Source organism: Lontra canadensis, unplaced genomic scaffold, assembly GCF_010015895.1.
Source record: "Lontra canadensis isolate GAN:19392208 unplaced genomic scaffold, GSC_riverotter_1.0 scaffold176, whole genome shotgun sequence".
Lineage (NCBI taxonomy): Eukaryota > Metazoa > Chordata > Mammalia > Carnivora > Mustelidae > Lontra > Lontra canadensis.
This window is the reverse complement of record NW_022631170.1, coordinates 1075767-1147855: the sequence shown is the minus strand read 5'-3', so window position 1 is coordinate 1147855 and position 72089 is coordinate 1075767. Positions and strand designations below refer to the sequence as shown.

Genomic DNA, 72089 nt, shown 5'->3' with positions numbered 1-72089 from the left:
TAGTATTCAAGGATTCAATATTTGTGTATAACATGAGTGTTCATATCACATGCCCTCCTCATTGTCCATTACCCAGTTACCCCATCCCCCCAGCCACCTTCCTTTCCACAAAACATCTCTTCCTTTCTAATAATTTTTTGGTTTTTATTTTTTCTCTTGAAGAAAATCTTTTAAGTTACAGCTTCTGACCAGTTATTAATATAGAGTTTCACAATTTTATTCCTACTTTTTTTAATTTCTTGCCTATTGGGTGTACTAATGTGTACGGTAGCCATCAGTGAATGGATAACCAAGTTTTCCTTCATCCCCAATGGCACTAGGAATGTTCATTTAATTGTGTATGTGTGAATAAAGTAGATATAAAGGCATCATAAAAAAAACATTGAATGAACAGATATGATTTTTTTGGAACTGAAATTTGTTTCATCTCAATGTCACAGTATGATGACATTCCAGCACAAGAAGAAGAAAAAAAATATTTTATTTAAAGGAACTGTCTTTTAAGAAGTAAACTTCCGAAGGAAATAAAACTTCTGTTTGCATATGAAAACATTGTCAATACTGATATTGACTTTCTACAACCCCCCTCCTAACAAACAAATAAGCATTGTTCTATTTACCACTGAAGAATCTCAATATATTCAGAAGCACAACATTTTTAAGGGGAAAAATAGTAAGACTTGAATTAGAAGGAACCTAGATGACCATCCAGTTCAATAACATATAACAGTTTGACCCCTGCCTTTTCCTATTTTTATTTCTACATTCTAACTATTAATAAACCCAGTCCTTTAATTTTGTATCTTAGGATCTGAATCATACTGGAAATATGCAGGTTTTTTGTTTGCTTGTTTTCTTGCTTATAAAAGAGATAGCTGTTCATCATGGAAAACTGATAACATAGATACAAAGAACAAGATTTACTTTTCCTTTATCCCACCACAATACAATTATATATATCGATGCATCCTTCTTTTTTCATAAAAGACTATACAAAATCATTTGCCCTGTCCTCAACTGGTCACTTCTTTATTTTAATATCAGTAGAACATTCTAATTTAAAAATCAGTCCCATGATATTCACACTCTCCTTTTTGGCCTCAGCCAATACTACCTTGCAGAGGCTCTGGTTATATTTAGCTCCTGCTCTGGTTCCTAGAAGCATCTGCTTGTGTCTGTTACAAAATCAGCAGCCATAACTGAGATTCAGGCAAAGCGGACATATTGGAATTTAGCACAAGTTTCACTTAACACAGTACTGTGCAAACTGAGGGCAGCCTGTACATCATAGATCATTCATTTCTTTTTTCTCAATTATAAAACAAAGATCACAGTGAAAAATCTTCACCCACATGTTTTATTATGTTTTGGCACATTCTTAAAATTGGAAGAGCTGATTAAAATTATACAAACATTTTTTTTAAGACTCCTGAAAACATCCTGTTAAATTGATTTCCAGAAAAACTATATATTATTTTTTTCTTGACATCCGTGATTTGGAATGTACCAGTCTTTTGGAACTCAAATCTAAATACACAAAAGTGTCTTATTTCAAAGGTGTTTTTTTTGTTTGTTGGTTGGTTTGAAATTATCACTATTTATTTAGTGGTGATTGGTTTTTGCCTTAGGTTTATTTATGGACATTTAGGGCCAAGATCCCTTGAAATAAACATTATGTAAGATTAACCTGATAATTACTGGAAGGATAAACCAGTGGTATAATAGTAAGGTGGAGGGAGCCCTGATAGGTAGCATTTGCCATTTTCGTTGTTATAAACACTTGCACACTGGCCAATTGCAAGACAATCCCTTTAACAACTGGCTTGCAAACCTGAATATTTAAGAATTGGCTCTATGGAGTCAGCTGAAATTCATCCTTAAAGAAAACCCCATCTAAACTAAACTGGTAAATTCTCTAATTCTCCACATTATTTGAATACTGGAGAGGGAGTTCCTATGAAAAAGACAAACCCCAGTTCCAGTATCTTAACATATTCTTGCATTTCAGGTATGAAGCTGTGAAGTTGGAACACTCATTTAATATTTTTAATTATTAATATTTTTACTCATTAATTTTAGCATATTTGTACTTTTTTTAGATTTCATTCTCTTTTTTTAAGATTTTATTTTATTTATTTGATAAAGGAGAGATCACAAGTAGGCAGAGAGACAGGGGGAGAGATGGGGAAGCAGGCTCCCTGCTGAGCAGAGAGCTCAATTCGGGGCTCGATCCCAGGATCGAGACAATGGGACAATGACCTGAGCTGAAAGCAGAGGCTTAACCCACTGAGCCACCCAGGCACCCCGATGTATTTGTACTTCTATTAATCTTCTTATTGATAAAATACTTTCATCAGTTTTCTACACATAGTCTTCAATATTTATGATGTTCTAATGCTTTGAATCATATCTTTATAAGTTTACCACTTTATCTTATCTGTGACAAATACTTCCCAAAATATAATATGTTTCTTAATTTTAAATAGTTTTATGGTCATATTCAAGCAACTCTTCCATTGTGAATTTCTCCACTTGAATTGACCTCAGAAATATTTCTTTCTGATTATTTAAAAGCTTAATATTTACTTTAATTCAAATCAACATAGTTTTGGTATTTTTTTCTTTCAGTGTTTGAAATGATTCACAATTGAGGAGTATGTGTTGGCACATCAGTCTTTTGGGGAACAGTTGCTAGCGAAAGACAACTTAGTTGGAAATAAGATTCTGTATTTAGATAGCATTGCTGAATAATAATGTTACATTATGGACACTGGTGTGATACAAAAATAAATGTTTGTGTAACATGTTAATAAATATACCACATTAATATGAGTTCAATGTTTTGCTCTTGATTTACAAGGCACAACATACCTTTGCTTTTCTGCCAAAAAAACCCTTAATTCACCCATCTGGAAATATGGCCATGATTCCATACATCTCCCTATCATATGTGGGGACCAAACTACAAAAATACTAAGACTAAAATATTTCTCCATATTTTTTTAAATAATTTACAAGGAGTACATATTATAAGTACAGCCATATTTGATTTTCATGTGTGTGTGCATCTGCTATCCAGATTGAGCTATCACTTGCATAATTTCTTGGTTAAAAATATTAGATGGTGGGGCACCTGGGTGGCTCAGTGGGTTAAGCCTCTGCCTTCAGCCCGGGTCATGATCCCAGAGTCCTGGGATCCAGCCTCGCACCGGCTCTCTGCTCAGCAGGGATCCTGCTTCCCTCTCTCTCTCTGCCTGCCTCTCTGCCTAGTTGTGATCTGTCAAATAAATAAACTCTTAAAAAAAAAGAAAAAAAATATTAGATGGTCAGAAGCATTCGATTTGCATTATCCTACTATACATTGAAATGTCTACCAAAAATTAACACTTTTTAAACTCTATATTAATTATGTGAATTTAGTTTAAAATATATGTATAAATTGGTCAAAGGAATAGAATCAGCCAGAAATAGATTCACTTAGTGTACAATAAAGGTGATGTCACAGACGAATAGAAAAACAAAGGGTTGCTTAATAATTTGTAGGGAAAAATGGCTTAAAAATGTGCAGAAAAGAGTTACATACAATATTACAACATATAACAGAATTGTATCTAAAATAATTCAAGATACTCCTATAATAAATGGTAATGAAAAACATAATATAGATACCTTTTATTTAAATTTAAGCTGGAGAAAAGCTACAAAACCAAAATATGAATAAGTTTTTTCCAAATAAGAATGCAAATATTCTTTGTGAGAGGAATCGTCAGAAATAAAAGACAATCAGCAAATTGATATATTCTCCTTACTTATTAAATATATATTTCAAATATTCCTCTGTCACAATAAACAGACTACTTTCCTAAGAAACTCCTTTGAGATACAAAGAAACAAATACCCTTAGAGGATATTTCCTAATCTTAATAACAATATAGTGAAATGCTTACTCTCAAACATGACTAGTTATACATGTAAATGGCTGATGCTTTCTGGAGAAAAAAAAAATTATCCATAAAAAAATTTAGCAAGAGCTTTAAAAATGGTCAAAACATTTAATTCAACAATTGCACTTCTAAGACTGATCCTAAAGAAACAATCAGAAAAGTATGTACATAAAGATATGGGTCAATCTTAAAAGATAATAGGATGCATAGATAAGATGATATAATGGTTTGCAAGATAAACCAAATCAAAGAAAATACACCAAAATGTTAAAAGCAGCTGTCTTTGGATAGGAGATCATAGGTAAATTTTGCTTTTATTCCATAGACATTTCAGCTTATTTATTTATTTATTTATTTACTTATTTATTTCAGACAAAGAGAGGGAGAAAGCATGAGCAGGAGGCACAGAAAGAGAGGGAGAGAAAGAATCTCAAGCAGACTCCCCACCGAGCCTGGAGCTTAACACGGGGCTTAGTCTCACAACCCTGAGATCATGGCCTGAGCCTAAACCAAGAGTTGGACACCTAGCCGACTGTGCCACCCAGGAGCCCCAGACATTTCAGAATTTTTCAACTTGCTTTTCTATAATCAACATGTTATTTTTGTGATTAAGTTCAAGGAAATTTAATTATAAAGTATTAAGTCACATTAAAAATTGTGTTCACTGGAAGTATTTAGTCTGTATTGAATGTAAACATTACATTATGAGGTGAAAATCAATATTCATATTTGTATTTGGCATATGATTACAGTTTTGTTTAATGAACGATCATAATATACATGCATATAAAATCACTGAGAAGAAATATGGAAAAACATAAACACAAATTGTCCATTGGTTAAGACATTACTGATACCAGTTATTCCTTCACATCTGTCTGTATTTTCTAGTTGTTCCTAATGAATATGTGTGCTTTTAGAATCTGGAAAACATATTCATAAAACACAGTCTAAATATATCTATCGTATATCAAAATTGTCTGCTTTATATGAGAGAGTAAGACAGTTCTACTTTACACACAAACTATCATGTTTACCTGAAATGTCAGAGGAATTACACAGTCACTATTACACCCTCATCACAATAACCAATATTTCATCTGGAGGAGTAACCTCATCCCTTCATTATCCCCACCATTCCCCCCAGCACTGCAGCATGCTGAATTTAGCCTCAGTAAATTGGAAAGAGAGAATTTGGAATCAAGAGATTTGCCTTCTTGATACTTAGTAGCTGAATGACTGTAGAAAGTCATTTGATCCCTCTGTGCCTAAGACTCCAAATGTTATAAATAGAGATAATAATTTTGAGGGTCAAAATAAATAGTGATGAGGCATGTGGGGGCTCAGTTGTTAAGTGTCTGACTCTTGATTTTGGCTCAGGTCATGATCTCAGGGTCATGGGATTTAGCCCCACATGGGGCTCCATGGTGAGTATAGAGCCTTAAGAGTCTCTCTCTCTCCCTCTCCCTCTGCTTCTCCCTCCTGTTCATGCTCTCTCTCTCTCTCTAGAAATAAATAAATAAATAAATAAATAAATAAATAAATAAATAACTGTTATATAAAAGCAAGCATTCACTATAGAGTGACACGTTTATTTTTGTGCACATCGATTTTTGTTGCACTACAAAGAGGTGAACCATTTGGTTTAAAAGACTTGCCAAGATTAAGTTTAAAGATTGGTTCTTGGAAGCCCCAGTGGTCTCAGAACTAAAAAATAAAAGGAAGCATATGATTATTTAGACAAAATATAAAGCACTTGTATAATGATCCTCAAATACATTTTTCAGTTAGGATTCTAAATTTGGATATTAACACATTTTGATTGCTAAAATGGGAATGCAACTCCTTGCTTAGCAAAAAAAAAAAAAAAGAAAGAAAGAAATTTTATTATAAGTTCAGGGAATGAACTAAATGATAATCCTCAAAAAGAAATTGGAACATAAACTGTATAACAGGTAGCACCTCTCTGTTATTTGTTTCTAATCACCGTATCATCATAGGCAATTAGTCATTTCAAATAAACAGAGATTCAAATTTCAATTTTATAAAAGATATTTTCCTTAATCACTTGCTGCATAGCATGGATTACATCTTTATTCCTTAAACTATAAATCAGTGGGTTCAACATTGGGCTCAAAAAAGCATAAAAGACTGCAAATATTTTGGACTCCTCTACAGACTTCTCAGATGGACTCCTTAAGTACATGCAGAAGAGGGTTCCATAAAATAGGGTGACTGTTGTCAAGTGGGAGCCACAAGTAGAAAAGGCCTTGTGCCTGCCTTCAGCAGAACGGATCCTCAAGATGGCTGCAATAATGAACAGGTAGGATAGCACAATGATGAAGAGAGAGCTTGACAGAGTCAAACCGGCAACTACCAGCATCGCCATCTTCTTGACATAGGTGTCAGAGCAGGCCAACAGTAGAAGAGGAGGATCTGCACAGTAGAAATGATTGATTTCAAGGGAGCCACAGAAGGACAAGTGAAAAGTCAGCAGGGTCTGGGAGAGTCCGTTAAGGTAACCACAAGCATAAGAGACCGTGACTAGACAGATGCAGATGTTCTTAGACATTCTGGTACTGTAATGCAAAGGGCTACAGATGGCCACATAGCGATCCAGTGCCATTGAAGCAAGGATGTAAAACTCAGTGATCACCAGAGCAATGAAGAGAAGACACTGTGTGAAGCATCCAGCATAGGAGATGGTTTTCTGGTCTGAGAGGAAATCGTGCAGCATATTGGGAGTGATATTGGAGGAATAGCAAATGTCTACAAAGGAGAGGTGGCTCAGGAAGAAATACATGGGCGTCTGGAGGTGGGAGTTGGCCCTGATTAGTACAATCATGCACAGATTCCCTGCCAGCGTGACTAGGTAGATCACCAGAAACACTGCAAACAGGATCTTCTCTAATACTGGGTCATCTGTGAGTCCCAAGAGAATGAATTCCGTCACTGTAGTGTGGTTTTGAGAAGACATTTTCTTATTCCTTGAAAACTGAGAGTGGCAGAGAAAGCGAGGATTCTGCATTTATTCCATCCATTTTATCATTTACTCATAGATGAATTACTAGGAAATTTCTCTTCCATTTTATGAAATACTTCAGAATGTCTATATAAGTATTTTTGTCCTGTGTCTCTCTGTTACCTCTTTCTCTTTATCTCTCTCTCTCTTGTTCTTGCTCTTGCTCTCACCTGTGTGAGTGTGTGTGTATATAAAATCACATTTATACTTGCCTTCTTAGAGAACTCCATATGTGGTATTTTTTTTTCAAATTTTGTAAAAAAAAAATATATAGGAATTAAAAGCAAGTATGAAAAGCAGGGGGGTATTGGTATCATTCAAATGGAAAGATAAAGGTAGTTAGATTTCCAGGGTCTCTTTAGATCTGATACCCTGTATTTCAGATATAAAGTAGAAGAAATAGGGGCACCTGGGTAGCTCAGTTGGTCAAGTGTCTGCCTTCAGCTCAGGTTATAATCTCAGGGTCCTGGTATGGAACACCTCTTTGTGCTCCCTGCTGAATGCAGAGTCTGCTTCTCCCTCTCCCTCCCCGTGCCCCCCACCCCAGCTCATGCTTTCCCTCGCACTATCTATCTCAAATAAATAACTAAAATCTTTAAAAAAAAATGAAAAAAAATAATTATTACAGAATTTTCACCTGAAACCCATGGTGGTCTTTCTTAATTTTATTCAGAAGGCATTGAATTAGTAAATTTATCTCTTGATATGTGACTAAGAAGGTACTGAATAAAGAATTATTCTCTGTGCTTTGTGAATCTACTCACTCATTTACATACACATGTATGTGTACACTGAAAATAATTTTCTGTTGTAAGTCTGGGTTTATAGCTTTGAACAAATTCCCCATCCTCATGAATCATATGTTGTAGGAGAAGTAACAGATACCCCCACATAGACAAAGCTATAGAATGTGATGCCAGAAGCAGGCACTAGGAAGAAAAATGAAGGTAGGATGCTTTCAGGTAAAGATTCAGAGAAGACTCTTCCAAAAAAGTATCACTTAAACCATAAATACAGAATCTAAGTATCTGGAGAAGAATGTGGATATTTTTTCCCCATTTTTTGAGCAACTAACACATATATGAACATATTTGTTTTGAAAAGCACAGATGATGTTTAAATGTGGTCTTAGCTTTCAGCTGGAGCCACTCTCTCGATGCTTTATGAAAATAAGGTATGACTGGAAAACAAAGTGCCTCAAAAGCTGTGCCTAAAGCTATTTTTGTTTAGTTTTCACATATACATCAGAAGGGCTTGCACATAATAATTGATTTTTAGAGATGCTATAAATCATTAACATATGAATAGAAAAATCAAGTACAGTTGATGAAACTAATTTTGTCCACATTGGTGCGATAGTCATCTTCATACAAAAGAACAAACCTATTATTAGTGAAGAAATATAGAAAATGACATACCTGTAAAAGTTGACTTACCATATTTTGTAAAAACATGGTGAAAACATTTATAATGTATTTCTCAGGAACATTCTCTAGAGTATTTTAGAAAAATTTCTGAATGACTAATCAAAATAGTCTTTGTTCCTCAAGGATACAACCTTAATTTGGTGCCTTGAGATCCTTAATTCTCCTTTGAGGCCAAAATCTCCATCTAATATCTAAGTACATGCTTGGTACTGAATGCATGAGATCTTAAGCACAGATAGTATAATTAGCCATCACCTTTAATTACCATGGAAGAAGGAAAATATGAATATATAAGTTTTTTATATTTTGTATAGTAAAGGTGAAAGAATTCTCATCAGAAAGGCTTCATTGTTTCTCTGTAGATACTGAGGTTAGGTTATCTAATGAAGAAAGGTGGAGTGAGAGATTTGGGGAGCAGAGACAATGTAGAAAGCAGAAGAGCAATGTAACCAAAGAAAGGAAGTAGAAGCATAGGTCAGGGGTGAAGACCCTTTAAAGAGCTGACACCATTATTTATGCTGGAACCAATCTGCCCCACTGGTTAACTTCATCAGCATGCTAAAAATTGAAGATGAGAATGGAAGCCAGGATCATTCATAAAATGGCTCATTCATAAAACTGATGATTTAAGAGGAGGGTTGAAAGTAGGATAAAGAATGTTTGAACTTTGGCACTGTACTTGGTAGAGAATAAAAGAATCTAGACATATTTTCTCTGGTCTGTATCTTCTAGGGCATGGATATTTCCAGGTCAATACAATCCAAGGAATCAAAGTGTAGGCTGCCCCAGACAAGAGAGCCATCTGGTTTTGTTAGATCTCTAAATGGTGGTGTAACCTTAAAAATGGACACTGCTAGTTATTTTACCAGCAAGGAAAACAAAAGGGCTTATTTGGGAATAAAAGAGAATTACAATCCAGGAAAAACTGGTAAAATTTTGGGCAAATCCAAGGAACAAAGAAGAGCACATCTTAAGGAGAAAAGAGGTACGTTGGGAAGGGTGTTAGAACTAAAAGTCCATTGGAGGAAAGTGGGAGTAGAGTGTGATGGCTTTTCATTGGTGGAGCTGTTGCTGGGGTAGGTATAAAAGGAGCTGCTGAAGAGGACAGTGTCTCTTCCTCAGGCTATAGTAGTAGAGTAGTGTCCATGTGCCAGGTCAAGCCCATGGTGAAGTCCATCCCTTCTTGTTGAGTCTGCAACTGACTAAAGAATTAGGCATGAGGGGCACCTAGGTGGCTCAGTGGGTTAAGCCTCTGCCTTCAACTCAGGTCATGATCTCCCGGTCCTGGGATCGAGCCCCACATCAGGTTCTCTGCTCAGCAGAGAGCCTGCTTTCCCCCCTCTCTCTCTGCCTACTCATGATCTCTATCTCTGTCAAATAAAAAAAAAAAAAAAAGAATTAGGACATGAGAGCTCTCCCTATGGAAACCTTCCAACTCCATTTTAGATGAAGCAGTGGAGGATCTCAGTTTTGTTCAGAGATCAGTTGGGCAGAATGTTTGGCAGCGGCTACCTTTTTAAAGTGTTCAGACATAGAGGGGTCATGTCTGAAGAGTCTGACAGTTGCTGCCAGTCTTCCCCTTTTTAAAGGAATTTAATTGGCTTCAGGTCTACACAGACCTCCTCTGGTTCTGCTCCTTATCAGTTCTGGGGTGTCTGCTGATGCTGGTCCCGGTGATATCTGCTAAAGCCAGTACATTTACCTGTTTGTGTCATTGTCAGACACAGGCTTCTGCTTGACATGAGAGACTCCATTTTGCTCTCTACAACATCATGCTCCAAAACTCCAATATTAATGTGTGTGGATCACAGGAATAAATATAAACACAAAATCTACAAGCCCTCTAGGGACAAAAATAAAAGAATGTTTTCATGACTTTAAGGTAACCAAAGATTTCCTAGAAAGGACGGAAAAGTCATTCATTGTGAAACAAATACATAAATTTTATGTCATCAATTTCAAAACATGCGCTTTTCAAAAATAATGTTAAGATATTGAAAAGGTGAGCCACAGAGTAGAAAAAAAATATTCATATGGAGTTATTCTGACAAAGATTTGTATTCAGAATGGATAAAGATCCTCCAAAGCTCACAGATCAAAATGCAACAACAAAAAGTAACAGACACTTCATAAAGGAAGATACATGAATGGTCAAAAACCACATGAAAATAATTTCAGTATCTGTAATTGTCAAAGACGGGTAAACTATAACTACAATAGATAACACTTCACATCCAACCTCCACAGCAAAAATTGAACCAATTGTAAAAAATAGGAAGCAACTAGAACTCTCATAATGTTATAGGATTACAGGGTTCTTATCTCATGGTTTCAAAGAATGAATCTTGGAGACACAAAAGGGTGATGTGAAATGAAAGTTTATTAAGTGAAAGTGAGAGCAGAAAGGAAAGAAAAAGCTCTCTAGAGTGAGAGGGGTCCCTGAGTGGGTTGCCACTGAGGGTTTCCAGGGCAAGTCCTTTATTGAAAACAAGTTGAGGAAGCTTGTGGCCCTGAGATTCTCGTGACATTTTGGTTTGAGCAAGGACTATTGACAACACCCTTAATGTGTTAATGATTTACTTTTTTCAGGTCTGGTCATTTTCTGTGATTACAGCATGGTGTAATCCCTAACATCTGGGGCCAGGTGGTCTGGTCCATTCCCTTATCTCTTATTCACTCTGGCTTAGTTCTTTTGCCTGCCAGGGTTTCAGAGCCTGGTCAAGGGCCCTCTACCTCTCCCTGTCTATACCTTAACCCTTTCCTTACTCAATAATATACCACTTGACAGAATGTAAAATAATTTTAACTACTTTAGAAAACTGGTTATTTCTTATAAAATTTCTTAGAAAGTTATACCTTCTTACAAAACTATGACCCAGCAATTCCACTCTCAACTATGTATCTGGGACAAAAGAGAATACATGCCCTCAATTAAGCTCAAATGTGTATTGGCAGATGCATAGATATATATGTCCATAGAGTGGAACACTGCACAAAAATAAAAATGAACATAGTACTCATACATGTAAATGAATCTCAGAAACATTTTAGATAGGGGGTTGGGGGGTACAGGATCAACTTCCAGGATGGTAGAGTAAAGTCTCCTCCATAAAAGAAAAAAAGTCAATTATCATATGGTTTCACTTATTTGTGGAGCATAACAAATAGCATGGAGGACAAAGGGAGTTAGAGAGGAGAAGGCAGTTGAGGGAAATTGGACGGAGAGGTGAACCATGAGAGACTATAGACTCTGAAAAACAGCCTGAGGGTTTTGAAGGGGCGGGGGTTGGGAGGTTGGGGGAACCAAGTGATAGGTATTGGAGAGGGCACGGATTGCATGGAGCACTGAGTGTGGTGCATAAACAATGAATACTGTTACACTGAAAATAAAAATAAATAAATAAATAAATAAAAGAATTGAAACCGTAAGATTAAAAAAAGAAGAAGAAGAAGAAGAAAAAAGAACACTGGCAAAGATATCTAAGTCAACTTTTTCAGAATTCTGGGAATTAACCAAAGGCTTGCAGCAATCCCAGGAAAATGGCAGGGAATCCTGCTAAGAAGGGTGAAGTTTGTGGCATTTCTACTTGCTCTATTCCCACACACTTTCCCTAGTTATATAGGAACCTTGAAAACTGGAATTAGGACTACCTGGCTGTACACGTTGATCAGACTACATTGGGCTTTACATTTAAAATTTCTACATTTTAAATTGTGCCTTCCTCGGAGTCCAGCAAATCAAATTATTTACTGTTAATTCTGGAGTACAATGTTATAAGAGCTCTTTTATACTGTAATTATATGCTATAGATTAACATGCAGAGCAAAAATTTAAGCACTGAGGGCTAAGGTTTTCCTCAAACTCATTCTTTAGTAGAAATTTTTTAAACAGTTATTATCAACCATGGAAGTCAGAAAGCTATATGGCTTATCTATTAGTTCTTCTCTTGTCTTCGTTTCTATTGTCACTGAAGCCTGGGAGGAAAAGCCATGTGGGGAATGAAAAAGAGAGAAGGATGAGAAGTGGTTAAATGAAGAATTCTCAGTAGTGAATAGGGATTGTCAAGGCAACCACTTTTGGGCTTTCTCTATGCAATAGGGGCCCAAAGAGTTTTTACCAGGCCTGCTGGGACCATTTACTTTTTGAAATCCCATCATCACAAATTGCATATTCTTAGAAAATCAAGTACACTGAATGATCAGTATAGTAAAGGATGATGTTTATATGTTTATATACAATCTGACAAAAGCAGAAAAGGGAAAGCAGATAAAACCCTCAAATCTAGAAACTATAGAAAAACCAAAGGAGCAAAAGCTGCATTTTAAGTTTTGCCCTAAAGGTGCTGTGTCTGTACTGCCTTGTGGCCTGTTTTTTGTTTGTTTGTTTGTTTGTTTTTGTTACTGTTTGGTTTTTTTTCCTGATCCTCTACCCCATAAGGAGAGCCTGGCTGCTAGTCTAATCCAAACATTCATGTGTAACTATCACAAACTATACTAAGAAGCTTCTGACTTCTGGGATTTGTTTTTAAATATATTAGAATAAGTAGTGGTCAGCAGGCTAAGTAAGCCAAAATGTAGTAACTTTAATACTCTTAGTTGAGGGGACCCTGATCATTTCATTATGTGAAAAGTAAGCTCAAATCAATCATTTTCAATATAATAATATTACTCATCATTGCAACCAGTGTACTTTTAAAAACACTGCACATACTTGTATTTTTCTACAAGCAGACTTCCATGTGCTGTGATAGGCACGGTAGAAAATATGTAGGAATCCACAAAAGGCATCACATGGGAAAACATCTGACCCATCTACTATTAAAGTTAACACTAGTTTTAACATTCCTGTTGAGGTGTAAGCAGCATAAAGTGCCAATTCCTAAACTAGGAGTCCGTAAATGAGCAGTAAGTAGGCAAGGAATTTAATTATACTGAGTAAATGTACAGTGGACTGCACTAGCTATTATAAAGCAAGATTTCTTCTGATATTTCATAACTCCACCCTTACTTCCAACATACACACACATACACAAATACATACATACCCAGCTTGCTATACACATGATGAGTATCTGAGCCATTGCAGGCAATACTGTCCTTTCTAAAGAGATACAGCCTTGCCTGTAATCCAATTGTCTTGAAAGTATGTAAAATTGAGGCCACCATGCAAAAAGTCTGTGCAAGACAATGAGTGAATTCCTAGTATGACAGAGGAAACAACAGACAGACAGAAGGAGAGATAGAAAAAAAAAAAACACGGAGACCTCATGGCACTGAGCTAGGCCTGGGTTAGTTTGAATTAGCTTTGTGTTCCTCCATTGAAAAAGTCCTGAGTGCTCTATTGCTGTACTGAAATCACATTTACTTTACATAATATGAAAGATATAGGATGCTGAAATATCATGGTATTAAAATGTTTAAATTCAAAGAAGACAAGACAATTTGTTTCAAAAAGAATGAAACGATATCCAGTACTTCATCCAACCAGCTACCAGGGAACTTTTCTAACACTGACTTTCTAGAATGGTGGTTCTAGACAACTTTTAGTTCCAGATGCCAGAAGACATTTTGTCTTCCATCACCCTGTGTCTTCAGTTGGAATGATCTCCTTCTTAATTTTTTAAATTTTTCCTGACAGCCTGCTTATAAAGGCATGGAGATGTGTAGGTTGATATAAAGAGCTTTTGCTTCTTAAGGACCTCTTAGTCTATGTGTCTTTTTTTAAGATTTATTTATTTATTTGAGAGTGAGAGTGAGCAAGAACAGGGACAAAGGGAGAGACAGAGAGAGAGAGTGAGAGTGAGAATCTTTAAGCAAACTCCCCAATTAGCATGGGGGCTGGTATCGGGTTCAATCTCACGGTCCTGAGATCACAACTTGAGCTAAAACCAGGAGTCAGCCACTTAACCTACTGAGCCACCCAGGTACCCCTAATCTCTATATATTACACTGTATTTTTACAATTTCTTTCTCTAACCACTTGATTAGACCTTGATTAGAGCTGCAATATCTATAGAATCACAAGAATGGGCATGTTAAGTGTCTACCTTGGGAAGGATGACAGAGGGTCAGGGCAATCGTAAAGGAGGTAATATTTGTGCTGTGTCTTGAACTATGAAGAGCTCTCCAGAAAAAGAATGATGAGATAGAAAATGTGTTTTTGTTATGCAATGTCTGAAATAAAGAATAAAGGAAGATAAAAGGATAAGATTTGGATTCAGTTTCTTATCAAAAACTCTATGCTGTAATGAAAGCAAAAACTATTTTTTCGTCTTAAGTGCCCACTTTTCTATTGTGATCACAGTCTTTCCACAGCAAATTGGTACAACAGGGTCACACTTAGTATACTTTACCCAGTTCCAAATAGTTTGAAACACTTCATGTTTACATGTCAGTCATCACTATAAAGAAAATCCAGTCCTACTGTGGAGATATCTCAATGAAGAAAATACCAGTCAAACCAACTGAAAGCTTTAAATATATCCCAATGAAATTGCTGCCAGTGTTAAAACATATATGTATGATTGTTTGCTAAGGCACTAGGCAAAGTCTATCTATCTTGCTCTAGCTTTTTAAGCTTAAACTGTTTACCCATTCAAAAATCAAACAACATGACACTTTAACTACAGGATTTATAAGGTATACCTCTTTTCTAAATTCAGAAACCTCTGCTATACAGATCCTTGGTGTTCTTGTTCTATGATCCCTGCTCGTATTATCACTTGTTCCCTCAGGGATCCAGATTACTTGTCCAGGTTAGAAATACTTGACATGGGGGGCACCTAGGTGGTACAGTCAGTTAAGTGTCCCACTCTTGGTTTCAACTCAGGTCATGATCTTAGGGTCATGAAATTGAGCCCCATGTTGGCTCTATGCTCAGCATGGAGTCTGCTTGAGATTCTCTCTTCTTATCTCTCTGTCCCTCCTGCTCATTCTCTCTCTCTCTCTCTTTCTCAAAATAAATAAATAAATCTAAATAAGAAAGAAAAGAGAGGAAAGAAAGAAAGAAGAAAGAAAAAGAAAGAAAGAAAGAAAGTAAGAAAGAAAGAGAAAGAAAGAAAGAAAAGAAAGAAAGAAAGAAAGAAAGAAAGAAAGAAAGAAAGAAAGAAAGAAAGAAAGAAAGAAAGAAAGGAAGGAAGGGGAAATGCTTAACTTCAGCACCTCTGTCAGGATTAAGTTCTGATTTTTTTTTTCCTGGTTCACTGAGGATAAGAAGCAGTCTCTAAGCACTATTTGGGTCCTCTGGGTCAGCCTACTCCTTATCACCTGTCCTCTAGCAGTTTACATATACCACAATTCAATCATGAAGCCATCAAATGGGGAAAAAGATGGAGTCTTTCCTCTTGTATTCTCATCCACTTTTTATACTGTGTCTTATGCCTCTGAGCAGGGAGTTAAAATGTGATCTTTGATTATTTTCAAGCATATATGTTTTGTGGAATTAGTGGGATTTACACAGAGTCACCACATTCCCCAGGTTGCCAAGATGCTTGGTCCATCTCCACTATCAAAAACAACAATAACAAAACTCATGATGCAGTGAAATAGACCCAGGGTGAATGGAAGTGGATTTGGTCATTTCTATGTTTCCCCCAGAGTCCTAAAATCTCATTCTTTTCCTAATTCTAAGCACAGAAGTAAAAAGAGGTTGTTTTAAAAATTTTACCTAAGGAAGTTTTGACCTCCTTGTTTCTCAGACTATAGATGAGAGGATTTAACATGAGGATAATCACTGTATAAAACACGGATACCACTTTGTCTCAGTCCATTGCATAGCTGGTGCTGGGGCGCAGATACATGAACAGAATTGTGCCAAAGAAGATAGTGACCACCATCAGATGTGAAGCACAGGTGGAGAAGGCTTTGTGCCTTCCTTCAGCAGAATGGATCCTCAAGATGGCAACAAGAATGTACAGATAAGAAATGAGAATAATCAGGAGGCAGCTCAGTTCATTAAAACTGGCAAAAGCAAAAATGACTACTTCATTAACATGTGTATTCGAACAAGAGAGTTTCAGGAGGGGCGGAGTGTCGCAGAAAAAGTGGTTGATGACATTTGTGTGGCAGAAAGACAACTGAAAGGTGAAGCCAGTGTGAATGGCAGCATTCAGAAAGCCTGCAAGATATGTGACCAACACCAGAAGGACATTAGGATGAGGGGACATAGTAACGGTGTAAAGAAGAGGCTTGCAGATGGCCACATAACGGTCATAGGCCATCACAGCCAACAGGAAACCCTCAATGCCAGCAAAGGAACTAAAAAAGAAGAATTGAGTGGCACAGCTGCTAAATGAAGTGACTGGATTCTCCACCCAGAAATTCACTAGCATATTAGGGGTAATGACGGAAGAATAACAGAAGTCAACAAGGGACAAGTTACTGAGGAAAAAGTACTTGGAGTGTGGAGGCGTGAGTCAATCTTGATTAACAGGATCATGCCAAGATTTCCAAACACGGTGATCATATAGATGACTAGAAACACCATAAAAAGAAGGCACTGTAGTTCTGGATGATCCCCAAATCCCACAAGAATAAATTCAGTCACTGTTGTATGGCTGTTCATATCTTTGTCTCAGAATGGATGATTCTTTTGCTAGGATAAGAAAGAAACCAAAGGAATAAATTGGACAAAGAAAAAAATACCAGGAAAGTAAAATAGTTTCATCTCTGCTATAAGTAAGATTATCTCTTTGAATGCCCCAAGAATATGTGTATTAAAGCTCTTTATTTTCTTATGGCAGTGGAAAGAAATTCCTTAAGCAAACTCAGTAACCCATTTTATTTAAAATTAATATATGTGTGTGTGTGTGTTTATTGGTGTGAAGTCTTTGATGATTGACCCTATTTGTCTATATCCTACCTGACCTCCCAACTTTTCTCTCCTCCTCCCTTTGTCCTACTGCCTTCACATCCTACGATCCAATTCCTCGCACTCATCTTGGCAATAAAATATACAATACAGTTGAATACCCTTGCTGTATGCAGTTCTGCTCTGCCTGTTTTCTCTCAAGGCCACTCTGATCAGGTTTGCAACCTGTCGTTCCACAAAATGTCTCTTGTCTAAGGCATCAGGAATCTTTACATTGCCAAATCCCCTGGTCAGTTCTCATTCCCCATCTTTTTGATCTATCAATAACATTTGACAGAGTTGATTTCCTAACTATTCCTTGAAAGATTTTCTCTTCTTATCTTCCAAGAAACCAGACTCTGAGTTTTCCTCCTACCATGTGGGTCCCTCCTTCTCAGTCTCTGCTTACTCCTCCTCTTCTCTCAGACTGTTAAGGTTAGGGTAGCTCAGTCCTTAACCTTTCTCCTTTCCTCTTCACACTCTACCTTGCTGATTATTTGATTTTGTAAATTTAATTACCATCTATACACCTAAAACTCCTAAATTTATATCTCCAGCCCTGACCTTTTCTACAAATTCCAGACTTAAAATTCAACCGCTTACTCACATCTTCATATTAATATCAAACAACAGTTCAGCATGACCCAAAGCTGAATTCCTCATGCATGACCCTAATTTGCACCAAACACGGCATTCCTTATCTCAAGTTAATTACAACTCTATACTTTCATTTGCCCAGATGAAATTAAATAAATAGATAAATATTGAAGAATTTGATCTCTTCTCTTTCTTACACACTATATTACCAGTCTATCAGATAATTATGTTGGCTCTACCTTCAAAATATCTGTATCAACCACGTCCTACCACTTCCATTCCTACTAAAAATCAAGCCAACATTATCTTTCACCTAGATTACTGCAATAGTTTCTTAATGGATCTATCTTCAAAATTAGCTAAAACTTTACCCTGTAAAATAACCAATTTTAAAATTTTGTAGAGCTCAATTTTATGCATATATATATATACAAACGTACTTGTATTATATATGGCATTCTTGCTACAAAAAGTTCACTAAAATTCCCTGTTTTGCACACAGACACATATGTGTATATGTATATGTATGCATGTGTGTGTATATATATACACACATATATACACACATAGATATACATGTATATATACATTCATGTATGTATGTGTCTGTATATGCTGAATATTCTATAAAATTCTCATTTGTTATTAGTGATCCTAAATCCATGTCATATAAAGACAAAAATCCAAATTAGTTTAGTTGGGAACCTTAAATTTAGTGTTTCAGACATATCCTAATGGAGATCTTTAATTACTTTATACTTTTTTAGTCTTCTTGGAAACTTTCTATATATGAACACTTTGAGATCAATTAAATCTTCTTACCTTTGTTCTTAATATTCACCTGTAGTGGTTATTAGTTTAGTTTTGTCTTATTGCTTTTTGGAAGAACACAAGATTTCTGTCTTACAATGCAATGAAAATGGAAGTGGTAGAAGAGATCCAAGTATGACAGAATTAAGACATGGTTAATTAATTCAACAAAGAGTAGCAAATGCTGCTTCTGAATCTGAAACAGTCAGCCTTATTAAGTCTGTGATGCTCCTCTTGAGATTTTGTCTCTGCAAAACACTAAAAATCTAAAGCTTGAAATGTGTTAATCCAAAATTAAAACATGCATTTATTTTCCGCTGAGGTAATTGAACTATTTTCTCCCCAGTGAACCACTTATACCCTGGAGAGTAACAGGCATTTAGGGAGGTACAAAAACTATTTCATGGTCTTGAGACTCCATTGAGCATAACATTGAATTAAATGTATGAGATTGATGAGATCCTGCTCCCAAACTTCAGAATTCCATTAAAATGTGATTCCTATTCATTTCTACTAGAATATGGCTCTCAGTGCATTAACTGAGTAATTCAACAAATGATTTACTAGACTTGTGTTATGGAGCATACAACTATCCTTGGTACTGGTCAAGTAGCCAAAACATTGATCTCATTTATTACTTCATGCAGCTTGCATTCTGGAGTTGGGGTTGGATGGCTATTGCAAGATGATAGGGAAAAGTAAAGTCCAAAGCCTATTCATGAACTACCAGACTTATTTGATCAGTCACTCCTCCCCAAACACCTTGATTGCAATTCTTTTCCTTCTTTCATTTGTTCATGTCAACCCACATATATGTTGTCTCCTTACTATTCTTTTAACAAACCAGGGGAGATCTTGCCTCAGGGCCTTTATATTTACTATAACTATACCTGGAATGCACTTCCACAGACATTCAGATGATATTATCTTTAGTCAGTCCTTCTCAACTGTCATTTCCACAGAAAGCCTGGGTCTGATGCTACCATTCCCTACTCTATTGCCTGCGTTACTATTCTTCAAAACACCACTCTACCCATGCCAAACACACACACACACACACACACACACACACACACATCTAACAGCTCTATACACACACAAGGATATTTGGTATAGACAGTAAAGTCTTCACTCAAATACAAGGAGATGGGAAGAAGTTTCAGGAGATCAGAAATTTTAATTTTTTACCTGCTAAATCTCCAGTACAGGTTATATGCTGGTTTTTCCATTAGTAGTTCACCAGTTTTATTGAAGTATGTGTATGTCCAAATGCAACAATTATAGACATTAAATGTATGCAGGGTTTTGTATATTTATGAATAATCTCTGAATGGATGATGGGTAAAGATATAAAGGGTGTCTATTTTCTTATTTTAAACATGAACAGGGTATATGGCAAAAGATACAATTTATAACACAACGTGAAAAGGGATATTTTAAGGTCAATAACACATAGGTGTGATGCTAAGATACAGACCGCCCTCATAGTACAAAAGGTGTGATCATTCGATAGATGTTTGAGTATGATAACTAAGTGGAGGAAGCTAATTTTGTAATCCTTTCATGTGTCCAGAGTTCCTAGATACCAGGTTGTCAATTCAATGTATGAATCTGGAACCCAAGGAAGAAGTCAGGGTTAGACATGTGGATTTTGGAATCATTGCATATCTCTCAGATCATCTAAGAAGTGGGTACAGATGGAGAACCAAAGTACCATGAACTAATATATAGGATTAAGCCTTTGGCTCCAAGATTTGGAGAACAGCCTGAGGAGGAGGAGGAAAAGCTATCACAGTTACCTGGGGAAAAGTGGCAGCAGAAGGAGAAGGAAAATCAGAAGACTGAAGTGACATAGAAATCTTAAAATGTGTGTTTTGGGGGGTAGTTGAAGGAATTAATCATGGGAAATCCTTTTGAGATACCAAGTACGAGTATGGTAGAAGAGCAATCTTTAGAGGCAATAATGTTAAACTGTCATGTGTCCATGACAAGATTGGGTTCAATGGAGAAGTGACACAGAAATACAACTAGAACATGTAATGGGATTTGAGGAAATAAGGACAAAGATCAGAGGTAGTTCTTTTGAAAGATTCGTTGTAAATAGAGCAGAGAAATAGGTTGATGACTGGACAGGACTTTCAGCCAAAGAAATTTTTAAGAAGGGTGATATAGATGATGTTTATATACAAATGAGAACACTACAATAGTTTGAGAAACCGGTGCTCGGGGAGAGTAGATATCTGATTTCTGAACTAAAATTCATGGAAAGCTGCAAAGGTGTGAAAGAAGCAAGGGACACATTATCCATATGATAAATGGGAACCAAAGTATGTGTATAAAGATTATAGATGGTAAGATGGGGATAATCTTATTTAATTGTTTTTATTTTGGAGGAAGAAGTATGACACAAGATCAGCAACAGACAATGGCATGCTGAGAGGTTTTCTCTAATTGCACTAAGCAGTTTCAGTGTAGGACAGAACAAAGAAACAATTAAGTTTCCCTAAGTTGGAATTTAATCAGATGAACAGAATGGAGAGAAAATAGAACCATGGAATTGCAGGCGATTTAGAATGAGTCATTATTTTGTGGACCACGGAATTTCAGTTGGGCAATGAGTTAGTGATGAATATTGATCAACTGCCACCTTTCTTAGGTTTGTGAATAAGAAGCAGCAAAAGGACATATACTATAGCCTATGAGTTAGAATAAAAGGAACATGAAGAAAGATACCAAGCATGATACAATTTTGAATGTCTTTGAGAGAAACCTTGACTAACAGTTGAAAGTGGAGTGGTGCCTGCATGGTTCAGTTAGTTAAGCATCTGTTTCTGACTCAGGTCATGATCACAGGGTCCTAGGATTGAGCCCCAGGTCTGGCTTTCTGCTCAGTGGAGCGTTTGTTCCTCCCTCTCACTGCTCTCCCCCCACCTCTCTCTCTCTCAAATAAATAAATAATATTTAAGAAAAAACTTAAAAAAAAAAAGTTGAAAGTGGAAGTTAAAAGGCGATGGAAATATTCAGAGTGGAAAATATGAGTTAAGACATCCTTTGTGGTCTCTAACCAATTTGGTGGGAGGAAGAGGTGTTCTTATGTGGAGCATGAGAAGCACTGGTGTTCTTCCTCAAGGTCTGCAGTGGATAGAGGGATGGAAAAGAATAGAGAGAGTAGACATTTACCTGATTCCAAATCATCAGGCCTCCTTTGACATGCCATCTCACTGAAGAATGTGGTTTCCCCATTCCTCCCACACTGACAACCCCTTGTCCCACTACAGCGAGCAATAGATAGATAATTTATTTTCAATAAATGTTTATTGAAAATTATGTGAAACTCTGAAAATTACGTGAAAGATTAAAACTTAAAGTACATTGACTAGTACCCTCATAATAGTCCCGTTAATTTACAAAATCAGTAAAACACACATTATTGCTGTGGTACCCATATTATAACCCCTGATAAGGCTCCTTCTTGTATCTTGTTTGGTATTCTTGACATCCATGTGAGTAGAGTAGTGTTATTATTTTATGCTGGAGCATACCACTCAGATTTGCCTTTCAGTATTGAAATGTTTATTTTCTCAACTTCCAAGTGCAATGGCAACTGACCCTTCACAGTTGAGTTCCACTCTGGGAATTGCCCCTGCTGAAAGGAATTACCATGCCCAAGGGAGTGAGCCATTTCCAAAACTTGTCATTTTAAAACACCTGATTTTTTTTCCACAATTTGGGATATCTCTGAAGGATCATCTTGGCCACAGAGCTCCAAGTGGAATGGGATGACTACTCAATTGCAACTTCATCACTGTTCAATATCTATCTACTCAGCCCTGCTTCCCTCATTCCCTTTTAGCCTTCTAGGTATTATTCCTGGGAATGTTCTCCACTACATTTCCTGCATGCATACAGACATCTGTCTCAGAATCTGTTTGCTCAGATCCCAAAGACAATATTATTCAAGAAAAGCTAAATATTGAAATTAGAACTTAAACCAGGTCAGCCAAAACCAAGTATTTTGATACTTTACCAAGCACCAACTTTCCCATTATGTTTATTCATCCGGTAGGCCCATGGATAGACATTGAAGACACTAGAAGATTTAGAAATATACCCCATTTTAAGCAATCTACTTTAACATACACACACACACACACACACACACAGAGCTTAAGCAACCAGACAATAAAATTAATATGAAAACATATTTTCTTCTGCATAACAGGATGATATGTAACATGGCTTTACAGTATGTGTTTCTGTAAGATCTTTTTTTTAAAGATTTTATTTATTTATTTGACAGACAGAGATCATAAGCAGGCAGAGAGGCAGGCAGAGAGAGAGGAGGAAGCAAGCTCCCCACTGAGCAGAGAGCCCAATGCGGGGCTTGATCCCAGGACCCCGGGATCATGACCCAAGCCGAAGGCAGAGGCTTTAACCCACAGAGCCACCCAGGCACCCCTGTAAGATCTTCTTTAAGGCACCTTTCACATCCTTATTTTTCAAACTGTAGATGAGGGGGTTTATCATAGGGATCACCACTGTATAAAAGACAGATACAATCTTGTCCTGTTCCATTGAATAGCTAGATGTAGGGCACAAATACATGAAAAGAATCGTTCCAAAGAATATGGTGACAGCCATGAGGTGGGAGGCACAGGTGGAGAAGGCTTTGTGCCTGCCTTCTAAAGAAGGCATCCTCAAAATGGCAATAAGGATACACAGGTAGGAAATGAGAACAATCATAACACAACTGATGACATTAAAACTGGAGAAAGCCATGATCACAATGCCATTGATGCGAGTGTCAGAGCAAGAGAGTTTGAGCAGGGGTGGGGTGTCACAGTAGAAATGGTTGATCCTGTTAGACCCACAAAAGGACGATCTGAAAGTCATTCCTGTGTGTATGGCTGCATTCCCAAAACCTGCTAGGAAAGAGGTAACTACTAGCAAAAGGCAAATTTTCCCAGACATGAGAACTGAATATAGCAGAGGGTTCCAAATGGCTGCATAGCGGTCGTATGCCATCATGGCCAACAGAAAACATTCAGTCCCTAAGAAGGAACCAAAGAAGTAGAACTGGGCAGCACATCCGTTAAAAGAAATGGTTTTATTCTCAGCCAAAAGGTTCACCAGCATCTTAGGAGTGATGGAAGAAGAGTAAGAGGCATCAACAAAAGACAGGATGCTGAGAAAGAAGTACATGGGGGTGTGGAGACAGGGATCAATCTTAATTAACACAATCATCCCCAAATTACCCACCATGGTCACCATATAGATTAACAGAAACAATCCAAAGAGGACAATTTGTAGATCTGAATTGTCTGAGAGTCCTAAGAGGATAAATTCTGTCACTTCTGTTTTATTTCTGCCTTGGCCCTCCTTCATATATCTTATCATTTCAGCTGCAATAAGAAAGAAGGGGGAACATGGCAATTTGGTCAGATTAATCCATGATAGAGCCATAAACATCTTTTACTGACATATATAAATAGAAATTCTACAAGTGTTTTGGACATGATGTTAAGTTAAAAGATATCAAAAGACTGTGATAAGTTCTAGGTGTACTGTCCACTAACTAATAAGCTTGAGATGTGACTTAATATATCCATTAAGTAAGAGCACTTCTAGCATTAATCATTTATTGGATAATTATAAGAACTTATCTTTAAGATGTATCTCACTTCATTATTTATGACAAATACATTAGTTGATATATATATTACCATATTGGTTGATATATTAATATATACCCTTTGGGGGTGGGTATATATGTACGTATATATATGTATATGTGTGTGTGTGTGTGTGTGTGTGTTCTGGAGAAAGATGGCAAATGAATTCAAGCCTGCCTGTTCCTCCACAGTATTAATGGAATAAGTAAAAAATAGCAAAAGTTAGTAAAATTAGTCAAAAGTACCAAACAAGAAGAAAAAAGTTGAATCTTCTGGGGATGGGGGGAATCTTTAAAAATTGCTATTCCAAGGAAAGAAACAGAGGAAATTTGCATACAACTAGCACGATTGCAAACTTGCTGTAATTTCTCAGTATCAGCATCTACAGGAGGGGAAAAATTGTTGGTTAAATATTGAGAACGTTGAATAATTCTCTCCAATATTTAGAGAATGTGATTGCAGGAATGAGGTAAAAGAAATAGAATAAGCCACAGCAATGAGAACCTCTACTTAACACTCAGATTCACAGGATCACATCAGACCCAGAAAACAGCAGCAGCAGCACATGGCATATCCCAGTCATGAGGCTGAACTGGGAATAATTAACTGCTAGGTCATCTAAATGAAAATTAGATTCACCCCACATAAAGTGTAAAAAAGCCAAATACAGGACAAAAATAAGAAAGGAAGGCAGGGAGGGGGAGGGGAAGGATAAAAGAAAACCCAGCATAGAGCTTCCAAGTAAACAGCTCCAGTGGAATTCTTTTCCACTTCAAACCCAATCCCCTACCCCTTCCACAACCTCAGATTATTGAACAATAGATAACACTGTCCTGGGTTAGCTGTCCAGTCATAGCTCAAAGTGTTAAATCCTTTAACATTCACAACAGGAAGTTATCTGATACTGTCTAAAATTAAAACATGAGACCAAAGTAACCCAATGTTACTCTGTGCTAATTCTGGAGATCATAGATCTCTTGAGCCCAGTTGGAGAGAAGAGTGGCAAGAAACTGATTCCATTCTCATAGACACTGCCATACTCAGAAGTGCTTATCCATGCTCTGCTCCAGCTGGTTTCCACTGGGATAGGGACTCCATATCCTCACCAGTGATCAAACCAGCCATTGTTATACAGTACTGTAATGCTTTCAAACTGTCAGTGCACCCATTATCTTACCCTAGCTGCACGGCAAATCTGTGCGGGAGATAAGCAGCTATTACCCTAAAAGTGTTAATAAGATTATCTTTTGTTAGATGAGGTCAGTGAAATGTAGGGCTTTCTTGGCTATTAGTCAAGAATGGTGAATTTGGGACTAGAACAATCCTGGGTTTGAGACCAAATTATGGTGGTTCCTCAATACTGCATTGCCCCTCTCCCTGTTTCATAGGACAGTTGTACAGTCCCAGTCCTCTTCCTTGGAATAATCTTGTTGTCTGAATTTCAAAGAAGACCATCTCCAGAAGGAAATAAAAAGAAGAAATGGATCTTTTTCTCTCATATTCAATCAGAAACTTTCCCTGAGAGAGGACTATCCTATCAGCAATAGTGAAAAATAAATAAATGAAATGCAGTGCATACTATGCACATGCGCGTGCGTGTGTGTGCGCGCACGCTAGAGACACAAAGAAAAGCAATGATGAATTAAGTACTAAAGTGTTTTGCGCATTCCCTGTGCTCTATAGGCACTGTGTTAAGTACTTTTCCTGCAATATTTCATTTAAATCCTGTGAGACTGACAGTATTATAATCCTCATTTTGCACATGAGAAATTGGAGCTACAAAAGATCTGTGACTCTCCTAGAGTTACAGAATTAACCTAATGGAATCTAATTTATACCCAACTAATGCAATTCTCATTCTCTTAGCATTTGAGATTATTAAGAATGGCCCCATCAATAACAAATGTGAGCACTAATACACAGAATAATTGCTATTATAATTATTAGGGCTTCATTAATATACTAGAATACATTTAGTTACAGAAAGAAAAAAAAAAAAACTGTATATCTCCTAGAGAGAAAATTTAGTTGCAGTAGCTGACAATTGTCTTTCTTAGAACTTGCATTCATTATTTGCATTATTAACAAAATACCACTTGTTTTGCACCTGCTGCTACGAATTGCATGCTACCATCTCTACTCTCCCCTGGAAAATATACCCTCCCCATCACCCCCTTGCTGAGATTTTGCGGTCATCAATCCAGAGATTCTTAACAAAAGTTTTCAATTCCTTGGAGTTCCCGAAAACAATAGTGAGATCTGAGAATTTCTAGCATTTAAAAAGACCTTCAAATCATATTATTTATTGCTGCTTATATTTCTCTTAATGACTTACAAATATTATCGCAAGAAAAATAGAACTTATTTAACATACCTTCTTAGCCTCTCAGTGCTCGTGGTGCTTTGGGTATGTAGGTAGTTGGAGAAAGGTGCAGCCTTGTGGATTTTTCTTCAGGTCAGTAAGTTACTTGGGCAGAACGCTTTATATTTTTTCCTGACCTTTCTTGACTGCTTGACTTCTTTTTGGTACTTTTGCTCGTTTCTGTCCAATGCTTAAACTCACCCAAAACAAAACAAAACACACAAATCAAACCTTCTTCTCAGAGAAGGCATTCATCAATTCTCCCACATCAAGAAGTAGATACTGGAATGGATTTAAGGCATCACCCACTACAGAGATAAGACAAATAAAACCCTTTACACCTTCCCTGTCTAAAGAGAATTACTTTGCCTTCTTTCTTACTTCTCCTTGAAAATAAAAATTCTGATTTGTTATACCAGAGTATAATACATTTTAAAATATGGAATACATCACTGCAGTGCAGCTGTAATATTGTTTGCAATTATTTCCAATTGTAGAGTCTCTGGATCAGACTCTGGAGTAAGCATTCTGAAGTATCTTAAATAGGATATATTGCTTGTTCTTTAGTGCCTGGGGACTGCATCCCTCATGTCATCTCATTTTAATCTACTTGTTTTTCCCCCTGAAGCTAAGGAAATCTTATGTCCTCTTCACATTTCTCTCCTTTGCTCTAGGGACACCAGTGGAAAATGAATTTCCAGTTCCATATTTCTAGCCCTCACTAAACATCCCTCTTATGTCTCCCCTAACAGCTGGTTGTCTGATTCCCTTAAGAGCATTGAAAGAATCCACAAAATAGCAGGTTAGCTCTACCTCCACCTTCTGGAAGGACTTTGTATACATCTAAGAAATTATGCTCCCTGGATCATGGTGGGGGGTCTGATTGGAAGAAATGCACAGACATAGATATAGAGTGGGAAATCTCAACTATCTTCAGAATAAGAAGAGAACTCATTTCTAATCCTAGCTTGAGCGTCACTGAAGGAAGTACCAGATGATGCTCTATCTCCCTGCCACCAAGATGGGGACCATCAGAAATTAGGGTACAATGTGATCTTTATGGAGCACTGAGAATTCACACCAGATATTGGAATATAAACTTGGTGTCATAAAAGATAACTCACTGACAGCTTGCAATGAACTTTTGTGAAGAACTATGGGACTCTAGGGGCTGCCTGAGTGGCTCAGTTGGTTAAGTGTCTGCCTTCAGCTCAGGTCATGATCCCAGGGTTCTGGGATCGAGCCGTGCATCAGGCTCTCTGCTCAGCCGGGAGCCTGCTTCTGCCTCTCTCTGCCTGCCTCTCTGCCTACTTGTGATCTCTTTCTCTATTTCAGTCAAATAAATAAAGAAATCTAAAAAAAAAAAAAAAAAAAAAAGAACCATGGGACTATAAAGCCCAAGGAGTCAGGCAACAAGCATTAATGATCAACAAATAGATACCACACTAACTTGTAAGGATGGGACCTCCCCTTTAGAGGAGCTTGTATATTAATATGAGTTACAACCAGCTGGTCATCTCCCAGGTCATAATTAGAAGAGAGTAGGGCTAAGCAATAATAGCAACTAATAGATTAACTGAGTGTGTACTGTTTGCTGTGTGTCCTCCTAAACAGATGCATTTTCAGACTGCTGTTAAGCACCTTCACCAAATTAAGTAAACTGGGGCCTTGAGAAGTCACTTTTCCAAATAGCTAATACACTCAACCTGGGACTCGAACATGATTTTTTCTCACTCCAGAATGAGCACTGCTGACCATTTTGTGTTACCGCAGCCCAAAAGTAGCAAAGATTTTGTGAAAAACATCCCTCTGTTAAATACAAAGGACACATCAACCACAATAATGACTAACGACTTCTCTGATGTCCTCTGGACAAGACTGATTAATCGGGAGGGATATCTATGGTACTCGTGATGGGTCATTTTACATGCCAACTTGTGGGAGGCCACGGTATGGCTTGAGAAGAGGACCAAAGCAAGGCCCTGACTTGTGCCTCCTTTAAAGGCTGAGTAGCCGAGCAAAAGTCTTAGGTTGATAAAGTCAAGTAGCACTGAGAAAGTATCTGTGCTATGTGTTGTGCACTTGCCTACGTGACTTCCCACATGTTTGTTAGTCTGATAGAGACGATTTAGTCGGGGTCATGAATTCTTGGCTGGTCCTTGCTGTCCTTGCACAGGCCATAAACTACACCATTGTAAGATTGTGCTATGCTTACATAAACTATGTCTTGAGTGGCCTTGAAGTCAGTACATCTGGCGCTAGAAGGTCTGCTCTTGGTGCTTGGGAGATAGATAATGGGAAAGCTTGAAGGATTTCTGTGCATGTTGCAAACTCTTTAATAATCAGCTAAAAATAGATACTTTCTTATGATTGCTTCTGTTAGCTATATAATGCCTCACAGCCTTGAATAAAATTGGCACTATTGGACATCCTCCTTGGTGCTCCTCCTGCCCCCATCTCTTTGTCTCTTAATTTCTTTTTACCATCCTCTTAACTTCACGTTCCTGAACGATTTGTCGCGCCGGCCGCGACACCAACTTGACTGAGCTAAGGGATGCCCAGAGAGCTAATAAAACACTGTTTTTGGATGTGTCTGTGAGAGTGTCCCAGGAAGACATTAGCATGTGCATCAGCAAAGTAAAGAACATCGCCCTCATCAGTGTGGGCAGGCATGATCCACTCCTTTGAGGGCCCATCCAAATCTGCATATCCATCCCCCATTGGGTCTGCTTCTCTGGGGAATTCTGAGTAATACGGAAATCTTGGTGCTGGTTGCTAAGAAAAGAATGAATCTGAATATCAGTAGAGATATTAGGGGTGGAAAGGTGGAATAACTAGATGTTTAACTTAGTAAATTATATCACCCCTTAATTGAGAACTACTATTTAATAACAGATGCCTAGCATTTCAGAAAGATCTCTGTGGAGGTGGTGTTTTTCCTCCAGGGGACATTATGGAAATTGATGGTCGTCACAGTGAAGGGGCTACACTATAGAATCTGGTGGGTAAGGGGCAAGGATGCTAAAAGCCTGCAGAGTGCAGTACATTCCCTAACAACAAAGAACTCTTCCTGCCCCACAGACTGCAAGTATATCTCAAGTATAAGACAAAAAATCAATCCATGAATATTAAAGGATTGTATCATAAATTATTTTTTTTATTTCTCCTCTTTAAATTATGTGTGCAGATAAATCATCTATGAATGCCATTTCAGGGACATAGATGAACAGCATAAACTATTTGCTATAAAACTGTCATTTCATTGCTGAAAGAATACATGTCCACTGTCCCAGGTGATAGTTCCATACCACTCACTAGCCACCAAGAGTTTCAAACAAACAGATTTTACATAATCTGGCAAAACCGAGATGAGAATTCTCTTGTTCAGCTTTGGAGGGTCGTTTTATTTTAACTAAAGATTTATTTGGGCAGCAGAAGATGCAACTACCTTATAACACACCATACATAAACATGCTACTTTGACTACTACTGTACTATGATTATTAAAAAATGGAAAATTTACTGAATTAATAAAATGTAAAATTAACCTAATAACCTCACATAGACAAACAAATCTCCAGTTAGAAAATGTATGTGGAAGAGAAGATCCTCATTTTTGATTGCCAAACATAAAAGATCTAAGTGTAAACCAAGTAAGAAATATTCAAAACTTCTGTGAAGAAAAAGAGTGAAAGATATAGAAGTAGGGGTGCCTGGGTGGCTCAGAGGGTTAAAGCCTCTGCCTTTGGCTCAGGTCATGATCTCAGGGTCCTGGGATCGAGCCCCGCATCTTGGGCTCTCTGCTAAGCAGGGAGCCTGCTTTTTCCTCTCTCTCTGCCTACTTGTGATCTCTGTCTGTCAAATAAATAAATAAAATCTTTAAAAAAAAAGATATAGAAGTAGACTTGAACAGTATGAAGACATGCACACTATCTGATAGCAAGACCTGATGGCATAAATGTGGCAATTCTCCCTAAGTTAATTTATAAATGTAATGTAGTCCCAATAATAATATCCTCAGATTTGTTTCCCAAATAAGTTGACTATAAAGTTTACATAAAAGATTAAAAACAGGGCCGCTTGGGTGGCTCAGTGGGTTAAGCCTCTGCCTTCAGCTCTGGTCATGATCTCAGGGTCCTGGGATCGAGTCCCGCATCAGGTTCTCTCTCAGAAGGGAGCTCGCTTCCCCCCTCTCTCTCTCTGCCTGCATCTCTGCCTACTTGTGATCTCTGTCAAATAAATAAATAAAAATCTTTTAAAAAAAGATTGAAAACAATATTCCGTTATAGCCATGAAAGTCCTGGAATAAAACAAAAGAGAACAAATGGAGATGGGGACTAGATTATACCGATGTTTAAGGGCACTTATAACTGAAAAAATTATTGATGAATGAGTTGTATGAAATGGTGAAAGAACAAGGGAACAGAATAGAACAATACACATATAGACAATATGAAATGAAATGAAAATTCAATTCAGAACGTAGGGAAAGATCATTGATGGCTGGGTAAGGCCAAGGTTATTTATTGCTGCATTTTTTAGAGATTTTATTTATTTATTTGAAAGACCGAGAGAGAGAGCGCCTGGGTGCTCCAGAGAGAGAAAGAGAGCATGAGCAGGGGAGGGGCAGAGGGAGAGAAAAAAGCAGACTCCCCACTGAGCAGGGAGCCCTACAAGAGGCTGGATCCCAGGACCCTGAGATCATGACCTGAGCTGAAGGCAGACACTTAACCAACTGAGCCATCTAGGTGCCCCCGCATTTTTTTCTTCTTATAGCAAAAGATTAGAACCAACTCAAATGTCTATCAATAGGGTACTTGATAGATAGACAATAGTACCTCCACACAACAGATTATTATGCATTTGGAGAAAAGTCTGACTTGACAATAAATGTTATAAGTGAATATGTCAATGGTATTAGGCATTAACTTTTCATCCTAAAATAAGATTTAAGAATACAGATAAAAAAGTCAGATGAAAAAAACAAGATCCACCATCTTCTCCCTACAAGAGCTCACCTCAGGATTAAGGATTGAAAAGTGAAAGAATAGGGAAACCTATCACAAAAGGTTTTATTTTTTTAATTAGCATTTTTTATTTTATTCTTGAATCTCTTCTTTTAGGATAAACTTTATCTCAAGTCAAATAACATTTCCAAATTAAGCACTTTAAAAAAAAAAATACCATGTAGGCACTGTTCATTTCCCTTTTCCTTCATGCAATGGGAAGGTAAACCGATTCATGTGTCATCTCTCATATGCATTTCATGTACTGGTATACCACCCTTGTGCCAGATTCACTCAGAGAAAAGTCAGCTATAAACATGGCTAATCCAGGGGCACCAGGGTGGCTCAGTCACTTGAGCTTCTGCCTTTAGCACAGGTCATGATCCCAGGGTCCTGGGCTCGAGTGCCACATGGGGCTCCCTGATAAGTGGATAATCTGCTTCTCCCTCTGCCTCTGCCTGTTCCCTCTGCTTATGCTCTCTCTTTCTCTGATTAATAAATAAATAAATCTTTAAATAAATAAATAAAGATGGCTAATCCATACAACATGGGAGGTATCACCCTCTGTGAAAAGACTTTCAGGCATCAACAACAGACCTTTCTAAATTACCATCAAAATCACACCCAGTAGGGAGCTTTTAGGGGCCAGAAAAACAGTGCTGTGCTGCTCTTCTTCTCAATCACCACCACTCCCTGGAGTGGTGGGAAAGAATTCCTTTGTGTTTCCCTCTTTCACATTAAGGCTCAAGGCCCAGAGAGTGAATTCCTCAGGGGTGACTGTTCATCAGCTTTTCCAGTCTCCCATGAGAGCAGAAATCATGTCATCTCTTTTCCTCTGGGGATAACGTGGGACTCTGAAACAATAAAGCTCCTGCACACAGGAGCAAAGGTGGGTGAGCAAGGAGCTCAGGCACATCTACCTGAGTGAGTCACTGTCTTCGTATCCTTCTCAGAATATGTGTTCACTGTAACTCATCAAGCGAAGAGGAGACAGTCAACCTCTCACCATCAGGTAGAAAACACGTCAGAGCACAGGTCAGCACTGGAACACAGAGAGAGAGATGACCTCTTAGGAGAGGAGCATGACCCTGTCCCTGCTCTTCTCAGCATGGCTTTGCCTGGCTTCAGGTCCATGCAGTTCCAAAATTTCAAGAGGAGACATGGACTATGGGTCTGGCTTTTAGGTACCTCATAAGGAATACAAACTCAGAAAAGGCTAGAACTGGAAAGTTATACAGAGTTTGAATTCTTCACCCCATTCATTTCAGAGATAAGTAAGTTGCATCTAATGTAGCAATTCATCAGCTCAAACACTACCTGGTGGAAAAAATGGGACAACAACCAGGATTCCAGTTTTTTACTCCAGAATTCTTTTCATAGAAACATGCAAAAGCAGGTGATGCATAGAAATCTAAAATATCTTTGTCCTATATTTGCTTCTATAAGACAATACTTTTGTTGGCCTTTTTTTTTTTTTAAATATTAGAGTTTAACAAGTTTGGAATATACTTATTTATTCACTATTCTACTATTTCTTCAAGAGTCAGGTCGGTTGACGTTTAGCTACACGAAACTAAAAATCTACATATAAAGATTTTCTTTTAACTCTGATTTTGAATTTGATAGCCTCATCTCTACTTTTTTTGTCATTTAATAGGAATGCTGTGGAATTAAAATCACACCTTCACTAAAGCCTAAAGCAGTCCATGATACATCACACGTATGGAATAAGCACAGGAACTTTATTTTCTAAACGCTGTGAGCACACAATCATGTACTGAGTTAAGTCTTACACAACTACAGTTGCACTGACACAACTGCCAAATGAATTAAGCATTTAGCACATGACAATCACTGAATTTACTACCAGATGATTGATGGATTATTGATTAACTGGTTGATTGATGATAGATGATAGAATATACATACATACTCTAACCAACTTTTTTGAAGAAAGTTACTAAGTAAGACATTAATCTCATCCATAGGTGAAAAGCTGAGACTCTAAGTAGATGCGTAGTGTTGCTAGAATTCAAAAGTTGTAAGTGGCAAAGCCTGAATTTGTCTGTCCGCTATAAGCGAGAACAGGCAGGGTGCTTTCTGACTGGTGAAACCCCTGCTCATACACGTCCTCTTTAAACTGGAACTTGAATTTATAAGGGAGGAAAGAATGACTTTCTGATCCCATTTTCCAAATGACTGAAATGATTTAGTAGACACATGCTCCCCTGCAGATCAGCCCTGAGCCCCATGCTGCACCCTAACCAGGAGTCTCTTACTCCTAAAACGGCTGCAGCCTGGCATCCCCTGCACTTTGAAGCTGGATGTTTGGGTCTGTCTCCTCCTCTATAAAATTGAGGTTAGACAGAATGAGTCCTCCCAATTGCCATAATAGCAATATTTTCCCTTTTTGCTGAAGGGAAAGAACAAGCTAAAAACTGGGAAGACTGAGGCAGACCCCTCATATCCTTCTCATGATGGGTTACTTCCCTATTTCTAGGTTAAGCAGTGAGAGAAAAAATGAACACAGTGCTGTGTATGCAATCGGTAGTCCCAGACCCAATTGCCAGTTCTGCTCCCAACTCACTGTGTGATTTCACAGGTCTCCTCATTAATATAACCTGTGAAGTGACATACCCATCCATGTAGAGTGACAATGAGAGGAACTGAAGTAGGGACAAGTACTTTGTTGCTGTTTTTGCTTTGTTTTGTTTCGTTTTCACAGCTTTGTTGAGCTGTAGCTGAAATACACTGTTCCTCCCACACACGCCTCCACCCAGGCAATCACTGATTGGCTGTCACTATCGATTAGCTTGCAGTTTCTAGCAATGGGATAACATGAGGTCTACTCTCTTATCTAGCTCTCTTCTCTCAACCTAGTTATTTTGAGATTCGTCCATCATATTGCATGTATCAATCATTTTTTTTCGTTTAATTGTTCAGTAGTAGTCTATTTTATGGACATACTAAAATTTGTTTATCTTCTTACTTATGGATGGGCCTTTGGGTTGTTCCCAGGTTTGGTGTTTTGTGGGGGAACAGGCTGGTTCATACAGCAGATATGTGTGTGTTTAGGCGATGTACTCCCACAATGTTTTCCAAAGTGGTTGTAGTATTTTATACTCCTAGCAACAGGGATGCAATTTCCAGTTCCTCCACGCCCAGGTCAACCCTTGGTATGGTTCATCTTTTTAAATTTTAGCCATTCTAATGAATGTGTAGTAATATCCCACTGTGGTTTTAATTCATGTGTCCCTAATACAAAAGATTTGAGCATTTTTCATGCATTTATTTGCTATCCATATATCTTCTCAGGTGAAAGCGTCTGTCCAAGTCTGGCCCATTCCTTTTGGGTTGTTTGTTTTCTCATTCATGAGTTTTAAAGTTCCTTCCATAGTATGGGTACAAATTCATTATAAGAAATGCCTTTTTCAGATAATTTCTCCAAGATTTCTCTTTTTATTCTCTTTCCTAATTGACCTGATGTATGAAATGATGCATACATTCACAATATATTACGAATATATCTGAAAGTATTTTATAAACTATATACACTCTCGGGCAAATATATGGTACTGATTATCCACTATTAGACCCCTTCTTCATTGCAGTTGCTTATATTCTATGCAGAAACTGAAAGATGGGAGCACGACTTTCAACCATGCTGGGATTTAAGATAGCCTGTTATAAATGTCCACACCCCTCTGAAAGACACATTAGACTACTCTGCTTTCCTGTCTTTCTTCAGCAGTAAACCAGACAGAGGAGATAGCGCTGACTTCTCCCTCAGATTTAATAGAGAATGCTACTGATGTCTAACGTGCTGCATGTTCCGGCCTGATCTGCGTTGGCGCTGTGTGGTTTGGCCCACTTTCGTGTTACAAGCCTTCAGTGAAGTGGAGATTCATCCACCCACCAAGGAAAAAGCTCATATATGCTGCCGTCTGACCACAGAGGTGGATAGTGCTTTCTCTAGCCCCTCGGAGTGAGGAATCCTGGATCTTAACTCTGAACTGAGCTATGGAACAACCTGTTGGCTAAGCCATAGAACTGACCAAAGATACAGCTGTTTTATCTTCCTGATTATGCCCCACGCCAAATCCCTGAGTGCTTCTAAGTGTTAAGGAAATGAAAGGACTAATTCTGTGTCCATGCTGGATAGGTAAGACAGGAAGACAAAATGCAGGTGCAAAAATAAAGAGGTATAACCTTCATTAAACCACATATACACAGAAGACAATAGAGTGAAGTGAACTTGAGAGTTCAGACAGACCCAGCTCTGCTGCTTACTGGCTCCTAACATTGTTGACATTACTTAATGTCTAGCCTTATTCTTTTCAGGTATAAGATAGACACAAGGGTGGTACCTATTTCAAGGAGTTGTGAGGATGAAATTAGGTAACGTGTAGAAGCACTCAAAGATCCGGCAAAGAGTTAACACTCAATAAATCCTGTTTGTTTTTTTTTAATTATTATTACCCACTACCTTTTCCAATATTGCTCACCTTTTGCTCCAAGTATTTTACTTTCTCCATGTGTGTGTATGTTTGTGTGCGTGTGTGTGTGTCATATGCTATAATTTGAGATTTGAGGGATTTTCAGTTTTCATTTTTGTGCCTACCTGCAAAGAGAATTAATGTTTATTTATGATTTGTGTCCATATTTGCTTTGTTTTAGAAAGAAGGAAGGGATGCTCAAAACAGTCCTTTACTAATTAATAAGGCAGATAATTGCACAGATAACATCAAACACTTGGTAGCATGTGATAAATTGCCTCAGAGAATCGAGGTCTATGGAGAAGCAGAATTTGCCATCTCCACAATCCTAACATCTTCTATTTTGACTGGGCACCTAGAGAGGACACCTATCCATCACTTTCACTAAAGTCATTTGAGTTACCCTATGGGTCACAGAATCTGATTTCTGGGAAGATTTTTAAAAATCACTTCAGACAATAAATCAAACCCAGGCACACATAAACTGAAAAGATGGATAAAGAAAACCACTCAGTGGTGACGGAGTTCATCTTTATGGGCATCACTCAAGACTCCCAGCTACAGACCATCTTCTTCGTGGTCTTCCTCTTGGTCTACCTGATCAATGTAGTAGGGAACATTGGTATGATTATCCTGATCATAACAGACTCTCAGCTTCACACACCCATGTACTTCTTCCTCTGCAACCTCTCTTTTGTTGACCTGGGCTACTCCTCAGCCATTGCCCCCAGGATGCTGGCTGACTTCTTAACAGAGCACAAAGTCATCTCCTTCTCTAGCTGTGCCACCCAGTTTGCTTTCTTTGTAGGTTTTGTGGATGCTGAGTGCTACGTCCTGGCTGCCATGGCCTACGACCGTTTCGTGGCCATCTGCCGACCCCTCCACTATAGCACGCTCATGTCCAAGCGAGTCTGCTTGGCTCTCGTGCTGGGCTCTTACCTGGCTGGCCTGGTGAGTTTAGTGGCCCACACATCCCTCACCTTCAGTTTGAGTTACTGTGGTTCCAATATTATCAACCACTTCTTCTGTGAAATCCCACCTCTCTTAGCCCTCTCTTGCTCAGACACCTACATCAGCGAGATCTTGCTGTTCAGCCTGTGTGGCTTCATTGAATTCAGCACCATCCTCATCATCTTCATCTCCTACGCTTTCATCCTCATCGCCATCATCAGAATGCACTCCACCGAAGGCCGCCTCAAGGCTTTCTCCACCTGTGGGTCTCACCTTACAGGTGTCACCCTTTTTTATGGCACAGTCATGTTTATGTACCTGAGGCCAACATCCAGCTACTCCCTGGACCAAGACAAGTGGGCCTCTGTGTTCTACACTATTATCATCCCCATGCTGAATCCCTTGATCTACAGTTTACGGAACAAGGATGTGAAAGCTGCTTTCAAAAAACTAATTGGAAAACAATGTCAAGAGTAACAAAATAGGAAAATTTCTTATGACCACATGTAAAAATGGTAGTGGTCTAAGGACAGTGGTAGGAGATAGAAAATGCAGATACCTTTCTAATGAACACAACTCAGCTACCATCTACTTGCAGTGTCGATCTTAAATTCTATAGTGTTTTCTATAACCCTTAACAGTCTGATATGAAGGGAATATAAATTAATATTTTTGAAAAGCATGCTAAGCTAGATGCATTTGTATTTTACTTGACTTTGGCTCACCTATTGCTTAGAAACTGAGACAAAACTTGAAAGGGGAAATAAATGGCCACTCTAAATTATAGTTTTTCAGTCATGAGTATGACAGATCCAAATGTTGAAAGTTTCTCTAAAAACAAGTCAGGGAAAATATAGTTGAATATGTAGGGAATGGAACTTGTATGAGAGATGACCTAACTCAGCCCGGGAGCGGAGCTATATGTGTTCCTATATTCAACAAAAACTTCTAAGTGCTAAATATGGGCCAGGTTCTGGAGGATACAATCGTAAGACATGCATTTGCCAATGAGGAGTTCATTGTGCTTCCGGTTACTGTGCTATCTGAAACTGCTACCACCAATGACCAAATCATGAGCTATACAAACCCCAAGAATAAGAGCTACAGGCTGAGGCTCTACTGTTTCTTGCGTGTCCTCAGTTTTCCCTTCTGTCTAGCACTTGGTTTCACCTAATAATGACTGGAACTCCTTGGTCTCCCTTGCTTAATATCCAGAAGAGATGGGCATCTGGGTTTTGTTAACTTTACATATTGACAGCACTTTAACCTTCAGGGAAGTCCAGGGACTCTGGGATCCTAAGAAAGATACAGTTTGGATCAATCCCTGAGGCCAATTTTAGTTGAATTGTAATGTCTGTAACATTAGTAGGATTAGTGCCCTACTCTTCACATCCTAAACCTCACATCCCACATCTCTTCTATACTACCTTTTATAAGATTTTATTTAGTTATTAAAGAGAGAGAGAGAGCACAAGCAGGAGGACTGACTGAGAGAGAGGGAGAAGCAGACTCCCCACTGAGCAGGGAACCTGACACAGGGCTGGATCCCAGAACCCTGAGATCATGACCTGAGCTGCAGGCAGATGCTTAACTGACTGAACCACCCAGGTGCCCCCTCTCCCTCTCTTCTAACATTAGTTAAACCCTAGCCTTTACCTAGGGCACCAGGACTCTTCATGCTTTCCACCATTATCTCCAGGCCCTTATCCAATCATAGTTTCCCTGAGGTATCAATTAACCCTGAGGTATCAATGATTGACAAGAAGAGACAAACTCCTCTCTGCATGTTCTCAAGGCTACAAATCTTGATTTAAAAAACTTCAGGCTCTCTGCTTAGCGGGGAGCCTGCTTCCTTCTCTCTCTCTCTCTCTCTGCCTGCCTCTCTGCCTACTTGTGATCTCTGTCTGTCAAATAAATAAGTAAATAAAATCTTTTTAAAAAATTAAATAAAAATTTAAAAATAAAAAAAGGGGCACCTGGGTGGCTCAGTGGGTTAAAACCTCTGCCTTCAGCTCAGGTCATGATCCCAGGGTCCTGGGATCGAGCCCCACATCACACTCTCTGCTTAGCAGGGAGCCTGCTTCCTCCTCTCTCTCTCTGCCTGCCTCTCTGCCTATTTGTGATCTCTATCTGTCAAATAAATAAAAAATATCTTTAAAAAACAAGAGTGTCAGGCATCAGCGGTAAAGTGGGCAGACTGAGATGGAGGAAAGCTAAATTTTTCTTAGATATGCTAAAATTTCATCACACCATCAGTTACAAATACTTCCACGCAATAATGTTCCTATCTGCCCCCTTCTCCTAGTGCAATATAGTCAAATGTCAAGGAAACACAAGAATTATCCTAAAGTGTATAGTGTCCCCATTCATTGTGAAAGGTACAAAAGAGTTTTAGGGATAAAAGACCCAGGCTTTGTAATAGGTATCATTATACATAAGATGAAATTTACCTAGTGCAAAATTGCACAGCCCTATCATGAATTTCTAAAAACATATTTCCAGTGTCACATTATGAAGAAAGTACAGCAACTAATGGACAGATGTAGAGCTGACAGTCCAGAAATAGTTCAGATATTCAGGCTTTGGTGTCTTTTTTTTTTTTTTAATTATCTAATGTGCAAATCTACATGATGTGTGAAAAATTAAAAAATAGAGCTTTCCTATCTCATTAACTACATTAGCGACTATAATGTAAACCAAGTATACATTATAATTGAAAGAGTAGTTGATTTAGAATCAGGAAGACCTTTGTATCTCATTTCTGCATCTTTACTCAACGACCCTCCTGCTGGAGGACTTCTTTCTTTCTTAATCGATTGCTGTATCCAAAGTTAGTGATAAAATCTAAAAACTGACCCTTGGCCTACACTTGCCACTCTGACTAATAATGGCAAGTATGCAGACTTTAGGCTATTTAGAAAGAAGCCCTCATGTAGGTTGTGCTATTTTCTTGCCCTGTGCCCATGGGCAAGTTACTGAATCTCTATCAGATAAGTTTCTTCATCTATTAAATGAGAAGAATAATGCTTACTTTCTAGCATTTTTAAAAGGATGTGATGTCATCTCTGTAAAGAATCTGTCACGTAAAAGATAATAAACATTAGTTGTTTCTATTTTTCCTTCACTTATATCTTAAATATTTATGATTCTGCTGTCGATGTGATGCAATATAGTGAGCAAACTCATTTTTCCCAAGTAATTGGTAATGGAGGTCTGCATATCAAATTTATAATGGCAAGAAAAAGATGGATAGAAGTGGGATCACCTTAGTCTTCATTCCCACTCCCATCAATAATTAGATCAGATAAATCCCCTAATGTCTCTGAGTGTCTTCATCAAAAAAGTAAGCACTAGTATTTATACCTTATCAATCCTATTAGTTTGCCCAAATAAGTGAATAGTATTACTCTAGAATAGACTGCAAATATCACATTTTCCTTTTTTAAAATTTTATTTATTTATTTGAGAGAGAGGAAAAAAATGAATGATGGGAAGGGGCAGAGGGAGAGAGACAGAAGCAGACTCTCTGCTGAGCAGGAAGCCTGATGTGGGGCTTAATCCCAGAACCCAGAGATCATGACCTGAACAGAAGGCAGATGTTTAACCAACTGAGCCACCCAAGTGTCCCAAAAGTTACATCTTCTATAACTAAAAAAACTTCCTACTCATTCTCCTGGGAGCTTTGAAAAGCAAAAATTGATGCAAAAGGGTATTAAGAGGGGAGATATCAGAATGAGATAAAGCTGAGACTAAATTCTTTCTTTTCTGGGACACCTCCCAGAGAGGGCTTCTCTCCTTCCTGCTTCCCCTGCTTGTGTTCCCTCTCTTGATGTCTCTCTCTGTCAAATTAATTAATTAACTAATTAATTAAATAAAAAATAATAACAATAAATTCTTCTCCCTCCACTTTCAAGCTATGTGACCTCAGCTGAGATTTTTTTAAACAATCTGTGCTTAAGACTTGGAGATATATATATATATATATATGACATATATATCCTGGCTTCATGGATTTGATATCCATAGGGAGATAAAATAAATGCAAATGTCTTGTACTACTGGGGAAAAAACTGCCAAAAGAGAATTGCAGACAACGGGCTGTGGAGAATCACAGGCAACATTCCCTCTTGGGAGATCAGGGAATTTCTATGAAGAAGGGAGATTTTGAGTTATTTTGGGAAGCAGAGCCTAGAAATTAAAGAAGGGAGCAACTGGCAAAAGGAAAAAACATAGTGAACAAAGGCAAAGAGATTGGAAACCAGGGGACATTTCCCTGGGCCATTTGCCTGGGTGTCCGTGGAAGGATCTGGTGGTGAAGCTGGAATGTAGGTCAAGATCAGACACTAATTTAGGAAATGGGGATTTATTGCTTGGGGAGTAGGGAGTTTATCACTTGTGGATTCAAGAGAAGTTTCCTCTTCATTCCTGGAAATTCTGTCCCTTATTCATCCTGAGAGCAACCTTTGGGGAAAACAGTATAACAACATGGACTTTAGGTTGGTAAATTCAAGTAGCTTCTGACAACTTCAGGCAGGTTTACTGACATAAGATGGTGTACTCTTCTTAAGAAGATTAATCTTCTTAATCTCATATTTAGCTTTCTATCTCCTAGGGGAGGAACCCAAAATGAAGTCCCTGCCTTTATTCTCTGCCTTAGCAAGAATGCCTGGAATAACTAGGGTCTGAGATACCTTATCCAGCCCATAGTTATCCCTCTTCCTTAACTCAGGAGCTATAACATTGCCAGAGTGCTTTGTTTGGCATTCCAGGCCCTCTCCCTTAAATCACCTCTCTGGAATGATTTCTTCCTGTTCTCTTTGTCCAAGAGATTCTCCTGCAAAACTACTTCTTGAGTGGCACTCCCATTTTTCTCCCTCTATATCCTTCTAAATGCCTTCTCTTCTCCACTCTGTGCTTCCTTAATAGTCCCAGCTCCACATCTCAGACCATCCAAATTTCTCTCTTCTTTCAAGGACCAACTCAAATACCACTCCTTGAAATGCTCTCTCTCTGAGCTACTGGGCTGCTAATAAGCCCCACTCTTCAGAAGCTTATGAAAAGAAAGGTGTGAGATGAACTATTTGTTTGACTGCTCCTCACAGCTACCTGCACTGCAAAAACGTGCAGCCATTTGAGGGCTCTGGGAGTTGCTGTATTGAAATCTGTGTGTTTAACTCTGATCAGGTGTTAATGAGAATAGGACACTAGAGGAGAATTCCATGATAAAATTCACACTACGAATGGCATCCACACATGACATCTGAAATTCTACATTTTCAGCCTCATCCTAGCCATCTCCCTCCATATCCCACCTCCCAGAAGTTCAAGTCATATTGGAATGAAGGATATCATGAAATCTCTCCCTTTGTATACCTTGTTAATGCCAGTCCTATACTTCAAAGGCCACTAACCCACCTAGAAAACACTGTTTTATGTCACCAATCAATCATCACTTCTGTAAATTGCTGGACTCCCCTCTTCTCATCTGCAAAATGGCACCAATTGTACCTACTCCATGGGGTTGCAGTAAGAATGAAGAATTATCTAACTGTGGCCAGTTGTCCCTCTTGTGCAAGACTATTTTGTTTTTGCCTATTATCCTAGAGTAAGTATCAGTACTTCTACTCCTCACTCTTAAAAAATAGTCAGATATTAAAATATAAGAAAAACCTAAGTAATGCATTTAAGCACTTTGGGGCTTAATAAATGGCAGCTTTCCTCTGTGCTAGAGAAGTATTGAGCCCATACTCCTTTGATATAAAGGCTTCCTTGGTAGACTGCAAAACTTTAAGGTAGTCTCATTTTTTGTCCTCAAGTCCTGGGAATATAATAAGTGAATAATAAATGCTCATTGAACAAATGAATGACCATGCCTCCCTAGACTAGAGAACTACCTGAACCTAGTCCCAACTCTGGGCCTTGGGAAACCTACCAAAAATACATCGGAGATCTTGAAATTCTTAGGACAACAAGTATATTTAAAGATGATGAAACCGGAGTTATAAAAGTTTAAATGGCTGATGTGCTCTTGGCTTTTAAGAATAAGAGCAGGTATTGGAACAAAATTTTCTGATTCTTAGTCCAGTGTTCTATAAAATAGGGAAATGTGCAGCTTTAAAGAAAGTGATAGGCATAATCAGAACTGGGGAACCTGTATAAAGATCTTGTCTGTGGCTATATTCAGTCTGATGATTTGATTAGATTGATCAGCCAGGACTGTATTCTGAAGCATTTGTTAAAAGTTTCACATTTGCCCATGACCATAGTGAGCTGAACCCTTGCAAGATCAGATGGGCTGGACAAGTCACTATATCCTAAAGAAGTGAGGAAGAGAGGCAAAATAGATGATGTTATAAAAGAAATAGATCAGCTTTCAGATCATGTGAAAGAATGGTATCAAGGAGGAATGTTAAGTTTCACCATGACTTTCTTCTCCTTCAATATTTTACAATCCTCATACTTACTGACTGGAATACTAAATTAATGTTTTTCACTTTAAGGGGGAAGATACTCATTAAGAAATTTGGTGACATGACTTATGACCACGGTGTGTATTTTATCCTCTATACCTTATAGTAATGACAATAAAACCTTTCAACATTGCATCATTATCCTTAAAATTAATTAACCAAGTCTAAAAAGTAAAACCATAAAAACATTTCAAAAGAAATTTTCACAGGTTTATGATGTATAAATCTGGCTACAAATTTGTAATAAATCTATTCCAGAGAGGACAGAGATACCTAGATATAGTAAGGACATGATTGATTGATACATAGAGATGATCTAATCCAACAACAATCTTATTTTGTAAATGGAGGAAATGAGGTTCACAGAAATGGAATGACTTCTTCATAGTAACATAGCTAAATTAAAACCGTGAAATTACAACTTCATTATCCTTGTTCCAAATGTAGTCTCTTATAATACACAATAATCTGATTAGTCAAGCTCTGAGAGAATGCATTTTATAGCAACAGTCTCTTCTCTAATTATTTTATTTACTCTAGGCTTTAATTTTATTTCAATATGAACAAAATGCTAGTTAGTACTTACCCTAGCTATACTGTTAATCTCATTAACATAATCCCAAACAAATGTAGGAAGGAAATAATTCAATAGGACACTTGATGTTATGAAAGACCAATAATTGCTGAGTTCACCATTATTTGTGTTAATCTTAAAATTAATTGTCTTTTGTTCTAGCAATGATCCTCACATACAGTACATAGAATTATCAGTTAAATGTCTTTAAGTGTTACATTTTCCTTTTCTGTCCAAAGAAGCAAGTCTAGAAAGGACAAAAGTTTGCTTGAAAAGGTTGAGCTGGATGGGAAACAAACTGAGGGTTGCTGGAGTTACTGCCCGCTTAGTGGGGGAATGGGGTAACTGGGTGATGGGCATTAAGGAGGGCACTTGCTGTGATGAGCACTGGGTGTTGTATGCAGTTGATGAATCACTAAATTCTACTCCTGAAATTAATAATACAGTATGTGTTAACTAAATTGAATTTAAATAAAAAATTTAAAAAGAAAAGAAAAGACAAGTTCTAGCTAGGCACTAGGATAGGGCATGGGCTGCTTGAATTGCATTATTATTCTTCATTCACCCAACTCCAAGTAACTACTGATCAAAACAAACTAGTCAGAATGAATTGATTAAGTCAACTATTTGGTCTAAATAAATATTTTTAGAAAAAATACACAAAAATATTCACTTCAGTTTGTTTGCATATTCTGATATGTGTCCCCCACCATGAGAAAAGCTTTGCAATTTTTTTGCATTTTTAACTAATTCATTCATTTATAGAGCTGAGAGTCAAGATGGATTAGTAATTTTTGTGAAACAAAAGATAAACTTTCTATTTGTTGTACCTTCAGGCATTTCATGTCTCTTCAAAACTAATTTAATGTTGTCTCTAATTAATTAATAGCCAACTAAGTATGTATTTCTTGTTTGATAGTAAATGAGAGAATTTTAAATGTTACTTTTCACTTTAAATTGTTCAGAAGAAAGTTGGTTAGAAGTATATGTTTCATCTTTGTCCGTGTATTAAGCAAATGCGTGATATATAAAGTCATCTGTATATTAAGGCAAATAGACAAGAAAAGCATCCTGCTATGCAGTGAATTTGACTAGTTGGTTAGTGATTTTGCTTTTTACTTTTTTAAATTTAATTTAATTTGTGTGAGTGTTCCAAAATTCATTTTACTTTTTCTTAATTTAATTTAATTTGTGTGTGTGTGTATTCCAAAATTCATTGTGCTCCATGCAATACGTCCTCTCCTTAATACTTTTTTTTTAAAGATTTCATTTATTTATTTGACAGAGAGAGAGATCACAAGTAGGCAGAGAGGTAGGCAGAGAGAAAGAAGGAGAAGCAGGCTCCCTGTTGAGCAGTGAGTCCGATATGGGACTCGATCCCAGGACCCTGAGATCATGACCTGAGAAGAAGGCAGAGGCTTAACCCACTGAGCCACACAGGAGCCCCTCCTTATTACTTTTTTTTTTAAGATTTTATTTATTTATTTGACAGAGAGAAAGAGATCACAAGCAGGCAGAGAGGCAAGCAGAGAGAGAGAGGGAAGCAGGCTCCCCGCTGAACAGAGAGCCGGATGCGGAACTCAATCCCAGGACCCTGAGATCATGACCTGAGCTGAAGGCAGAGGCTTAACCCACTGAGCCACCCAGGAGGGCCACCTCATTACTTTTTTTTTTTCTTTAAAGATTTTATTTATTTATTTGACAGAGAGATCACAAGTAGGCAGAGAGGCAGGCAGAGAGAGAGGGGGAAGCAGGCTTTCCGCTCAGCAGAGATGCTGAGGCAGATGCGGGGCTCGATCCCAGGACCCCAAGACCACGACCCCAGCTGAAAGCAGCGGCTTAATCCACTGAGCCACCCAGGCGCCCCCACCTCATTACTTTTTAAGTCAATTTTAAACTAGTGGAGTCCACTTTACCTATATTCCATCAAAGGTACCTTATTTACTGATTGTGTGTGGCATTCATATTTAGGTGGGAGAAATGGTTGCATTTTAGTTGTTGAATATCTGTGAAAGTGAATAACCATTTTTTATTTTATTCTAAATCATAAAACAACAAGTGAGAAAATTTAGAAATATGGTAACTAGCTTAATAACATGATAATCAAAGGCTATATTTAAGCTTATTAAGTACAATAATGCTGTTATATTTTCTATTCTCTAATTCAAAAAATAATTCTTTTTAAAGATAACACTGGTTGAAAAGCTTCAAAACACAAGAAATATTCATTTCCATAAATTTGTGAGATAGATATATTTATATAGATATATAAATAAATAGATTCCACACAGCAACCGGAAAACCTTTCCAAAAATGTAAGTTGTGTCATACCACCCTCCTTCATAATACTTACATTTTACTAAGAATAAATCTTTACTCCTAACGCAGTCATCTCAGCCCTGCATAGTCGGGCTGCTGCATGAAATTTAAATGAAGTGATATTTCAATAGATTTGTTGCAAAACAGGGCTATATGTAAGGGGTCAAAATCGGTTTCACACAAAGTAGATGCAGTCTTGTTTCCTTGTAAACTACAAAATTAAGACAGATGTAGGGGCACCTGGGTGGCTCTGTAGGTTGGGGAACTGCCTTCAGCTCAGGTCATGATCCCGGAGTCCTGGGATCGAGTCCCACATCTGGTTCTCTGCTCGCCAGAGAGTCTGTTTCTCCCACTGACCTCTCTCCTCTCATACTCTCTCTCTCTCATTCTCTCTCTCTCTAATAAATAAAATATTTTTTAAAAAAGACAGATGTAAAATGTTACATCCAAAAACCGTTATCTGAAGTTCTCTACTTGAGTTAAAAATTCAGAATGTTTCTCTATATGAAGATGATTTAGATCCTCCAGACAGGAGTAAAATCTTTCATCTTACAGTTATAATTTCAAACAATTAATTTCAGACAGTCTATGATTTTAGTGAACCAAGATTTCTCAAGGAATAAGCAAACAGTCATTCAATAAAGGGAGTTGTTTTCACACATTAAAGCCATCATTTGTCCTTGGGGAAATGTGTTTCCTGATGAGTTTGCAGCTGTATTTATGTGTCCGTTATAAATGGCAAGAGAAACATAGGCTGTCCAAGGTTTTATTGTCTCACTTCATATTCAGAAGTCAATTATCTTAGATTAACAATTAACTCTAGTGTCCCATTAAGACCCTTCATGTCCTCTGTTTTGCAATAGCTCTCCTTAAAGCTCCTTTCACATCCTGGTTCCTTAGGCTATAGATCAAGGGGTTGAGCATGGGTGTGATCACAGTGTAGAACACTGCAATGATCTTGCCCCCGGCCCTGGAGGACTTCGACTGGGGTCTCATGTACATGAAAATGGCAGTTCCATAGAATAAGGCCACCACTGTCAGATGGGAGGCACAGGTGGACAGTGCCTTATGCCTCCCTGAGGCTGACCGTATCCTGAGAACTGATAGAAGGATTCGGGCGTAGGAAACAACAATGAGGAGAAAAGGGATGAAGACGATGATGATACTAAAGACAAAAACAACCAGCTCAGTAAATGAGGTGTCAGTGCAAGCCAACCTCAAGACTGAAGGGACCTCACAAAAAAAATGGTTCAGGACGTTGGGCCCACAGTAGGGCAAACTCAAGGTGAGGACGTTGATAACCATGGAACTCAGGAAGCTGCTGGACCAAGAAATGGCTGCAAATTGGACACAGATGTTTTGGTTCATAATGACAGTATAATGGAGAGGATGACAAATGGCTACATATCTGTCATAAGCCATGACTCCAAGAAGAACACATTCAATCATTCCAAAGGAGAGGGAGAAGTACATCTGAGTAGCACAACTAGAGAACGGGATGGTCTTTTTCCCCATCATGTTGGACAGCATTTGTGGGACATTAGTGGATGTGTAGCAGATATCCAGAAAGGATAAATTAGTGAGGAAGAAGTACATGGGGGTTTGGAGACGAGGTTCTATCTGAATAATAGTGATAATTATAATATTCCCCACCACTGTTAATAAATAAAAGAACAAGAACATAATAAAAAGAATGAGCTGCACCTTTGGCTGAGATGAGAGCCCCAGGAACACAAATTCAGTCACGGTGAAGTTTGTTTTTATCATACTCACTTTTCAGGCCACTTCCCTCCCTCTCACAAAACCATCCACCTGAAGAAAAACTTAAAATGTCCTATGTGGATAGCACAGTGTTGGAAACTCAAAACAAATAAGAAAGCAAAGAAATGTCTTGATCTGAAATTACATCTTGAGTATCTGAGTTGTTTACAAATGGAAAGTTTTTCTTCTACTTTTGGAGGGCATATTCTCTTGATGAGATTAAGACTTTCCCATTCAATTACTGATTGAGTTGAGCAGATATTCTTGACTTTTCTCCAAGGGTATGCTTTTTTGCCTGTTCATAATGGGTCCAAAACCTATTCGTTCTTCATTCTTCAAAGCTTTACTCATGGCTCACCTCTTTAAAAAGATCCAATTATGTCTTTGCTCCACACCTAGTAACAGAGCAGCATGACATAGAACTTAAGTAAAAAACAGTGAAGGGCATTACTTCATGCACTAACCTAAAAGTAAAGGCAGGAACAGCAGCTTGTGCTTCTTCTGTATCACTCTGAGGCAAACGTCTCATGTTTGGACACCCTGATACCCTAAAGAACAAAGACTGCACATACCATCAATAAAACCAGTCATGGTTCACACCAATGACCAGTTCTACCAGCCTCACCATTTCCATACTGTGGGGTCTTGGGTAGTTTCATCATATATAAAATGGGAATAATTGATAGAATAATGGGAATAAATTTTTGCAGATTACATTAAATAATGTGAATAAAGAATTTAAGACAATGTCTACATGTAGGAAATAATCCACAAATAACAACTATTATTAATAGTTCTACTAATGTGGGCGCCTGGGTGGCTCAGTGGGTTAAGCCTCTGCCTTTGGTTCAAGTCATGATCTCAGGGTCCTAGGATCAAGCCCCACATCGGGCTTTCTGCTCAGCAGGGAGCCTTCCCCCCCGCCGCTGCCTGCCTCTCTGCCTAGTTGTGACCTCTCTCTCTGTGTCAAATAAATAAATAAAATCTTTTAAAAAATAGTTCTACTAATGTACAGCAATGCTACATTTATCTTGAATTCAGTTCTCTAATTTCAGAGAAAAATTAATAAAAAAGATCCAGAAAACTAAAGTTACCAGGTCTATTCATTGAGAACTCCTTAGCCCTGACCCTGTGCCTATTTATCCTAAATTTATTTATGCACCAAGTTAGCATGTTCCTTTAATGACTTGCAGCCATGAACAGATGAAAAGCAGTGAGAACATAGATAGGAGGTAAAGAAGAGTCCTACAGGTAGGTACCGTTACAGCAGCCAGAGAAAGCTGACAATCATTCATTTGTCCATTTGTTCACCCTTTTGGTGTCTTTCTTTTTCATTCTTTCTTTCAAAAATATCTTTGTGATAATGTAATATGTACCAGATGCTGCGTATACACTGGTAACTACAACAGATACTTTCCACAGTCTCAGAGCTTACGTTCCAGTGGAAAGGTGTGATGAAGGAAACAGCCCCAACCCTGAGAGCATGGGGAATCTTATCAGGAACATTTAAGAACCAAGTAGTTGTGGGTCATGAAAAAGACTACTTTAGGCAACACATCCTTTCTCAAATAATATCGATTTCCATGTAGTATCTTTTAAAGGGCTTTCTTATGGGGCGTCAGGGTGCTCAGTCAGTTAAGTGTCTGCCTTCGGCTCAGGTCGTGATCCCAGAGCCCTGGGATGGAGCCCGCTGTTGGGCTCCCTGCTCTGTGGGGAGTCAGCTCCTTCTTCCTCTACCCCTGCCCCTGGTACTCATGCATGTGCTCTCTCTCTCTCTCTCTCAAATAGATATATACAATCTTTTAAAAAAAATAATAATAATAAAGGGCTTTCTTATATTTTGATTTAAATCAGGGCTTTTCAAATCAAATAATTCAGTGAACTGATAAAACTAAATTATCTAAAATCTAAAGTCCAGGGATAAAGGAGGGATGGGCTTGGAAAGAGGAGAGAGAGGTTACGTTGGAGTCCTGTTTTCATCAGGAGCAGCAGGAAAGGAAGCGAGCAAGGAGGTTATACAGCTCCTTTCAGCCCTTCAATCAGCACTAATCAAGTTCTGCTGAAAATAAATGTTTTGGTGATTTTAGGAGTGATTATAATGACAAGTGACATCCCCAATGAGTTTCTCAGTTGACAAGATGGCACACAATCAGATCACACCACTGGTGGTGCAGTACATGGAATTGACCACAGGAGAGAAAGATGACAGCCCTGGGGGCTTTGCGCAATCCTGACACAAACCTGGACCAACTGTCCTTCTCTGTAGGGTTGGGGGCAGTGTAGCCTCAGAATTGATACACAAGATAAATGAGATAATGCATGTAAAGCACCTAAAACAGAGTTAAACATATATAGTAAGGGCTCAATATATGTTAACTATTATCATTATGATTCACATATGATCCTCATTAGAGGATCTTTAAGTGCACAATTGTGAAATATTTGTATCCTCACCCACTCCCTTATAGGGCAGAGAGACTAAGTCTTTAAGACAGTAAATAACTCGTCTTAAATCATTGAACTACTGAATCTATATGCAAACACCTACAACACACATATATATAATATAGCTATATCTACAGTAATAAAGTCACACCAAATGAAATTGTCCTGGTCCCCTATGCATGTATGTATGCATAGAATTGTGTTCACATGAGGGAACATAAAATATATTGGTTCAACATTTAAACTGTCTCTATATTTTGAAGGCTCAATGAAGGAGGACATTCCCTTAGTTCCTCTAAAATTACAAGTTGCCTTTAAAACATTTTTAGTCGCTTGATGGCTGAAGCCACTGAAAGTGAGTTAGAACCCACTCAGCTGTCAGTTTCCAGGTTACAAATCTGTTTCTATTCCTATCAGAACACAGAGTTGCAAATCCATTATAAGGATAAGAGGAATAAAGACACTTTATAAATGGATGTATCTCCCATAATATGAAGCAAACTCACCAAATTAAATACAGGTTGAAAAAGTTCTGGATGGTTTGTAATTAATTACCTATAATTCAACACAGGCATCTCAACCAAGCAAGCAACACTTAGCGAACTGCACACCCTTTGTGCTACCTCACAAGGCAGAAGCTACTGTTACAAATTGCCTCTTCCACTCCCCTGCCTGGGACACTCCTATTCAAGCATGCATGAAGTCCTCTTGGAAACCCTAATCTAATTCTTCCAGACAGAGTTAATCAGAGTCCCTTCTGCTGAACCATTTCCATCCTTTGAACATACTCAATTTTTGTACTTATATGTGTGTGTATTATTTATGAGTCTATCTCTCCAATGGCTTTGGGTTTCTAGTGATCCTGCCGTATTTGTTTTTTCATTCCCCACCACATAATAAGCACCATTAAACATCGATTAAAAACTCGGGATGCCTGGGTGGCTCAGTTGGTTAAGCTGCTGCCTTCAGCTTGGGTCATGATCCCAGAGTCCTGGGATCGAGTCCCACATCAGGCTCCTTGCTTGGTGGGGAGCCTGTTTCTCTCTCTGCCTCTGCTTGCCACTCTGCTTGCTTGAGCTCACTCTCTCTCTCTCTCTCTCTCTCTCTGACAAATAAATAAATAAATAAAATCTTAAAAAAAAAAAAAACCCTCAAATAAACCTTCCTATTTCCTATTTTTCTTAAGGTTTAAACTCAGATTAAGAAAAAATTCACCATCATGCTAGCCATAATTTTAGTCAAAGAATATAGTCCAGCAAAATCATTTACTCTCTAATTGCTTCTTTTTTTCTAAACAACACTGTTTACAGCTCAGAAAGCCATCTAATTCAGTTTGGGGAAAAGGGTGGGGGGAATGGTTAATGTGGCTTGATGCCAAGAAGGTATGATGTGTGCTGACAAACTTTACTCAGCTCAGATTATTTTTGGCATCATATAGACACTGCATATCAGGCATTTTATGTGTTCACAGAAAAATGACTCCTCTTTCTGTTCTGCAAGTCACAGGAAGAAATCTAAGATACATTTTACACCAAACTAGAGAAGTCTAGTGTGCCTTCATAAATTCAGGATTTTCAAAAGCTAAACATTTAATTGTTGTAATCCAAATCATTTGTACAACTGAATATACTGTTTTTTCTAACTTGTAGTTAAATTGTTTATTAAGTTTGGTAGATATATTTGATATACATCAATGATATTGTTGCTCTTTGATAATACCTCCTTTCCCAAGGATAAGTTTGCACGACACCCTAGTGTAGGGGGTGAAAATCAGCTCTGGGAAAGGACAACCTAAATATGAATTATGACTCCAATAGTTCTGTGTGACTTGGGTGAGTTTCTGAACTTTTCTAAGCCTCTTTTATCTCCTAGGTTAAGTGGGAACTGTATTACTATTTCATTCATAAGATTATTTTCAATTATATATTATTTTATATATTAGAAAGTCCACCTAGCAGTTTTAGCATAGTATCTGACACATAGTGAGAACTTAAAAATTATAGTTCACAATATTATATAAACTTCAGGTTTATCCAATTTACTATAAATAAACTTGTGTTAGAGCAGAAGGACTACAAGATATAATTATATTGGAAGTTACTTCATAAATCACTGTAGAAACATTTAGAGCCTACACAACCTCATACAATCCCTACATGTGTATCAAATGTCAAAATCTGTGATTCTTTCATTGATTATCAGTTCATCCATCAATGAAATTTATTGTTAAAAATTGATCTAAGGACTAAGAATTTTAAAAATTAAGAAAACTAGAGATAGCATCATAATCCTGTTTCCTACCTCATTAAAGAAAGCCATCAGGAAAACCTACCAGGAAGACTTTTCCTGTGAATCCATTACTGAGTTTTGAAAATTATCCTAGGAAAAAAATGATTTTTTTTGTAAAAACACCACTTACAATGTTTACAAATTGTGCCGTAGATGATAATTTACCAGATGATAATTTGTGAATTAGTTTCACAAAGCCTTTTAAACAAATAAGACAGATTTGGTTTTGATGCAGCATGAAGGAGAAGGGGGAAAATATAAAAGCAGGGTCCCCTGGGAGGCCATGCTCTGAGTGGGGTCCAACTCTGCACACTGGCAAGAATTCCATGACAGTTGGGATGACTGGGTGCCTCAGATGGTTAAGCATCTGCCTTTGGCTCAGGCCATGATCCCAGGGTCTTGGGATCAAGTCATGCCTCAGGCTCCCTGCTCAGTGGGGGAGTCTGCTTCTCCCTCCCTCCCTGCCTCTCCCCCTACTTGTGCTCTCTCTGTCTCTCTTTCTCTCTCAAATGAATAAATAAAATCTTTTTAAAATGCCATGACTGTAAATATTATAACACAAGTTAACAAATTTTGATGTTCAGTGGAGGCAATTAGATCATCCCTGCAACCCACCTGCAAAATAAGCTTTCTCTATGGGAAAGAAAAAAAAATCACCAAAAAAGAAAATGGTATTAATTGCTGCATATTATAATTCTCTATTACATGACATTTTTAGGTATATTAGATATATTTAGGCATATTAGGTATATGCTAATATTAAATTGCATCTTTACAACTCCAAAATATAGTTACATTCATTTTAATGATGAGAAAATTGAAGATCAGAGAAACTATACAGAGTTCTCAGAGTATTTAGCGGAACCATAATTTGTACTTCAAGCCTGCCTAATTCTAAAGTCTTCTATTTAAATAACTAGTAGTTCTATTTTATTATTTTTTTACATCTCAGTAGACAATTGCAATCATAAACACAGAAGATAAAACATATCCTAAGGCCATAAGCAATGTATAGAAATAATACCTGTCCTCACCACAGACTCATGTACACAAAACCCCATAAAAGACAGCTGATGTGATATCCATGTACAAAAAACACAATTCCTTGGAGATAAAAGTAAATCTCTTTTTATGGTAACCACAGATGAGATAGTGCTATACTCCAACTCAGTCCTTTTATAGATAAAACATAAAGATAATTAATACATACATAGTGCAATCCCTACGTCATCTGAGTTTTCTCACTTAGGAACTTAGCCTGAACTTTAGATTCTTGTGGGATAATGTCCCAGATCAGTAATTAAAACTTAATTATTTATTCTGAGGGATTCCTGGTTGAGGCTTTTGTTGGTTGTTCTCCTTCTCCTTGCCTGAGTGTGGACCTGTACCATGGTTAAAGTGACCCTTCCAAGTGACCAGAGCATCCTCATCCTTCAGAATTGCCTAATACTGGTAATCATGAACAGGAGTGCATTCATCATAACAGCAAAACCTAAAATGCAGGGTACAGAGACCAAACATAGTGCCATTTCCTAGAATCTACTAGAACTTAGGAATTCCCTGGAATCTACTAGAACTTACTAGAACTCATGTTGCTATTATACTCTCAACTATCCACAGAGCAAATTTGAACCCAACATTCCCCTCTCCCTGATCATAGCAAACCCTGGAACCATCTACTATTGCATAGTAACAAAACACAAAACTTTATAAGGACACAGTATGACCAGCAAGGGGACTTCCCAGATGTGACCTCAAACATACCACTTCACTTTCATGAGCCTCAGCTAATTCATCTATAAAATGGACATAAAAATACCCAGACAACTACATGACTCTCTTGTTATAAAACTAAAGTGAGGAAATGAAGAAAAAGAGAAAGAAAACAAAGAAGGAAGAGAGAAAGAGAGGGAAGTAAAAGTTAATAGCAATTAAGTCCTTCCAATGTACAAAGAGCCACATAATCAATTCATGCCTCCACATAATGATCACTTAATCTGGTAATTCTCAAATCCTGAATGGTTGTAGTTCAGTTTTAATATCAATGCCCAGACTTATCCTGAATCAGTTAAATTATAGTTCTTGATGATAGGACTCTGGCATAAGTATTTTTAAAAGCTCCCCAAGTGAGCCCTTAAAGCCAGATTTTCCAATATTTTTACTGGAAATACAGTAAAAATGCACTTGTGGATCTACACAAAACAAAACTCAAAATACTCAACCTCTTAGGGAGTCCCATATTGTTACTTCTACATTTTCCCTATTGTATTCCAACATTTGAGCCTCAAATTCTAGGAAACAGAGAGGATGCCACTAGCCTGAAATCCGGAAGGAGCAATCACTTTCCTAGGTTTCGATAATTTGTAAGTGATACAGAAAGCACTCAAAGTTTTCTCACAGTAATACATTAATTGTCTAAGGCCAGGGTCAGCAGAAGTCCTACTAAAAATTCTGGGGGCCTGACCACCCAGTAATTACACTACTAGGGATTTACCCCAAAGATACAAATGTAATGATCTGAAGGGAAACATACACCCCAGTGTTTGTAGCAGCAGTGTCCACAAGAGTCAATGTATGGAAAGAGCCAAGATGTCTGTTGACAGATGAATGAAAAAAGAAGATGTGGTTCATATATAAAATGGAATATTATTCATCCATAAGGAAAGGATGAATATTTATCATTTACATCGATGCAGATGGAACTGGAAGGTATTATGCTGAACAAAGTAAGTCAGTCAGAGAAAGACAATTGTCATATGGTTTCATTCATATCTGGAAGATAAAAAACAATGCATAGGATCATAGGGGAAGTGATGGAAAACTGAATAGGAAGTCATCAGAGAGGGAGAAAAACTGGGAGACTCTTAACTATAGAAAACAAACTGAGGGTTGCTGGAAGGGAGGGAAGGTAGGAGGAATGGGGTAGTTGAGTGATGGGTATTAAAGAAGGTACATGATGTAATGAGCACTGTGCTATACACCACTGGTGAATTATTGAGCTCTACATCTGAAGCTAATGATGTACTATAAGTTGGCTAATTGAATTTAAATTAAAAAATAAAAATAAAAAAATTCTGGAGGATTTTTGAAGCAATATGGGATCCTACTAATGACATGATTTTTGAGCAAGAAGAACAGTCGGTGGCATCACACTTTCTGATTTTATAATATATTATAAAATATAGTAATTAAAGATTACAGTACTGGAATAAAAACAGACATATACATGAGCCCAGAATAAACCTACATATACATGATCAACAGATCTTCAACAAAGGTACAAAAAACACACAATGGGGAAAAACAGTCTCTTCAGTAGATGCTGAGAAAACTATATATCATACACAGAAGGGTGAAATTGAACTTTTATCACACACCATATACAAACATCAACTCAGAATGGGTTTAAAACTTAAATGTAAGAACTGAAACTGTAAAGCTACTAGAAGAAAATATAGGGGAAGAGGCTTACCAACATTCTCAGTGCAGATTCTTTTCTGCACTCACTGCCCTCTGGTGGGCATTTGTGATGGAGCGCAAGTATCTTCACTGTCCTTTTCAAGAGTTCCATCCCTATACCTCTCTCAGACTTCCTTGTCACTAACTTTCCAGTTTTATTCCTCCTGTTCAGAAAGTCAGTCCGCTACTTACTGTTCATTAAACAGTATAGAGACAAAATTCATTCCACCACTCTTTCTATACTCAAAGAAGACACCTGATATTTTGCATGATTTTTGCACACTTAAGACCTAAATTCATATCCATAATACTACTGTCCAACTAAGAATCAGTATTTTTTTTGACATTTTATTTATTTATTGGAGAAAGAGAGAGAGAGAGCACAAGCTGGGGAGAGTGGGTGCATGGACGTTGGGAGAGGGAGAAAGCAGATTCCTTGCTGAGCAGGGAGCCAATGCTAGGCTCTCTACCAGGATCCTGGGATCATGACCTGAGCCAAAGGCAGGCACTTAACTGACTGAGCCATTGAGGCACCTAAGGAATCAGTGTTTCTTAGAGGATAATTCAGCCACTGTTTTACAGTGAGAAAATAAACAGCATATGCTTCAAATACTCTGTTATGTCTAAAAAACATGGGATTCTACAAATCGTGAGAAGAGGAACAAAAGGTAACAACTTAAAGGGTCCTGGGAGGTTCATATTGTGGCACTCTGGGTATCAAAGAAAAATCATGATAATAACCAAAACAGTATGGTTTTTATTGCAATATGGTAAACCAATGAAAGCTAAGGAGTCCAAGAGTCTCAAAAAAAGAGAAGTGTATGTAGAGAATATAAGAAGGTAGTGATAAAAATGAAAGCAAGGGAAATATAACAGGTTATTTCATTTTGACTGGATTTTCAAAGGTAGCAATATGAGTAAATAAGTAGCTCATATAGAAAAATACAGAAATTTTTAAATAAATACTGATACATCCATGTTTTACCAAAATAAGCAATAAATAATAAATATAAAGAACTGTGTTTTCCAACTAGTGCCAGTTAAATTAGGAGCTATAAAAAGATCAGAAAGAAATAATCAGTGCTGATGAATACTTTTTAATAATAATCAGTAACAAATATTGCACAGAATAACCAAGTTGAGACAAGGTAGTTCTGAAATTCTGAATTAGATAACAGAGCTCAAGTGAATAGTTAACAATGTGGACTCAAGCTCTGATTTAACAAATGAAGATTGAGTACACTTACTAATTAAAATAACATTATTACAATATTAAATTCTTTCTGAATAATTCTCTTGTATTAAATTAATATCACAATAATAACATAAAATGGGTTATTTAATGTTGGCTGAGAATTGAAAAAATAATTTTAGAAGGAGATAACACCTTGGGAAAAAAAACAATATTTCTGCTTGAAAAGTCATATTGACATTAAAAGCCTAATAATAAAAAAGGAAACCTGACCATGAGACATGTTGCTTCTGTTTTATTTCCATTAGGAAAACTTCTTTTTTTCCAAATAAGAAGCCACTGCCAGCCTAAGAAGATATTTTTTGTTCATTTTTATCTTGTAAACTTACCGCAATTTGAGGAAAGTTCTAAATAACATCATTAAAACATGAAAGATTATAAATAAATATATAAGTAATGTGAGGAATGTAGCACACTAAATCAGACATCAGGAAGAAATTAACTAATCCTATGGTATTGGTGTTAACCACATATTTTATCATCACTGTATTGGGAATGTTTTGTCTTCGGTGAGTAAGCAGTTCAAAAAAATCAATCCCAGTGAGGCTTTAATTATAGTATAAATTCCTAGAGTTCTTGAGGAAACACAGTGAGTTCCTGAATCTTCCCTGGTTGTGCCTATGATGGTAAATTTGGCTCAATCAATCCCTACATTTCATTCTACTTGGTTTATTATTTTTAGAACCCAATCTCATACATGCTTCCCAGATTCATGCCAATACAGATTGGTAAAATTGTATACATTTCTTAGTGTATATTTCCTGTAGGAGAAAGTCTTTGATTTCTTCATCTGAGCTGATGATATTTAACTTTCTCTATGGTATAGTATGGTGAGGATGGGTGGTGAGAATTACATGAGCTCATAAGGCAACTTCTTAAGTGTGATCATTAGAAAACTTGTCAAGGAAAAAGCTATTTCCCTCAAGTGATGGAAGTTAGGGACTGACTCATCACACAAGGATTTCTATTTTCGGCTCTGTCCTTGTCTGCCAGTATCGTTATCCCACTGCCTTATGGTCCCTGTTCTTTCCTCCATCAATTATTTTAGATTGTCACAAAATCTCTGGCAATGTTTAGCATTTACAGTTGACCCTCAAAAAATGTGGGGGTTAGGACAACTGACCCACACACAATTCAAAAATCGGCATTTGATTTGACTCACCCAAACTTACCGATCAATGGCCTACTGTTGACCAGAGCCTTACTGATAACAGAAATAATAGACTGGCACATATTTTGGATGTTCTATGTATTCCATATTGTATTCTTCCAATAAAGCTAGAGAAAAAAAGGTTATGGAGAAAGTCATAGGGAACATACATCTCATTCATAGCATTATTCTGTATCTATTGAAAAACATCCAATGTATGTAGACCCACACAGTTCAACCCTGTATTGTTCAAGGGTTAATTTCAGGAAGTAGTGCTTCTCTGCAGTCCTCACAATCAAGTCCCAGCTTGGACCTCAACCTTGTCTTTCCTAAAGGACTAACTGAGATGGGAAACTCCTTCAAATCTACATTCAGGGCTTTCCAAGTGCCCTTCATGTTACCAGTTGGATAACCTCATTTTCAGTTCAGAAGAACCGATGATTTTTCCAATCAATATTATTGTGGTCGTGATGAAAGGTATAACCAGTTAACTTTTCAGTTCTTTGCTCTTCAAATACACTTCAAGCTGTGACAATTCTTGTGACAATTGAAATTTTCATGATGTCATTGCACCCGTGGCTTACTGGTGTCCCATTTCCCTAGCACATCATATATCTGCACATTCCTTAAATATGTGAGCAAACTAATCCCAGGGTTACATTCTAGGCTACTCCTAATATTAATTATTCCATCAGTCAGAGTCCTGTCAAGAAACAGATGGCCCACTCACAATGAAGAGTAATTAATAAAGAGATTATTATAAAGATGTGAAGAGAGTATGGAAAAGCCACAAAGGACAGACCAGTCCTTTGACAGAAGATCTCACTGTACATGTGGGTTGAAGGGAGAAGGGAAAATAGCACTTATCAGAGAGAAGGAGAGAGATTTTGTGATGAGAGAAAGGGTATAAAAGCTGTGACATTGGTCTAGGGATTAATGTGACCTTGGTTGGCTGTGAAGAAACAGAGTCTAGGAACACATATTCTAAATCATCATTTTTTTTCCTCCTTTTAGTTCCTCCTCCAATGGCCAAACTAACTGAAACAGTTCATACAAGATGGTGTCCTGGATCAGAAAGCAGAATGGCAAAGGATGGCAGTCCACATGGAATGGCAGACGGTAGAAATCTTTGTACCCTACAGAGATATTGTTAACCAAAATTGGATCAGCCTCTTGGTGAGTGTGAAGCCAAAGGACACAACCAAGCCAAAGAGGAGCAAAAGGAAAGGTTTTATTCTCAACAAGTAAAGGAGAACACCAGGAATCTTTCCCAAAGCAGTGTCTTCCTGAACAACAGAGATGGAGAAGATTTAAGTCAAGGGTGCCTGCATCTTCAGGAAGGGGTTTGCCTGGTGGGGAATTTAACATGGAATTGGGGCAGCTGACAATCTAAGGTGACAAGTCCAGGTAAAAGTCACAAGAGCCAGCAAAGATCAGCATCATCAGTTCTCTGTCCCCAGCAACTCCAGCTTCTGAGTGCTCAGAGGGTTTGAGATCCTGCAAAGATAACTCAAGAATATACAACAGGGAGATCTTCCCTCTTGAATCAGCACTGGGAGTTTTTCCACTGATTTATGGTCCCAGATATGATTAGATTATTTCCTGGCCCAATAATGACTGTTCTTACATTCTTTCACAAGATGGCCAGGGACCTAAAATGACTTTCCTCATGTCAAGAAAGCTAGGTCTGTCTTTCATTTTCTGGGGAACCTAACTCTTGCTGCTTACAAAAACAGTATCTATGTGTTTATCAGTAGGCAATTGTATTTTATGTGGATGGAGAGATAATAGATAGATAGACAATAGATTAGATAGATGATAGAAATAGATAAATTCAGCAAAACTCAATATAGAATGTGAAGGAAAATTACAGTTAAATACACCTATCATTGGGGAATCACAGTCTCTAAACAAAACCTTTCCAAGTCTTTCTTAAATAAGGTTGACCTAATTTTGCCAATGCATAGCTTTGTTTAATTGCCTTGTTTGCTATTCCCCCAAGCTACAAAACCATGAGGAATTCCATGGGTATAAAACTCTTGGGATTGTTACAAAATCCTTGGGATTCTAGAACTAGCTGACTTGAAAATTTAAAACTAGCTGACAGGATCTACTATTATAGAAGATTCTGGAACTAGCTGACTTGAATATTAGAATGTTGGAATTTGGTCTTGCCATGAATGTTGGTAGGTTGTGGGGTCTGGGTGTTACCAGTGGCATAGAAATTTGGTTTTATCCCAGGAAAACTCAATAGCCATTTACATTCTGTTATGCAGCAGGAGGCCCAAAGCCTCATTTTCAGGTCCTACCCATATCTTATAGCAGTTTCTGAGACAGCTGGGAGGAAAAAAACCACAATGTAGCTTTTTCTCATATTAGTGGTAAGGGCAATTTGCAGTAAGGGAAGGAACAGAAAATAAAACTATAAAACTGACACACACAAAAATAAGTCTTTGTGATGACCTTAAGAGCTCTGAGGAAGACTATGAGAGCTCTCTAGACTCAGGTTAAAATAAATCATGAGAAGTGTAATTTGTTTTAAATGTATGTTTGTCCCAGGAGTTGGGAAGACAGAAGACACATTTATTTTTTTGTCTTTATTAAGAAGCTTTGTTATTTAAATTCAATTAAATAACGTATAGTGTATTCTTAGTTTCAGAGGTGAAGTTCAGTGATTCCTCTGTTGCATTTACTACCTACTGCTCATTACATCACTTGCCCTCCTTAACACCCATCACCGAGTTACCCCATCTACCTACCCACCTCCCCTCATTACCCTTAATTTTTTTTCTGATGATAGTCTCTTATGGTTTGTCTCAGAAGACACATTTAAAAAGAATGTTAAGACAACAGCTTATCATTACTGGCAGGTTGCCACAGCCTCTGGATAACATTTGTTAGCAGAGAATTCCTTTCTAAAGTAACCCTTGAACCTGTGACCTAGCATCTATGTTTCAGTCTGCAAGGAAACACAATGGAAATATATGCACTATTTTGTTGTGCATGTTTGTATTGTAGATTTGAGTATTTTCAAGATCCATAGAGTTCAGTTTCCCAAAGACACCAATGACTCAAAAACATCCATATGTGTTCTTAAAGCAGTGGTACATAAGACAGAGAAATAAAGTCAACAGAAGACAATCAGAGTCATCAGGAGAGGCCAGCGCCCAAAGAGAGTACGCTTAACTAGCAGGGAAAAAAAAAAAAAAAAAAAAGAAGGAAAAAAGGACTATGTTGCCATCAATTTTATTGTCTTCGCTCTTTTGCATAATATAAACAATTGTAGACTTCAGGATCATATGACATTAATAACCAAGAAAATATTTAATTTTCAACACGTAATAGTTGTCAAATACCCCCACATCTCCTTAAAGATACATTGTGTCTAGTAAATATCCCCACAATCTTGCAGAATTATGTTATTTCAGACAAGAAGTGCATGATAACGCACATGAGGAAATTGATTCTCAGGAAGAGTAACTAAATGTTCAAAGGTGACCAGTTTATAAAGAGCTGGGATCAGAGTTCACCTCAGGTCTCTCTGACCCCATATCTCATGCTAAAGAGTCCATATTGCTTCTCAAAACATGCTCTCCTGCAAAATACCTGTATGCAAACGTACATTAGTCATTTAATCTACACACTGTTGTAAAGTAGGACTGCTGTCATTCTAAAAACAGTCCTAATAAGTTGTAATACTGGCATTCTAACAAGAGTTCCTTGAAACTGACTGCCTAAATTTGAATCTTGAAGGGAAGGGACAAGACACAAGAAGCTAGAGCCTAAGCTCTCTGGCAGGGGAAATTTGTGTTCTCTGAATTAGGGATCCACTGATATCATGTCCATCTGTCATGTGTCCAGTCCCCAATACTAGTTTAAAAATACAGTATTCTCTAATCATTTTTTAATATATCCTTCAATCTTTACAACAGCCCTATCTAGTAGTTTCAATTATTATTCTTGTTTTACAAGGTTTAGCATAATTCAGTAACTTGTTAAAGGTTTTCCAACAGCTGTAAGCACTGAGGTCAAACTTGAATCCTTGTCCTCAGCGTGAAGGCCCAGTGCTGTCTACGCTTGGACTACCCTCCAATCCCGGCCGCTTGCCAGTTCAAAGATATGGATCCTCATGGCTCTTCAACATGAAAGAATTTGCTGTTCAAATGGAAACAATTCACAAATATACTTTATTTTGAAATCCAATTAGTGCGTGTATTTCAGTGATCACACTGTATTCCTTGATGATTTGTCCTTAGTTTTTCTTGTGCTTGCCTGTGACTAGCACAGAAAACTCAGATTTCTGTTACTGCAAGTAATGTGGAATAAAAAAGATGTCTTGCCAATGCCAGCATTTGGTAGACCAGAATGCGCATTTAACTGACCAGCCTCTGGAGAATTAGGGCAGTCCATCTCTTCATCTATTCAACAATTATCATTCATGCTCACTCTGTGGCAGTTACTGTTTTAAGCACTGTCATCAAGCAATGAACAAAACAAGCCACAGAACATGCCCTTCTTGTATTCACATCCTAGTGGGAGAAGACAGGAAATAAAATAATAGATCAGATGGTAACCCAGGTCATAAGTCCTCCGGAGAAGAAAGCAAGGTAGGGGCTAGAAAGTGCTATGGGAGTGAATAGGGTTCAAGTTTGAAGAGGGTGATCAGGTTAGATCTTTCTGAGAAGGTGATATATGTTGAACAACTAGAGGAGATAAAAGAATATTCTAAGCAGAATGAATAACAAGGGCTAATACCTCACAAGTGAACACTCTTTGGGCTATAAATGAAGTGAGTGTGTGTATGTGAATGTGCAGAGTTCATGAGGAGAAATGTAGCCAAAAGGTCCCCTGCAGGAAAAGTATCTCACCGGACTGTGAAGCTCTCCCCTTTCCACTTATGACGCCTCTGCTTGGGTACCAACCATCTTTACGGGTGGACTAGGTATGATAGGGAATGAGGTTCAGGAAGTCAAGAGTGTTTTGCCCCTTCTCTACAAGATATGACTAATGGCAAAAATGCCTAAAAGGTTGGAGGAATTTTGTCACAGAGGGAGAATGATTAGAAGAAATTTGCCGTGGTAGAAAGAACACGGAACGTAGAGTCAGAGGAACTGAGTTTAGACTTAATCATGCCAACTGATTTGTTTTTTAATCCTCATTCATGACTTCCATCTGCCCTCTCATTTTTCTGAGTTTTAATTATGAGTGGAGTGTCTATGTATTCATATTCAGACATGGGGTACATACTGATTAGACAGTGCTAATCACCACCCTAACACCACCAAAATTTTTGCCATAGTCCCTGACATTTCAACCATTTTCTTAAATTATTTTTTTTAGAAAGAAACACACACACACACACACACACACACACACACACACACGAGTGGTGGAAGGGGCAAAGGGAGAGAGAGAGAATCTAAGCAGACTCCACAGGGAGCACAGAACTGACTTTGGGCTCAATCTCATTACCTTGAGATAATGACTAAGCTGAAACCAAGAGTCAGGCACTTAACCAACTATGCCACCCAGGCACCCTTCCAGCACTTTAATATTGGTCTAGGTTAAGCCATTAACTTTGAAAATATTCTGACTCTGACTTCATATGTCCTGCATGATCTCATGTACCATCATTCCAATGAAGACACACTATATTCCACACAGATCTGACAGACTTCAGATGGATTTTCCACCACCCATTCCTTGTCTTGCCTCTATGCCTTATTGGTTATAGTTTTATTGTTGTTGTTGTTGTTGTTGTTGTATTTTTCTTTGCCAGAAATTACTTCCTCACATGTGGTAACTCTCTGTGCCTCTTCATGCAGGTTATCTATTTCTCCCTTCTGTGTAAAATCTCCCATAACACACACACAACCCTTCTCTCATTGCCCCTAGCAAATTCTCCACTCGCCTTCCTCCCACCATTAAAGATGGCAGATAATTCTTTCACAACCTGTGAAAGGTGCTTATTTGTTTATAAATATTTGGTTTCTCCCAATAAACTATGCGTTTTTTGGGTTCAGGTCCCATGCCTTAGTTCTCTCTCTTGTCCATAGTGCCTGGAAGAGCCTTAAGAACATAGTAAATGCTAGGAGATATTTAGGTGTGGGGACAGATGATACACAATGGGAGAACTGGTTTTGAATCCTGGCTCTATAAACCTCAAATTCAGTGACCTTTAACAATTTAACAAATGTACAGTTATTTCTCTATCTCAAGTAGCTCATCTGTAAAGTGAGAATAATAATCACATTTACTGTACAGGATTGTCTTGAAGGCTAAAATGAAATGATTCTTTTAAAGAACTCAGCAAAGTGCCTGGGAAATATTCAGTATAAGTATTCATTATTCAGTATATATCAGTATATAAATGAATATATTCATTATGATAATAATAGAGAAACTACGCAGGTCACTTTTTTAAATTTTTTTTATTATGTTCAGTTAGCCAACATATAGTACCTCATTAGTTTTTGATGTAGTGTTCAATGATTCATTAGTTGCTTATAACCCTCTCTGGTCAACTAATCTTTGACAAATCAGGAAAAAATATCCAGTGGAAAAAAGACAGTCTCTTCAAAAAATGGTGCTGGTAAAATTGGACAGCCACATGCAGAAGAATGAAACTGGACCAGCTCCTTCAACATAAACAAGGATAAACTCAAAATAGATGAAATACCTCCATGTGAGACAGGAATTCATCAGAATCCTAGAGGAGAACATAAGCAGTAACCTCTTCGACATCAGCCTCAATAACTTCTTTCAAGGCAAGTCTCCTTAGTCAAGGGAAACAAAAGCAAAAATGAACTTTTGGAAGGTACAAAGTTTCTACACATTAAAGGAAACAGTCTACAAAACAAAGAGGCAACCCACAGAATGGGAGAAGATATTTGCAAATGACACTACAGATAAAGGGCTGGTGTCCAAGATCTATAAAGAACTTCTCAAACTCAACAGCCAAAAAAAAAAAAAAAAAAAAAATCCAGTTACAAAAATGGGTAGAAGACATGAACAGACACTTCTTCAAAGAAGACACAAAATGGCTAACAGACACTTGAAAAAATGTTCAACATCAGCTATCAGGGAAATACAAATCAAAACCATGATGAAATACCACTGTACGCCAGTTAGAATGGCAAAAATTAACAAGGCAGATAACAAGAAATGTTGGTGAGGATGAGAAGAAGGGCGAAACCTCTTACACTGTTGGTAGACAGGTCACTTTTAGAGACAGTAGCCAAGATGACACCTTTCTTGTCATTTAAAAATTGGGTGATAAGATGATGAAATAGGAGACAAGATAAATTTGTTGCAAAATCTACTGTATTGACACTCAGGAGCAGGGAGTCCTCTTCTAAAAATTTATGGTCACAGCTGAATAGGTACTCAAAGATTATGTCTCTCTGAAGTATACATGGTATAGGGGAAAGATTGAATTTTATAATTAGGCTGCCTTGAGTTTAAATCCTGACTGCATTTACTTCTGAGTTTGCCTTGGGAAAGAAAGTTAATTAAATGCTTTGGATCTGTTTTCTCGTCTGTGATTGAAATTAAAATACCTACTCCATAGAGTACTTTTATAATCAAATACAGTTTCCAGGAAGGTGTTTTGCAAAGAGGGTTTCTCAAAATATCACAATAATTATGAGTACTTTAAAAATAATCTTTTTTTTTTTTTTTTCATTGAACAAGTAGAACCTCCTAAATAAAGTTAATATGCTTTTTAGTTAATTGCTGTTCAGGCACTTGCAAAACTATGAACCTCTGGGGTGCTTAAGGAATCAAATACACTGGGGATCCTGAGCAAGTATAAGATATTTGGATTTACAGTGTGGTCTTTGTTGGCTGGGTCTGTGAGTTTCAGGCACGTGTCTCAGTCCTGGGAGAGGTGAGTAGACAGTTCCTGTCCTCAAAATCAGGGTTGGCTATCCTGAGAGACACAGGACCCTGCCGGATGATTTGGGTATTACTCAGAAGCATTTATCTGACCCCACATGTACAAGGTCCTTACCTGTGACAGCGTCCGAATCTGTCCATATTATCCTATTGGTTTTGAGTTAAGGTGTTAGAACCAAAAAGGGAGACATTCATGTATGGAGCCTATAAGCAACTGTTAAGCCAGTATTGAATATGAAAGGACAGGACTTAGTCATTAAAACCCAGGCCTCTGGAGTTAGACAACACCACATACTAACTGTACACTTAAGCTACTTATTAACACTGAATTTGGTCATCTGTAAAGTTATTGCTATTAATCTTCCAACATACCTGTGATGGATATTGTGACAAAGAATAAAATAATGCATGTGCAACACTAACAACAATGCTTAACTCAGAGGAAAGTATTCAAAATTGTTCACTATTATTAGTATAAATAACCAAATTCTGGGATAATTATGACAATTGGAGAATAATGAAGTTAGAAGATACTAAATTGAAGGTTGAGTCCAGGAGTTTTCAGTGTTTCCTATAGGAAAGCACTCGTAGTTCTCAGGATCCATGTTTTCAAAGATTTCACCTAGTTGCACAGTTCTTGTTACTTTGTAGTAACGGACTCCGTTAAAACAAATAGCCCACAAAATCTCATAATAACCTAAAATTAAGATAAAATAGACATTGAACTGGTCTATGTTTTCTATCAAAAGCAGAAGGGAAAATGTACAGTGTTGAGAAACAAAATTTAATATAGTAAAGTTGAAGACCTAATTGGCTTTCTCAGGTGATTCATGAATCAAGAAGCAGAGGGATTGGGAGCTCTATGGAATGGAACATTTGTGTAAGGAGAGTTGAGCAAGGAAATTAGCAAAAGAAAAAAAATCCTTTACATCTTGCGGTGGGGGGGGGGGGGACAGGGTTTTTATCATGCAGAGGACCCCAATAGTGTTATCAGGACATTTCACACTGACTATTAAAAGGTCACATTCCTGGGTTGGGTTGAGACTATAATTAAATCTTTGTTGTCCCAGAGATCAAAGGACTCTTTTGGAGACATGTTGTTTTTCTTTTTTTTTTATAAGCACATTTAGTGAAAAGAAAAGAAAATATGTTAAATTAATGGAATCTATATAATATTAGATAATGAGCAGTGATAGAATGATAAAGCAGAATAGGGATATAAGAAATGCCAGGGAAGGAGTTTTCAGTATTGTGATCAGGAACACCTGAAAAGGCAATTGAGACTTGAAAATATAAGAGAGTTTGCTATAAAGATACTCAAGGAAGAGCATCTTCCTTGAGCAGGCTGAGGAAGAATGGTTGGAACTCAGTTTTTCTTGAAATGCCCAGTAGATCTATTGTAAGAGAAGTTAAGTAGGGATTTGAACTTGTCAGTCTGGAATCCAGGGAAGAAAAATTATCAGGAGTTAAAAAATAAAAAATGATGGGTTTATGGACATTGGGGAGGGTATGTGCTATGGTGAGTGCTATGAAATGTGTAAACCTGACGATTCACAGACCTGTATCCCTGGGGATAAAAATACATTATTTGTTTATAAAAAATTTAAAAATTAATAAAAAAAACAACAAAAATGAAAAATGAAATTCCAATTCATATAATTGTTTTTATTTAGCATATTTTCTATTTATTCAGCATAATGAAACAAGCTGAAATCTCATTTTCTCTCCTCTTAGGTGAGCCATGGAGAGAAGCAACCATACAGTGACTGAGTTCATCTTGGTAGGCTTCACAACAGACCCGGTGATGCAGCTGGTCCTGTTTGTGGTATTCCTTAGCGTGTACTCTTTGACCCTGGTAGCAAATGCCACCCTCATGGTGTTGATCTGTAATGACTCCCGGCTGCACACAGCAATGTATTTCTTCATTGGGAATCTGTCTTTTCTGGATCTTTGGTATTCCTCTGTCTACACCCCAAAGATTCTGGTGACCTGTATCTCTGAAGACAAAAGCATCTCCTTTGCTGGCTGTGTATGTCAGTTCTTCTTCTCTGCTGGGCTGGCATATAGTGAGTGTTACCTGTTGGCCGCCATGGCTTATGACCGCTATATGGCCATCTCAAAACCACTGCTTTATTCTCAGGCTATGTCTATAAAGCTATGTGCATTTTTGGTAGCATCCTCATACCTTGGTGGCTTTACTAACTCTTCCATCATCACCAAAACAACTTTTGCCTTGAATTTCTGTAGTGGCAATGTCATTGATGACTTTTTCTGTGATTTGCCTCCCCTGGTGAAGTTGGCTTGTGGCAGGAAAGACGGCTATCAGACTATACTATACTTCATCCTGGCCTCCAATGTCATCACCCCCACAGTGCTCATCCTCTCTTCCTACCTGTTCATCATTGCCACCATCATGAGGATCCGCTCCACCCAAGGTCGCCTCAAGGCCTTCTCCACATGTTCCTCCCACCTGGTCTCTGTCACCTTGTACTATGGCTCCATTCTCTACATCTACTCTCGTCCCAGATCTAGCTATTCTTTGGACAGGGACAAAATAGTTTCTACATTTTACACTGTGGTGTTCCCTATGTTGAATCCCATGATCTATAGTCTGAGGAATAAGGATGTGAAAGAGGCCCTGAATAAACTCATTAAATAAATCAAGATTCTCTCCCTCTAAGGAAATGCAATGACAATTTTTGGACAGGCTATTCGATTTCAAAAAGAGCTGCCATTGTGTCCCATCATGATTAACAATTCTTTCAATGTCAGTTAAAGAATCTGCACTCTTGATACATGACAATTTAAGAGACCTAAGAGAAGATTAGAGCAACTGAGGAGATAGAATTTAAATATAAAATTTAAGAATTTGTATTGAATTTCATGTTACTCTAGATTAAAAACAAATAAAAAGCTTAAAACCAAAAACTCTCCTCTACCTTCTTAATGTGACAGAACAGTCCACTCCTCTAGTGTGAGAATATTTATGGCTGATTGATATATACAAAATAGTATCTATATGGTTATTTCCTAAAAACTAGGAATAAGGGGACACCTGGGTGGTTCAGTTGGTTAAGCCGCTGCCTTCGGCTCAGGTCTTGATCCCAGGGTCCTGGGATGGAGTCCCGCATTGGGCTCCTTACTCGGCAGGGAGCCTGCTTCTCTCGCTGCCTCTGCCTGCCTCTGTGCCTGCTTGTGTGTACTCTCTCTCTCTCTCTCTCTGATGAATAAATAATATCTTTTAAAAAAAAAACTAGAACTAAGTAGGCTGAATAAAGTTTTAGTATTTTCTTATGAAAAATAATTGGTTGAAATGATTTCTATTCTCTTAAAAGGATTTCTTAAGCATTTGTATATGCAGTTTGCCCCCGGAAGCATTAGCATGAAGACCCAGCAGCACTCATAAAATAACTTGATATAACTAGGATCAGCAAGCATGATCTCTCCAGTCTATTTTTCTAACATATGTCCTTCAGTTAAGGAAAAATCAGTCAAGTTTACATAGATGTAATTTTTACAAATCACTGTGTAACTACCAGAGTTCCTCTTTTATTTTATAAGGGCAAAGTTGCAGGGTCTTCTACATCCAAATTGGACAATCTGAGCATTAAAACATGATTATTATGGTAAAGAATAATAACCAAAATGAAATGAAACAATTTGAGAAGAAAAGTCTATGACTAACTACCCATGACTCAAAAGAGAAAAATTTATATAGGTGATACACACAGGTGGTGATAAAACAAAAGTATAAATATGATGAGTTGCATTTAATTTTGACTTTTAAAAGTGAGGCAATATAAATATAATTTATATCAATAAAACATAAATATGTTTTACTGATAAAAGCAATGGTAAACAAACAAGAAAGTGAAATTCAAGCAAGTAGTCCTCCAAAATATAGGAACTCCGTGCAGACCAGGAAAGAGCCATCAGCACCAGCAAAAACACATATTATCCCATAAAAGAAATCCAAGGTATAAAATCAGTATTAGTTCTAACACATAGTACCCCAATAGAGACAGAGCACAACAGTGTAATTCCAAAATGTTTTATTTAGACAGTGTTCTAAAACGGTTCTATTTATGCCAACTCAGACTCTCATTTTCTAAAAGCTCTCTATTTCCCACTAATAATAGTAAAATTCCTATGAAATATATTCTTTGTAAGTAGTATGAACAGATCTAATTGGTGTACCATAGTAGCAGAAAATCAGGTGCTTAATGTTCCTTAAGAGAAACTAGAAAATACATCATTCCAGAGGGACACATCAGTTACAAAAAGTAGAATTGATGTAATAACCCTTCTTGGAACATCCTAATGTCATAAAATCTGATTTTTACTCTAATAAAGATGCTCAAGCTACTTATTGAGAACTCCTATTTTAATCCTTTTAGAAGAAACAATCAAGTCCTGTTTTCCAAATAATTATTAACATCTACCCAGAGACTATAACTTTCACTGGCCAAAGTGGAGAGGCATACTATTTTAGGTATGGAAAAGTGATCTCAACTCCAAAATCAAGTCTAAATAACTTACCAAGACCCTAGTGAGAAGATAAAGTACAGCTAAGAATAATTTTAGAAGATGTAACATAACACAAATTTAATTAAATTTGTGGCACTGATGTTTTCGAAAACGTTTTAGCATATGTTTAAGTGTAAGCTTGGCGTAAGCTTTAGAATTACAGTTGGTAATTCTTCACCTGCAGTTTATGGTTGTGAAGTATGCAAAAGAATCTCCCATATTAACTTACAATTAACTACACTATAAATTTCCAAGGGAATTTACTCAAATCCCAAATGAAGTTTGAAGTTTGAAAGTTGTTTCTAAGTTGTACTGTTTTGATATACAAGTTTTACTAAATTAAACATTTTTTAAAAGTCCCTGTCTACCTTCCTCTTGTATTACTCTGGTTTATTGACTCTTTCTCAACACCTCAGATCAGAATTACCTGGTAAACTGTCCATATTTTCTTATTATTAGGTCTGAGTCTTTGATCATCTTGTTTTATTTGGTTGCAGTACTTTTCAAACAGAAAGCCAAGGAGATACTATGAAATATAGTGTTCAATCCCCTGGGCTCCAAACATAATTCTTGATATCATTTTGTAGCACTTACTAATTTCTCGCTGGTGATTGAGGTCAATCACCCTGCCCAGAGGAGTGACCACTGTCAATTCATGATCAATTCATGAGAAACCCAACATGGCCAGTGTAGAGTCTCAGATTCCAATTAATCAGAGCATTGAGGGACTTCATTTGGGGAATTCCACCTTTGTGCACATAGATTGCAAATAAACTGAATATAAGGTTATGGGTAAGGAAATTAAATTCTCA

At 37.6% G+C, this 72089-nt stretch overlaps 6 protein-coding genes across 6 annotated transcripts; 2 read left to right on the top strand and 4 right to left on the bottom strand.

The window, feature by feature from the left end:
* Positions 1-5973: 5973 nt before the first annotated feature.
* LOC116860438 (olfactory receptor 5M1) lies at positions 5974-6921 on the bottom strand. Its single transcript, XM_032846494.1, has one exon. The coding sequence runs from the start codon at positions 6919-6921 to the stop codon at positions 5974-5976; it is 948 nt and encodes a 315-aa protein (XP_032702385.1).
* Positions 6922-16153: 9232 nt separating this feature from the next.
* On the bottom strand, positions 16154-16612 carry LOC116860409 (olfactory receptor 1020-like). The gene has a single exon (XM_032846464.1). It carries the CDS (start codon positions 16610-16612, stop codon positions 16154-16156), a length of 459 nt encoding a protein of 152 aa, XP_032702355.1.
* Positions 16613-20209: 3597 nt separating this feature from the next.
* Positions 20210-24045, bottom strand: LOC116860489 (olfactory receptor 5AP2). The gene is made up of 2 exons (XM_032846544.1): positions 23097-24045; positions 20210-20259 (listed from the first exon to the last, which is right to left on the bottom strand). The coding sequence occupies exons 1-2, from the start codon at positions 24043-24045 to the stop codon at positions 20210-20212; spliced, it is 999 nt and encodes a 332-aa protein (XP_032702435.1).
* A 12631-nt stretch (positions 24046-36676) lies between these two features.
* Positions 36677-37612, top strand: LOC116860488 (olfactory receptor 1019). Its single transcript, XM_032846543.1, has one exon. The coding sequence runs from the start codon at positions 36677-36679 to the stop codon at positions 37610-37612; it is 936 nt and encodes a 311-aa protein (XP_032702434.1).
* A 9726-nt stretch (positions 37613-47338) lies between these two features.
* LOC116860390 (olfactory receptor 2G3-like) lies at positions 47339-48265 on the bottom strand. Its single transcript, XM_032846444.1, has one exon. The coding sequence runs from the start codon at positions 48263-48265 to the stop codon at positions 47339-47341; it is 927 nt and encodes a 308-aa protein (XP_032702335.1).
* Positions 48266-68491: 20226 nt separating this feature from the next.
* LOC116860462 (olfactory receptor 9G1) lies at positions 68492-69409 on the top strand. Its single transcript, XM_032846516.1, has one exon. The coding sequence runs from the start codon at positions 68492-68494 to the stop codon at positions 69407-69409; it is 918 nt and encodes a 305-aa protein (XP_032702407.1).
* The last annotated feature ends 2680 nt before the right edge of the window (positions 69410-72089 follow it).

Excerpts from the sequence above, each read along its gene's own strand:
- LOC116860438 (XM_032846494.1), bottom strand. The coding sequence starts at position 6,921 with ATGTCTTCTCAAAACCACACTACAGTGACGGAATTCATTCTCTTGGGA.
- LOC116860409 (XM_032846464.1), bottom strand. The coding sequence starts at position 16,612 with ATGGCCTATGACCGTTATGTGGCCATCTGCAAGCCTCTTCTTTACACC.
- LOC116860489 (XM_032846544.1), bottom strand. The coding sequence starts at position 24,045 with ATGATAAGATATATGAAGGAGGGCCAAGGCAGAAATAAAACAGAAGTG. Across the intron at positions 20,260-23,096 it reads GATCTTACAGGGGTGCCTGG|ATTCATACATTGAATTGACA; the intron begins GTGGCTCTGTGG and ends CTTGGGTTCCAG.
- LOC116860488 (XM_032846543.1), top strand. The coding sequence starts at position 36,677 with ATGGATAAAGAAAACCACTCAGTGGTGACGGAGTTCATCTTTATGGGC.
- LOC116860390 (XM_032846444.1), bottom strand. The coding sequence starts at position 48,265 with ATGATAAAAACAAACTTCACCGTGACTGAATTTGTGTTCCTGGGGCTC.
- LOC116860462 (XM_032846516.1), top strand. The coding sequence starts at position 68,492 with ATGGAGAGAAGCAACCATACAGTGACTGAGTTCATCTTGGTAGGCTTC.